Source organism: Coffea arabica, chromosome 10c, assembly GCF_036785885.1.
Source record: "Coffea arabica cultivar ET-39 chromosome 10c, Coffea Arabica ET-39 HiFi, whole genome shotgun sequence".
Classification (NCBI taxonomy): Eukaryota; Viridiplantae; Streptophyta; class Magnoliopsida; order Gentianales; family Rubiaceae; genus Coffea; species Coffea arabica.
In genome coordinates, this window is record NC_092329.1 from 10,701,066 (window position 1) to 10,763,743 (window position 62,678).

The 62,678-nt window shown below is 36.8% G+C and overlaps 2 protein-coding genes and 1 non-coding gene across 3 annotated transcripts; 1 reads left to right on the forward strand and 2 right to left on the reverse strand.

Annotated features, from left to right (window-relative positions):
* Positions 1-2,235: 2,235 nt before the first annotated feature.
* On the reverse strand, positions 2,236-22,192 carry LOC140015764 (uncharacterized). Its single transcript, XM_072068579.1, has 3 exons — positions 20,494-22,192; positions 3,022-3,135; positions 2,236-2,390 (listed from the first exon to the last, which is right to left on the reverse strand). Exons 1-3 carry the CDS (start codon positions 22,190-22,192, stop codon positions 2,236-2,238), a joined length of 1,968 nt encoding a protein of 655 aa, XP_071924680.1.
* A 19,620-nt stretch (positions 22,193-41,812) lies between these two features.
* On the forward strand, positions 41,813-42,877 carry LOC140015765 (uncharacterized). The gene is made up of 2 exons (XM_072068580.1): positions 41,813-42,338; positions 42,813-42,877. The coding sequence occupies exons 1-2, from the start codon at positions 41,813-41,815 to the stop codon at positions 42,875-42,877; spliced, it is 591 nt and encodes a 196-aa protein (XP_071924681.1).
* A 9,532-nt stretch (positions 42,878-52,409) lies between these two features.
* Positions 52,410-52,516, reverse strand: LOC113715296 (small nucleolar RNA R71). The gene has a single exon (XR_003453930.1). It is a non-coding gene; the product is annotated as a small nucleolar RNA R71 (small nucleolar RNA).
* Positions 52,517-62,678: the final 10,162 nt, after the last annotated feature.

A 62,678-nucleotide genomic window follows, 5' to 3' on the forward strand; every position in this document is an offset into this window, starting at 1 on the left:
ATTTACCTTATTGTTGCTAGCCATGGCCCACTTTATACCCAACTTCTCTTCATCCTATGGCTTGAGTTCTGAAAATGATGATGAGGTGATTCTCAATGGTGCTGCACTACTTCTATTTTCGCCCGAAGCAGAACAGTACGACGGCCCCCTTATCAAGGTGCCTTGCCGAACTGGAGATATGCCAGGTTGAAATTGGGTACAGAAGGTAATAACAGGCCACCCTCTACATATATTAGAGAATTGTCGAATAACAGTAGACAATTTCCTGCTACTTTGTAAAGTTCTTGTGCAAAATAACTACGTTCCACAAAATCTCCATAAGCACGTGTCAATCGAGGAGTCGTTAGCTATGACTCTCGTTATGTTGAGTCATAGCACACGCACGCGAGTTGTGGCATAGAGATTTCAACATTCGATGAAAACCATCCACAGAAATGTGGCCAAAGTAGTTTTGGGTTTATGTAGATTTGCTCAAAGGATTATTCGACCAGCACAAACAAATGGTGTGCATCCACGAATAAGATATAGTACAAAGTATTATCCTTGGTTTAAGGTTAGTAATGGCTATAAGTCTTGCTGTAGCACTTGAGTTGCTTCGATTTTATTGTCTTAGAGTTGTATAGGAGACTCCTTATCGGTGCCATAAGCTATCTCAATCTATTCAGATAAACTGCTTCGGACTCGGCTCCCCTTTAAGATAGGAAAGATCCTTTATAATTTAATTGTACTATAAGAACGTTAAAAGGTGCTATAAGAGTATGCTATAATCGTAAATCAAAATTGTTATTATAACTTTGCTTCCCCACTTCTTGGATATTTTTCGACTAACTGTTCTCCAATTGCTTAAAAATTTTTCGGGATGCTATGGATGGCACCCATATCCCTGTTTCGGTTCCACAAGCCGAATAAATGGCATACATTAATAGGCATGAGACGCAATCGCAAAATATTTTAGCCTAATGTGATCATGACATGCGCTTTATTTATGTGTATGCAGGATGGGAGGACAGCGCACACGATACTCGAGTATTAGAAAGTGCACTTAGAATGCATATCGACTTCCCGATCCCACCCCCAGGTTCGATCATGCTTTTAAAAGTATTAGAAGCTGGTGAACACCGTCTGACTATATTTTCTTTGTTTAGAAAAATTGTATAAAATTGTTTAAAAGTTGTGCACTATTTCCAACTTTGTTTTTGTATGCAGTTCACCAACATTTTTTTTTTGTTAGAAAGAATGAAAGAACAAAAAGACCTTGTCCACTATGGCCAAGCTTGTAAAGAAGCTGAAGTGGCAATAATACCGCCACTTTAGAATGGCAAATTTGATAAAAAATTTGATTTACTCCCTGACCCAAAAACTTGCAAATCAAGCAAGTGAATAACAGGTAGTAATGGACAGCTTGTAAAGACAGTGATCTAAGGGAACTTTTCAAATATGTTTGTGACTTTATCCATGGAAATATATAAGCCTAATGTTGCACTCACAAATGTTTGAAAATGAAAGGCTTGGACCTTGCAAATTATAACTTGGTTTTCTCATAACAATTCGAAGCGTCGCGCTCCCTAGAGGCTATGGCCAATCCCTTATATAAATCTCCATACCATTACCGGCAGTTTACGTTTTTGTTCCTCTTCATTAATCTAGTCAATCAAATTTCTAGTCAATCAATCATGTTTTTTTTTAGCTCTTTCATTAATGAAATTTACAAGTCAACAAATTTTTATTGTCCAGAGGTACAATGCAATTCCACTCTGCCAATTTTTTTAGCTCTTTGATTAATCTATTCATGGTGCAGAGGCAATTACATGTCCTGAAAAGGATGATCTCTTGTTTTATTGTCATTGGTTCCTCCTCGAAGAGTTGATATATAATATGTGTAACCTGCAAAACCTTCTCGAGTGCATTTTTTTCGATGTAACTTGAAAGAAAATTACTTTGATAAATTGTAGAACTTCATTTATGCCCCAAGCAACCATGCTTCTTTTCAAATTTAGGTAAGTACTATCTGTTGGACGCGGCATATAAGATGCAGCCCAAATTCTTAGCACTATTCAAAGGAGGACATGATACACGAGTTGGACAAGGGCGTGGTCGAGCCCAAGGTCCAAAGGAGCTATTCAATATCCGCCACTCACAACTTCGTAATGTAGTTGAACTTAGCTTCGATGTTCTTAAGCAACAATTTTGCACATTTGAAGGGGCCGATACCATATTCATATATGCAAAAGCAAATCAACGTAGTGATTGCATGTTGTGCTCTGCATAATTTTCTAAGGGAAACTCAACCTTTGGAAGATCACTTTGTGCAGTATGAACAAGAGGACATGCAAGTTCAGGGCGAAAGTGGCGTAGGTCCATACCCACAAATGCAATCATTGGCTGTGTCCCTACAAGGGATTGAAACTTGAAAGGTAATGATTGAAGAAATGGCTAATCAAATGCATGCTGCTTCGTGTAGGTGAAGCCAGTAGTTGGTTGACTGCAATGTCCGCCTAGTACAAGCTTCTATTTATGCAAGTTCCGCTTCCTCATTTCCAGTGAACTACCGTCTATCGTAGCTGACGATGATATCGGTGGCCTTAATAATCGTCTCTTCTTTATACCTTTTCAGTTAAGGTGGATATTAGTAGCAGTTAGTGTTGCGTACCAATGGAAGGCGGGATGTAATTTACTTCTTCCTTAGCATCGTTTTATGTACTGTTCAATGCTCGTTTCACAGTCGGGAACCGACCAATTTGCATCTGCTTTGGTTGAATGAAACTGATGTAATTGTTTCTAGAGATTTTATGGCCCTTGGATGTTCTATAAAATGGTTGTATTATTCTGTGTAGTTATGGTGTGATAGTAAAACGTAAAAAAATTCTAATCCTCTTTAATGGATTGGCAATGCTCAAAGTCTGGAGCAAGCGTTGCGTCGATTTTGCATTTGTCTCGGCGAACTATTCTGCCTCAAATGCAAGCCTATAAACCATCACATGGTTGCTCTCATGTGAATCACCTCTCTTCTCCATTCTATACCTTCTCCAGTGAAGGTAATCCTACCTTGTCCGCTTCCAGCAGCATGAATGTACATTTGAGCTGGTGTACGATAATACCCAGACATTACCATAAAACCACCACCATAGTCTTTCTCTGAACAGCAGTGTCTAGCAAAGGTCCATTACTTCACCACTCAACTTGGCTATGTGTCTGGAGATGATCTGGTGTCATCCGTAGGAGCACAGTTCTTGCAAACCCAAGGTCGCGAAATTTTCCAACCGGCCGACGTACTCTGGAGAAAACCATATGGCTCAGCCTAGGTGATTGAATAGAAACTTTTTCAGGCAATTTCATTTTCAGACGATGGAGGTTGCTCAGTTCACTGCTGCTTCGTCTACCTTTTCTCTACTACAGATTGGACCTCTACCCTTAGCTAGTAATTGAAATTTTTTCGGAATCCAAACGGGTTTCTTTGCACATTCTAAAGGCATCTGCAATAGAGTGTTAAGTGAGGTACAGTGGCTAATGGAAATAACAGCTAAGCAACCATTAGGATATTGGACCCACGTGGACAAGGAAAGCCTTTTAACGGCTGGGAAAATGTACACCATACATATATTTGCAATCCAAACAATATTTCGGTTATCTGAAATGAAATTTTGATGAGCTAAATATTATGTCAAATATTATTCCCAAAAATGGATATCCAAGCAACTTCACTATATTATATGTTTAAAAATTATTCCTAATTTTAAAATAACATTAAAAAATAAATAATCTTATCTTAATGATATCTAAAATAAATTTAAAAAATAACTAATCTTATCTTAATGCTTTCTGTGAAATTATTACATAGAACTGCAGCAAAGCCTTTTTCAAATCACAATTATTAAAATCTTACATATATGATAAATTGCTTCCTTTCACCACCATATCATTGGTTAATATTCAAATTGTTCATCATCTCTTCCCTTAATTTTGAATTAAATTGGTACAAAAAAGAGAATTAAACTATTATACCGATAGATTTACCAATATTATTAGAAACTAAATATTTATTGATGAAAAAAACTGGATTGCTGGATCTTTTCTACTTAATTAAATGTGAATATATAGTTCTAGGTTTATGGTCATTATAAAAATTTAAATTATCTAAAAGAATATTTATAAAAAAGAATATCTATCAAATTTTTGATATGGGATATATTATTTGATATATACTATCATATTATAGCGAAAGTATGTAAACAAATTTTTAAAAATTAGTAAATAATTAAATATTTAGAATACATTAATTTTTTAAAATTAATATGAATGAACATGTAGGGTTGTTGTTAATTTTCATATTTAAATTATTCATATTTGTATAAATTCACAATAAATAAGAAAAGAGATCGTGCTAAGGCATGGGCAAAATTCTAGTAAATAATTAAAGTTCATTGGCACGTAAAATAAAATTTTCCTTTCCTAGCTAGTGAATATTAATGAATTATCTTTTGTAGTTTGGGTGTCCAAAGAGAGTTAAAGGCCTAATATTTTATTTTCTGAGAGGCAACCAGTTGGTTCAGTAATTCGAAATTGAGAGCCAAAAGTGCAAATAAGTTAGGAAAATTCCAGGAACTTGATAGAGCGATTATTTAGCATATTTTGCGCTATTATTCCGTTTTAATTTTAGCTACTTATGGTGCTAAAAATTAAGATTTTGCTCATATTTGATATTTGTGTGACTTGTAGGGGTTTGGTGTAAAAAAGTAATCTTTTGGAGTAATTTTTGGGAGACCTTTTATCTCAGGGCGTGGCCACGCCAGAAATTGGAGAAGGTACCCCAAGCCGGATCCGCGGGATTAATTGCAGCAGAGCCAACTAAGGATCCCGGTCCACGTGAACCCGAAGCACTGGATCAGAACCTTTAAACAAAAGCTTTGTTCCTGACCCCTTTGTGGATTTCTCCTGGCGGCGCTAATTAGAAGATATAAATAGGAAAAGGCCAGATTCATGAGGGGAAAATTTTTTTAGCTTTAGTTTTCTTTTCACGCAGCAGTCAGACGTTGTAGACTTTTCCTTGCTTTTTGGCTTTTACGCTTTAGACTCTTTTACTCTTGCTTCGGTTCTGTACAAATTCTCATGGGTGTTGTGTTGAACTTTGGGCTTCAGTACGAACATCAACGCAGAGACAAGGAAGACTTTTTCCTTTTTCTTTCTTCGGTATTTCATCGTTCCAAATTCTGTGATGTTTGTGTGGATGAAATCAATTAACTCACGTGTGATTGACACGATGAGGAGCGGCTAAATTTTTCCTCTACCCAAAAATCGACGCGAGGGCGCGGCCCATAATAATTGTGAGATCTAATCGAATTTTCATTATTTTTTCCAGTCTGTTGCTATTCGTGCGTTCTCTGAATTAATTGTTCATGGGCATTTTATTAATTGAATATCAACGGCCGGATATTTGATTTAATTCAATAGCCTACTGTCACATTAACTGAATTGGATCCGTAATTGTTCGTTTGGTTGATAACTAGTGACAACCACCATAATTGGTTTTATGTTGGAGGAACGTAGGATCTAATTTAAATAAACCCTCTTAGCGTGTCTATTGGTTAGAGTTAGGTTCTTCTAGTTCTAATGCAATTGGATGATTAAATTTCTAAGGTCATACTTAGGGTTGTTATCTGGTTAGAGAAGCAGTCAACGGTCGTACCTTGGCTGTCGAAAAGGTAAGGAAAAACTGGCTGTCAGAGCTTATTGATAACTATAACTAACCTAGTGATAAATGGATGAAATATCTTTGCATCGATGAGCATTTAATTGGACCGTGCCTGAGCAGTTGATCTTTTGGGTAGAACTTTTATTAATTGCTATTTTTAGTAAATTGTGCTTTGTGAGTTAGTTTTGAATTTTGTTTGTTTTATTTCATTTTTATTTGTCTCCCATTGAAGACCCCCCACTTGTCTTAACTCGAAAGGAAACGAATTATCCCCAATTCCTGTGGATTTGATCCTACTCACCGCTATATGTAAAATTTACATTTTTCTCGAATAGATATTTATTATTGTACAGGCTCGACACCTGTCAATTTTTGGCGCCGTTGCAGGGGACTGGTGCCTGATTAATTTGTTTCTTTTTGAGTTTATCCTGTTTTTATTTTTTTTATTTTTCTTTTTTTTGGCTGCTGACATTTCGTATTTTGGTGATAGACTGAATTTTATTTCTACGAAAGGAAATGAGGCTTGTGTTTGTTCTGATTATCAATATTTAGATTCACTAAACTTTCTTATAGACAAAATGGCTGCTGCAACTTGTGGGATTTGTTATGCCACAGATCATTCAACCAGTATGTGCTCTGAATATCAAGATTACCTGAATGCCTATCTCAATAAGTTTGGAAGTTTTTCACCCCAATCTCGAACGCGGCATGACCCTTATTCAAATGGGTATGATCAAAGATAGTGTGACAACTCCAATTTTAATTATGCACCAGAGCCAACCAATTTTCAACATCAATATCAACAGCAACAGCCATTATCGATGTCAGAATTACTCTCATAAACTAACATCGACCTTGAAGAGGATGAGAGTGCAATTATCCTGACAAATGATATGGTACTGCAAGAGTCTCAAGAAGAAGAAACTAAAGATGCAGTTGAAAAGAAAGTTGAAGTGCAAGAATTGAGACCCCCAACATCAAATGGTTCAAGCGGATGAATCCAGTGAACAATCTCCAAATGCGGTGATATTTCCTCCAATCCTTAATCAATATTTACCTAACTCTTATTCTTCAATTCCTATTAGTGAAATTGATTTTATTATACCAGAAGATTTTGGATTTCATGATAGAAATAAGTTAAGAGTTACGATGAAAAAATATCTCGAACTAGTAAGTGTTCGTGATGGAGGAATAAGTGAAGAACTAATATTCTTATCGACTTGTTTAGAGCCAGCTACTAATCCAGGGAAGACCATACCTCATGTGCTCAAGAATTACTCTATTTATGAGGGATATCAGAGATACATAGAAGATGAAACATTGAGACGAGCCACACGATTTTATCCTCCGTGAATAAACATGACGATGTCTAGCCAAAAATATTAAAGAAAGGCGCTGCTTGGGAGGCAACCTAAGGCTTCTTTTGTTTTAGTTTTTATTATATTTTTGAAGTTTTTGTTAAGTGTTAGTGTTATTTAGTGGGTTGTTATTTTGTGGCAGGAAGCTGGCAATTAGACATGCCCACGCTAGATCGTCACACCTAAGGAATGAAGTTTTGGAATTGACGGTCAGAAAACTATAACTTCCAAGGCGTGCCCATGCCTTCCAACCCTTCCGATAATGAAAGTCAAAAAGAAAATTTTTGTTTTCCTAGCCCCACTTTTCTACTTTTTTTTTCTTTATCCTGTCTTGTCTAATCCCTTTTTACTTTGTTTTAGCTTCAGTCTTCTCCTTCCTGTTCGTGTTGCGTCCGTCGCCGCCACTCCACCTTGCGTCCGCCGCCACCACACCATCTTGTGCACGCAGCCGTCTCACCTCCTCCGCCTTAGTGTTTCGCTTTCTCTCCCCGGTGGTCAGGGAAGTTTCTCTTCTTTTTTCCTAATACTTCATTTGTCTTTTCTACATTGAGGACAATGTAGGTTTTAGGTGTGGGGGAGTGGCTTCCATTATTTCATTTTGCTTTGTTACTCTAAAAAAAAAGAAAAAAAAAGAAAAAACAAAAAAAGGGAAAAATGAAAAAAATGAAAACATTGTAGTTAGTCGGCTTTTTGTTTATTTCTATGCTTGTTAATGCTGGAGCATGTTACTGTGATGAATGACACAATCAAGGTGCGTGGGTATGTGGGTAAATATACTAGCTATGTATTTTGTTTTCCCTTGGCAGTGTTGTTGAGTGTTGAATACGCTGGACTTGACCCATTCTTGAAACTTTTGGGAGCTTTTGAGCCTTATATGAGCACATTATTCTTGTTTGCTCTATTTTTGTTTGATTGAGTAGGTATCATGCATGGTATCGGCATTCTAGAACTTGCTATTTTGTACATGTCGAAACCACATTTTGTTGAACTCGATGCATTTGAAATGATAAGGGCATTTAGGATTTAACCTTCTTTGACTTTCTAAAAACCATGCCTTCATCTTATCTCCTGATAGTGAACCCGTTTGAGTTTTTATCCTTCTCTTTGTTTGTTAATCATGTGTAATAACCCATGACTTTTTTTTTAGACTTTCTTGTTTCACCTGGTGTTGTTAAGGGATGCCTGAAAATTCATTGCGTCTGCAAGGCAAGTAATCTATGGCTGCGAGTTTTGTTAGATTTGATGTTGTATGGTATTGTTTCTGTGCATCTAAAGATTGAAAGAGAAGAAAATTAAAAAAAAATGAAAAAAAAGGGGGAACAAGAATGGATGAAATTATCAACAAAAAGGTGAACAGCAGACTCTGGCTTACAAGGCGTGCCCACGCCTTGCGAACCGTTCCCCTTCCAAAAAAAAAGAGAAAAAAATGGAAAAAAAGATGAGAAAAAGAAATCAATTTCGATACTTGCACAGTAGGAATAGCAAATGGAAATGCCTTACTTGTGAAATCCCCTGGTAAAGTATTATGGTTATGAAGTGGATATTAGGCATCTTCGTTGTCGCGCCCCATTTTTTTTTTTTGATAAAAATAAAAATGAATGGTTTGAGAAAGATGTATTTTGTGATTTGGAAAATGAATTGTGATTTAAAAGAAAGATGGGTCTAAATGGGACTTTTGAAACTGCGACGATTTGACCCAAGAAAAATAGTTCAAAAAGGGTTTTTTATATGAAAAATGGAGTCGCCACTTGGTATAGAGTTAGGGTGTACCAAGTCACCCAAAAAGTGAATTTTTAAGGAAAAAAGTAAGAAACCCTTTTGAACGACTCCTAGTCCACGCAAACAAAGAAAAAGATTCGGGAGTCACATTTGACGAAGGGGAAGGCAAGGATAAAAATCCAAGGCACCCCTTCGACCTAGCCAAGGCTAGTTGCGTTGATTTAATCAAAAATTTTCTTGTTTTAACCAAAGAATTTATTACATTTGGATGTGCTACATGAATGCAAAACCCTAGACCTAGGGGTATTGGGGGAAATTTCTCTTCAAAGGTTGAGTGGTGCCAATCACATTAATTGTGAAGCCCAATAACGATCCTTTGAAGAAGTCACGAATAATGCAAGTGAGATGCAAATGAAGGAAATGCATGTATGCAATGTGAAGGCATGAGTTTGAAAAAGTAATAAAAAACAAAGATGCATAAGTGAAAATGTGCACGTGAGTGGGCAAGGTATGGTATGTGCGATGGTAATATGAAGTGCATGTGCAAGTTATGATAAAAAGTGCTAGTGTGCAAGTGAAGGGATAAAGAGATGCACGTGTGCAAAAAGTGTTCGTGTGCAAGTGAAGGGATAAAAAGGTGTACGTGTGCAAATAGGAAGAAAAGTGTTATGATAGAATGGATGCATGAACCTAGGGAATTCATGCATAATGGGTACGGGGAGACCTAAATCGTGACTCAATTTGCCCTTTGATAGAGAGGATACAAGCGTGCTAAGGCTTAGAAAAAGCCACACTCGTCTATATCCCATATTTAAGGGGATTTTCACGCAAATGAACCCTAACTAGCATGAGATGCAAGTCCTAAAGTGAAGGGGAAGGGGTTTGAGGAACATACCAAATGATAAGCTAAGGAAAAATGCGTGATATGTGGTGATCATGCACTTAATGAAAAAGGGAAAAAAGAACCTATTGGGTCTAGCATTGGACTAGCCCATTCTATGAATTCCGACTAGCGTTGGACTAGTGGAAACGATAAAAGAAGCCACAACTAGCGTTGGACTAGTGTGGTGACGTACATTCATCCATTCCATTCATTTATACTTATGAAAAACGAGTAGACATGCGAATCACTTATAAACACGTAGCACATAACACTTAGCATGCTTGACTAGATGCAAAATCCTAATAAAGCATTTAACATATAACACATAGGCATGCAACCAAGCTAATGAACTTATTACATTCACTAACTAAAACAAAAGGGGAAGGGGAAAATGGACCAAATTGCTCGCCACAGCCCTATCTATTACAAGCCAAGAGGTGTACACATACCCCATTTAAAAGAATAATTTAATAAAAGCAAGAATGAATGAAATAATGGAACTAAAGAATGGTAATGAAAGCAAATTAGGCATGCGATTCACACTTAGTACATTGGATCACATAGGAGAGACAAAAGGGGTAAAAGAGATTATACCTCCCCGTTGGTGATACTAAGGAAGTAAACAAAGTCAACTTGGCTAGAGTCACCCAAGAAAAGACTAACTTAGGCTAAAATCACCAAAAACAAAAGATTAATGCACCAATTTAGTGATAAGATATAAACTAAATAATTTGAGCCCACCAAAACATCAAACTTTCTTCAATTGCAACTTAAAAATGGCCAAATAATGCATAATTCTCAAGCAAAAGCGAATCATTGATCAAATTTCTAAAATAGCAAAATATCGAGGACCCAAATGCAACTATTACCAAACATCCAAATCCAATTGAAACATTTAAGCATTTCAAAGGTCCCAAAAATAATAAAAGCCAAATAATGGTTCAAATTGCAAATACCTTAGGACTCAATTGCAAGAAATCAATACATATTTGGGCCTTTGTAGAATAAAAGGGAACTTGATGGGTCAAAGTGCTATTATAAGAACTCCTTTCATGCAAAAACATGCAACCTACGAAGGAAACTTGTTTCTGCAATTATTTCTTTCCTATGCTATTCGGCTTCAGCAAAACAACAAAACTACTCACGTTGTGTAATCTTCTTGTGAGTTTCTCAAAAAAAAAAAAAAAAAAAAAAAAAAAAATTCATCATTCATCAATGTTTCACTCCATGCATCGACTTATCTTCCATCAGATTCACAAGTTCCAAACGGACACGAAAATAAAATGCAGCAAAGATGCTAGGGAACAGACTTGCAGCGAACATACACATAGTGTCTCAAATGGAACAACAAACCAATCCCATACTTACGAACCTTAGCAACTACAAACGGGATGGCTATTGTTGCAACAAAGCCCAGGGAATTCTATCCCTGTTGCCGCAACTCAAAGCACCAAGACAACTAAGCATAAAAATTTGGAAGAGGCACTACAACCTTATTAATTTTTCCTCAATGATAACAGGTCATCAAAACAGGTTTTCTACATATTACTGCTATCATATCATGACATAGGGAGGAACCCAGATGTCTTTGGTATATAAAAATCCTCCAAACACACACTAAACCCCTCGGAATACAGATTTTCCATCAACAAGGGTGTCAAAAAAAATGAAGAATCTTAACACCTCCTTAGGACCTTTTGAGAAGAAAATAGATGTAATAACATCAATAAAAGTAGACTGCAATAGATCCCTATTAAAATCAAGTTTGATCAATTCGCTACTGTGAGTCAAGTATCTTTCTCCACTACACTCAAAGGAAGCAGGTAATAACAGCAAAAGCAAGAGACAAAGTGCAGCAAACATCCTTTCGGCAATTTCTGGTTCCAAATGCAGATTTCAGGAGCTCTTTGATCACAACTTCCCATCTAATCTCCAAAGAAACTTGAACTAAGCAACGAAACACATATCTTTCACATCCCAACCAACACCACTTATAAGGAAATCATGCAAGTTCTATGCAGGTCTACAGGAGGTATAAGTCTGCAATTTTTATGGCGGTTTCGGTTCTGTGAATGCCGAATGCCAATTTTCATCCCAAACATAAACTAGTTAGCTTCAACCAACTCAAATGTGGATCAAAACAGCGATGCAACCATTCATTCCTTCCATTTTTAATACCCAACTCTCATGTTTTAATGCAATGACAGAAGTAAAGAGTATGCAGCAAATCTGGAAAATGTTTTGTGACTTTCATGCTCTGAAACTTCGGCAACATCATGTTGCCAGTTCTAAAAATCATCTCAAACCAGAATCCAGCTAAAACTTATCATTAAGGTAGTATACTAAGCATGCAAAGGAAAAGAGTTGGTCGACACTTCTGCAAACAAACAAATTGAGACTATACAACTCAAACAGAAACAACCACATTTTACAACCCAAAAAATGCATTCCTCGCAGACCCCAGCGATGAACTTCAGTGGAACTTGCAAATCCATTAGGCAACACACTAAACCAATACTCTAACATGATTACCAAGAACAAATAGCAAACAACCATCAAGAGTGTCAAAATAGTCATGATTTCGGCAATTCTGCAACCTATTGCTGCAAAGTTGCAGCTTTAAACTCTTTACACAACCGAGAGGTATTCATGCATAGCAATTCGAGAAAATCATGATAGATTCGACACTCAACCAAATGCAAAAACTTGGGATAAGGGGAAAGGACTATCCAGCAAACTTTCGGGCATCAAATGCAATTACTACCTTAAACATGTAAGATGATCTTCATAAAGCAAGATTTAAGTGTTGGATTAACATCTATTTGATTAGATGATGAAGTCAGAAATTTCGGTCATTAGATGCTCAAGACAACCGTGGATAGCAGCCCTCTTTCCTAGCATAATTCTCACAAAGAAAATTCTGATAACAAACTACAATTCCAACTCTGCTCTCTCGGCCATCACACAGTTTTTTTTTCAACTTTTAGTCAGTCCTAAACAGAATTTTCCTTCGGTTAAAACCTTGTATTTGGCACTTAAATCTCACATGCACAACTACTGAACTGATTAGCTAGCATTTCCAGTCCAAATTCAGTTCGGTTATTACCAAGAATTCGTCAATCAACCAGCAATTTGTTCAGCTTCCCTCGGATGAGCTTGCATGCAAGCCGATTTTGTTTCATCTCTTCTTTTCTAGCTTAATCTGAGCTAACTAACTTCATGCAAGACTTAACCATCCAGTTCTTAGTTAGTTAATAACATTTAAAAGCTCAGATTACTCCAAGAAACAAGATTAACGCTGCATTATCCAAATCAGTTCTCGGCCAACTCATTTCTTTTGCAAAACAGATTTTCTCAGGTGGTAATTTCATCATCCAGTCGCACCATCCAACATGCAGACTCTTAATCTCTATCATCTACCATTAATTAGCTTAAATTTGGCTCAGAAATTACCTCTGTAACAACTCAGCTCACGCACAAAAAAAATCTGAAAATTTTTCTTCCTTCCTCTCGGCTTCACGCACCAGTTCGGTTCGCGGGTTGGTGTTGCAGCTGCGGTTGTTGAAGTGGGTGGATGATCGCAGTTGGTTGAGGGTGAAGGGTGCAGAAATGGGAGGAACTCACGCAGTGTCTTCCTTTCCGTTGCTCTAGCTCACGGTCTGGACAGAAGGGAGAAGAAGAAAGATTGCAGCTCGCTGTTTTCTTTCCTCTCGCGGTGCTTACCAGGTAAGTCTCTCTCTCTCTTTTGGTCTTGGTCCGAAGCTAAAAAAAATGTGGAGTGGAACTGGAATGTTCTTTGTGGTTTAGGCTGAGGTAGTGGAGTGGAGCTGGAATGTTCTTTTTGGTTTTTCAGGCTGAGGTAGTGGAGTGGAGTCGGTAGTTTATAAGATGTAGTGCTGCAGTGGAGAAATGGATCCGGCAGAAAATGGAATTGTGATCCTTTTTTTTTTTTTTTTTCTTTTTCTCAACTTAATAATTTAACAAAAATAATAGTAAAACTAAATAATAATAGAAACAACAATTTTAATTACAAACACATCAAAATCAATCAAACTAGAAATAACAAAATTACCATTTTCGATCTTTTCTTTCATTTTCATCATTTTTCATCATTTTTTCCTTCTTTTCTTTTTCAAAATAAATTAACAAAAATAAACCAAAATGCCAAAAAAATTAAATTTGAATGTATTTTTGTGAACAATTTTCCTTTTTCTCCTTTTTTTTTCATGATTTTTCTACGCTAAAACTTAAAAAATAAAAATAGAAACTAGAAACTAAAAAAAAAAAAAAAAACTAAAAGTAACCACGACAAATGAGAATAAAAAGTAAAAGAAATTACACCAAAAATTTGGTGTCTACAGTTTGCCCCTCTTTGTCTGAGTTTTGGAAAAACTTGAGACAAAGAAGTAGACACCAAATACTTACCTGCTTTATTCGGTGGCAAACGTCACGAACGGTGGACGTTTTAGAAATAAGGACTGACCCCTTTTGGCAAAACTTTTAAAATGGAATTGACTTAGACAGGAGATTTAAAGTGGGATTGACCCGAACGGAATTTAAAGACGGGACTGGCCCAAACAGGAACTTAAAGCGGGACTGACCCGAACAAGAATTTAAAACGGGACTGGCCCGAACAGGAATTTTAAAACGGGACTGACCCGAACAGGAATTTAAAACGGGACTGGCCCGAACAGGAATTTAAAACGGGACTGACCCGAACAAGGATTTAAAACGGGACTGACCCGAACAAAGATTTAAAACGGGACTGGCCCGAACAGGAATTTAAAACGGGACTGACCCGAACAGGAATTTAAAACGGGACTGGCCCGAACAAGAATTTAAAACGGGACTGACCCGAACAGGAATTTAAAACGGGACTGACCCGAACAAGAATTTAAAACGGGACTGGCCCGAACAAGAATTTAAAACGGGACTGACCCGAACAGGAATTTAAAACGGGACTGACCCGAACAAAGATTTAAAACGGGACTGGCCCGAACAGGAATTTAAAACGGGACTGACCCGAACAGGAATTTAAAACGGGACTGACCCGAACAGGAATTTAAAACGGGACTGGCCCGAACAAGAATTTAAAACGGGACTGGCCCGAACAAGAATTTAAAACGGGACTGACCCGAACAGGAATTTAAAACGGGACTGGCCCGAACAGGAATTTAAAACGGGACTGGCCCGAACAAGAATTTAAAACGGGACTGGCCCGAACAAGAATTTAAAACGGGACTGACCCGAACAGGAATTTAAAACGGGACTGCACTGGGGAAATTTAAACAATGAATTGAGTTTTTTTTTTTTTTTTTTTTTTTTTTTTTTTTTTTTTTACCTGAGAATAGTTCAACTTTTGTACCAAGAGGGAAATTTGGATTTCTGTGACCGAAACGATAGCTGATGCTGTTTCTTATGATCGAGTCTTGCAAATAACATCGATCCTTGTTTACTGGGAAGCTTTGTCTGACATCGGTTTAGGTGCCAAAAAGAGAGTGGCTGCTTTTGTTTGTAAATGCCACATTCCTGCAAGAAAAGAAGAAATAATGGGCTTGCCACCATTATTTGATCCGGTTTGCCTTGAGAATCGTGTAAACATGAGTCTTGTGATGCTTTTATTTCGGCTTGGCGGCGTCTGCCTTAAACCTTTTAATTTCTGAGACTGATAAAATGCAGATTTACCACGTCACCCAATCCAGGTGGTAGCTTTGTTGCATGTTACTCACTGTAGCTGATGATTGAATCCCTTATCTTTGCCCAAACCTTAGGGTTTATCATTTATTTGAATTTAATGGTGAAAGAATGATGCGTAAAAATTTATCACATAACAATCAATGTATATGCAAGATTATTTCCTATGTCAGGCAAAGATAAACATGCAGAAAAATGCAGACAACCATAGATAGTAGAAGGCAAATGAATTAAAGAAACCAGGAGATTTACATTTTGTAAAATGGTGTTTATACAGAAAATACAAGTTTAGCCAATGAATATCATATTCAAGACTTCGGATATTTTTCGCTTCGGAATCCGATACTAGCAGAAGTTTCACAAATATGAGGAAAACCCTCAATGAACCGGGTCACCAGCTGTTCCTTCTCGAGCTTGACCGTTGTGAAAACCTACCTTGGCGCCCTTTCGGGTTTTCACCAAGGTTGCCCCCACCCTTTTATTTTTGCTTTTGTTGTTTTTCTTTTCTCTTTTCCTTTCCTTTTTTTCTCTTCTTTTTTTTCTTCTTTTTCTTTTTTTTTTTTCTTTTTTTTCTTTTTTTTTTTTTTCTTCTTTCTTCTTTTTTTTTTTTTCTCTTTTTTTTCCTCTTTCGCTTTTCTTTTTCTTTCGAGGTGCCCTTTCGGGTTTTCACCTAAAGAAGACTGAAATGTCTCGACCATGATCGACTCAGAAACATGAATTAAAGATTTCTGGCATCAGTAAAATGTACTTCCCTTGTAAAATTAGGCGAAGACATTACGGACATCACCTGCCAGTTGATTAACAAATTTTCTAATAGAAATGCAGCAAGTGATGAAAGCCAGGACTTTGGGCTTTTGTAATGAGGTCAGGTGGGGTGTTTTTCAAGAAAAGTTAAGGCTTGAAAGCAGATTTGATACGAGGGGTGAAATAACTTAAAATTGCACTCTTCTGAAAATAACTCCAAAACTGAGGAAAATTTTGCCCCAGTTTGATCAGATTTTCCCTCTTTGCATTTTTCATTGTATTTTCCTCACTTTTTGCATTTTTCTTTGAAAACTAAATTTGCCCCAGTGTAGGGTTTTTTTTTTTTTTTTTTTTTTTTTTTCCGATTTTCGAAACAAATTTGCCCCAGTGTGGGGTTTGCAATTCTCAAGGGTTATCAAACGAAATTTGTCAATTCTGATGGCTCAAAGGGGACAAGTAGAGATAAATTTTTTTTTTTTTTTTTTTTTTTTTTTAGTGTAAAAGAAGATGGCCTGACTTGCATTTCGCCATTTGCATGAATTTCTAAAGAAAATTTGCATGATCAAATGAAAAACTTTTTGCACATATCTGAGTTGATGGGTTGAGGGAAAACCCGTCCATCCATTTCCGCCAAAATGAGAGCTCCGCCAGGTAATACCTTTTGGACAACGAACGGCCCTTGCCAATTTGGAGCGAACTTGCCTTTAGCTTCATCTTGCATTGACAAAATTCGCTTTAGTACCTTATCACCTTCTTCAAATGCCCGCCGATGGACTTTTTTGTTATAAGCTCGGGCCACACGTTTTTGATAGCATTGCCCATGACAGATAGCATTGAATCGCTTCTCATCTATCAAAGTCAATTGCTCATGGCGCTGCTTGATCCAATCGGCCCCCTCCAATTTAGCTTCCATAAGGATTCGTAGCGACGGAATTTCAACCTCAGCTGGTAATACAGCTTCCATCCCATACATAAGTGAATATGGCGTTGCCCCAGTCGATGTCCGAATAGAAGTCCGGTATGCCATCAATGCATAAGGCAACTTTTCATGCCAATCGCGATGCTTTTCTGTCATTTTGCGGATAATTTTCTTCAGATTCTTATTTGCGGCTTCTACAGCTCCATTCATCTGAGGCCTATAAATGGCAGAATTGCGGTGTTTGATTTTGAACTGCTCACATAGTCCATCTACCATGTCATTGTTCAGATTCTTGGCATTGTCCGTGATAAGCGTTTCGGGTACTCCGAAGCGACAGATGATGTGATCTCTCAGGAAATTGGCCACTACCTTCTTCGTGACATGTTTGAATGACTCTGCTTCAACCCATTTGGTAAAGTACTCGATCGCCACCAATATAAATCGATGTCCATTTGAAGCGGGAGGATCGATTGTACCAATCACGTCCATACCCCACATTGAACAGGGCCATGGGGCGGTCATGCTATGCAGTTCAGTGGGTGGAGCGCGTATAATGTCACCGTGCATTTGGCATTTTATACATCTCCGGACAAAATCTATACAATCATGCTCCATAGTAAGCCAGAAGTATCCGGTTCTCATGATTTTCTTCGCTAGCAAATGGCCATTCATGTGAGGTCCACAAACGCCACTATGCACTTCCTTCATCATATATTGAGCTTCATCTTCATCAATGCACCTTAAAAGGTTCAAATCCGAGGTTCTTTTGTACAACACTTCTCCATTTAAGAAAAATTTTGAAGCCATTCTACGCAGAAAACTCTTGTCCTTTGTACCAGCATGCAGAGGGTAAGACCCAGTTTTGAGAAACTCTTTAAGATCATTAAACCAAGGAATAGTATCCGAGGACTCGTCTGTAACCCAGCAGTGGGCAGGCTTGTCTTGAAGTTGAACTTGGATTGGTTCGATCTTCAATTCATCAGGATACTGGATCATAGAAGCTAAGGTAGCCAAAGCATCGGCGAATGCATTCCTGGCTCTCGGGAGATGTCTAAACTCCAAATTTTGAAACTGCTTGGCCAAAGTAAGCAGACTACAATGGTAGGGTAGAATTTTCGAATCTTTGGTTATCCACTGTTTCAAGGTTTGATGCACGAGCAAATCTGAATCACTGAAAACTATCAATTCTTTGATTTCTATTTCCAACGCCATTTTGAGACCAAAAATGCAAGCTTCATATTCAGCCATGTTATTCGTGCAAGCGAATTGCAATTTGGCAGCGGCAGGGTAATGCTTCCCTTCGGGTGACACCAAAACAGCTCCAATTCCAGCTCCGAGAGAATTCGAAGCTCCATCGAAGAAAAGCCTCCATTCAGGACTTTGTTCACTTATATCATCTGCAGCGCCTACAAATAGGACCCTCTCGTCAGGGAAATAAGTACGGAGTGGTTGGTAATCATCATCCCTTGGATTTTCCGCCAAATGATCAGCTATAGCTTGCCCCTTGACCGCCTTTTGTGAGGTGAAAACAATATCGAATTCTGAGAGAATTATCTGCCATTTCGCCAAACGCCCAGTCAACATCGGCTTCTCCAAAAGATACTTCAAAGGATCAGATCGGGAAATAAGATAAGTGGTATGGCTCAACAGGTAGTGTCTCAACTTTTGGGCTGCCCAGGCCAATGCACAGCAGCTTTTCTCAATGAATGAATAATTAGCCTCGTACTGCGTGAACTTCTTGCTTAGATAGTAAATGGCTTGTTCTTTCCTTCCGGATTCATCGTGCTGACCCAGAACACACCCTACTGCTCCATCGAGTACAGATAAATACATAATCAAAGGTCGGCCCGGTTTGGGCGGCACTAAAACTGGTGGATGCAACAAATAATCTTTAATCTTGTCAAAAGCCTGTTGACACTCCTCATTCCAATACAACGGCACATTCTTTCTCAATAATTTGAACAACGGCTCGCATGTGGCAGTTAGCTGGCCGATGAACCTCCCAATGAAATTGATCTTCCCTAAGAAGCTTTTCACGTCCTTCTGAGTTTTCGGCACTGGCATATCTCGAATTGCTTTGATTTTCGCCGGATCTATTTCTATGCCCTTCTTGCTAACAATGAATCCCAACAGCTTACCCGCAGGTGCTCCGAAGGCGCATTTTGCAGGATTTAGCTTCAAATTGTACTTCCGTAACCTCTCGAATAATTTCTTCAGATCAACCAAGTGGTCCTCTGCCCTTTTGGACTTGATTATAATATCATCCACGTAGACCTCCATCTCCCGGTGGATCATATCATGAAATAGGGTTGTCATGGTCCTCTGATATGTTGCTCCAGCATTCTTTAAACCGAAAGGCATGACTCGGTAGCAAAAGGTACCCCAAGGGGTAATGAAAGCAGTCTTCTCCCTATCCTCCTCTGCCATTAAAATTTGGTGGTAGCCAGCAAAACAATCGCAAAAGGTTTCAATCTCATGTCCGGCCGTATTGTCTAAGAGAATGTGAATGTTTGGTAGAGGGAAATCATCTTTAGGACTGGCTTTATTAAGGTCTCTATAGTCAATACAAACTCTTACCTCTCCACTCTTTTTTGGAACAGGGACAGGATTTGAAAGCCAAATTGGGTAATGGGAAACAATGATAATGTTGGTTTTGAGTTGTTTTTCAATCTGCTCTTTTATTTTGAGACTTATATCTGGTTTGAATTTTCTGGGTTTTTGTTTTACGGGTGGAAAAGAAGGGTCTGTGGGTAACCTATGCACCACCACATCAGTTGAAATGCCAGTCATATCATCATAGGACCACGCAAATACATCCTGGAACATGGTCAAGAATTCAAACAACTCCTTTTTCTGCCTTTCATTCAAATGAATACTAATTTGCACCTCCTTAACCTCATCCTCAGTGCCAATGTTAACCTTTTCTGTTTCTTCCAGGTTCGGTTTTGGTTTTTCCTCATATTGTTCAAAGTCCTTTGCAAAAGAATCGAATACTTCCTCATTATCACTCTCGCTTTGGAGTTCAGATTCACAGACCTCCAAGTCGTGAGTGATATAGAGATTGCCATTATCGTATTCCAGAACTGTGATATCCAAAGGGTCAAATAATTTTATTTTTGGCCATCTGAAAGAATTAACGAATGTGGGATAATAAGTAAATAAGCATACAACAAACAAATGAATCAAGCAATATGAATATAAACAATCGAATAAACAACACAACAATGACAAGAACAACTTGTGCATTTTCATAAAGACCTTTGATTGAAAGCAAATTGAAACGAAAACTTAACAATATTTACATGCACAAACGTTAGTTAAAAGGAAAATTGTTTTCATTGGCTATTTACAGATGCAAAGGTATTTTCATGAATTCACATGAATGATAAACCCCTTTTAGTTTACCGAAACTCCTTCCGAACGGGCAGGGACTCGGCTGTCCAATTGGGAATTGATCCTTCGGGGATGTCAGGAAATTCAGCTTCGCCTGGAACACTATCCTCAAATGTTGCCCCAACGAACAATTGAGCCAAACTTGCTTCAATTTCGTCGACTGGATTAACCTCTGATGTGATAACCTCTGTTGGTCGTGGAAAAGTATACCGCAGTGGTGGAATGTCAAAAACCCTTTGCCTGCCCTCTTTCTCTGCTTTCTTACGTTCCTTCATTTCTTTGATATCCTTAGCAGTTGGTCGGAACCCTAAGCCAAATGAATCTTTCTTCTCCATAATCTCCACTGGCTTCAAAACTCCTTGCAGATTTCGTCCTAGTCCCTTGTCAAATTCATAACCTCCTCGGATCATTTCCTTAGCCATCATAACACTGGCCTTTGGTAGAACTTGCTCCTCGTTTGTGATCCAACTTACAGAGACGATATCAGCCGTGCTATGGGGAGTCATGGTGACATTGCGGCTTCCATCCTCTTTTGTCCCAGAATCAGTGATTACAAGGCAATCCTCTTCGGCAAATATAGTGATCAGCTTGTCATTCACTACAAACTTTAGCAATTGATGCAATGAAGAAGGCACAGCCCCAGACTTGTGAATCCATGGCCTGCCAAGCAAAACGTTGTAAACACTAGAAAAATGCATGACTTGGCAGGTTATTTGAAACTGGGCGGGCCCCATTTCAACTACTAAATCAATTTCTCCTATTGGCTCTCTTTGCGCTCCATCAAAACCTCGGACTATGGTCCCTGAAGGCCTCAACTTGACGTCTTGCAATCCTAGCTTTTCCAAGGTGCTCCAGGGACATATATTAAGAGCAGATCCATTGTCAATTAATACCTTCGGCAGCATTTTTCCGTTGCACCTCACAACTATGTACAGGGCCTTGTTATGTCCAATGCCTTCCGACGGCAATTCCTCGTCGGAAAAAGTAATTTGCTTGGTGAAGAGTACATTCCCAACTACGTGTGAGAAATTATCAACTGAAATGTCTCTAGGAATTTGAGCTTTAGTCAGTACTTCGAGCAATGCATCCCTATGCACATCTGATGAAAAAAGTAGATCCAACATGGATATTTGAGCGGGCGACTTGCTAAGCTTCTCGATCACATTGTATTCGCTTCTTTGGAGCCTTTTAAGGAAATCTAAGGCTTCTCTCTCGGTAATTGTTGGTTTGGCGGGTGGCTCAGAGTTATTTGCTTGAATCGGAATGGTTGCTTCAAACGGGCTTGCAATTTTCCCCGATCTTGTGACCACTGATACTTCCTTCTTTGCAATTGACCTTTCCCCAATCTGCACGTCAGGTTCATCATAATTCCATGGTACTTGTTGCAGGCTCAGGACAGGCTCCTGCTTCGGGAATTCAATAACCACCGGCTCCAAAGACTCACTCTCAGCTGGCGTGAGATCCAAGATAAAGGGTTTCTCGTCCTCTTCAAATGGCAGTTCTATGACAAAAGGTTGGTCTGTGACCCCAAACACTTCAGCTTCCCTTGCCAATTCTTTGACTGGTTCCACATACTCCGTATCATCCAGAATAACCCCAATGGTATTGGCATGTTCCGGTAAAGGGTTCCTATTTACGTTCGGCCCTTGCGCCTCCCTTTTCCGGATTACAATCTCCCCGGCTTCAACCATATCTTGGATTTTATGCTTAAGCGCTTTGCAATCAAAGGTGGCATGTCCGGGGGCCCCAGAATGATAAGCACAGACAGCTTGTGGATTATACCACGCGGGCATACCATATGGGTAGGTAGGAGGGGGTACTGTACCAATTTTCCCGGCGGCCTTCAACTGGTCATACAATTGGTCCAGAGGCCTGCCTAAATTGGTAAATGTACGGCTAGGGGGTCGGTTGTAAGGTTCAGGAGGTTGAGGATGGTTGTAAACAGGTCTATTTGGTGGAGGAAATCTTGGGTTATATGGAGGGCGAGGTCGGTTTTGGGGTGGATTTGATTGGGAAATTTGAAAAGGGGCTGAAGGTGGGTTTGGATAGCTTGGGCGAGGTCGAAGGTGGTGGATGTTGGTAGTATATACAGGATGCGGATTTGAGTAGTAAGGGTAATGGGGTTGGTAGATTGGGCTGTGTTGGTATCGGGGTCTGGGTGAAGGGTTTTGGTTCCAAATAAATGTTGCATCCCCCTCTTTCTTTTTGAACGGCGGCTTCTTCACATTGCTTCCCTGCCCTTGTAAAGCATCCAACTGAGATTTCAGGGCAGAGACATTGACAATCTTCCCGGCTCTCACAAAGTCGTCAAACTCTTCCAATTTATTCACAATTGCAGCAAAAGAACAACCAGTCATACGGAAAATTTCTTCGAAATATGGAGGATCATGCGCCTTTATGAATGTGCGAATAATTTCATCCTCAGTCATCGGTGGCTCCACCTTCGCAGCTATCTTTCTCCATCTCTTGGCATATGTCTTATGATCTTCAGATGGTCGCCTTTTCGTTCCTTCCAGAGTAGTCCGAGTTGGCGCTAGCTCACAGTTATACTCATATTGTCTAATGAAGGCATTGGACAGATCGAGCCAGGTCTTCACTTCCTCCGGCTTTAGGTTGGAATACCAGTCAAGCGCATCCCCTTCTAAGCTTTCTGGAAATAATCTCAACGGCAAATTCTCGTCATCCACTGGCTTGCCCAACTTGTTAGCAAACAAGCGCAGGTGCGTTTTAGGGTTGCTTGTTCCATCATATTTGTTGAATTTAGGGGTCTTGAACCCCACTGGCAGTTGCACGTTCGGAAACAGGCACAAATCATCATAATCCAACACCCCTTGTTTGCTTAAACCTTGGCTTTTCCGGATAAATTCATCAAAACGATCCAAGCGTTTAAGTAACTTCATATTAATCTGGGCAGACGACTCTCCCATTTCTGGCTTATTTTGAAAAGTGTGCTCCGGCACCACGGGCTCCGCGGTGGTTTGATAAAAAGCTGGTGGGTTCTGATGCATGTTTGGGTCGCTTTGAGGCTGAAATCCTTGACCATAAGGAGGGTAGAAAGGAGGATTTTGAGTAAAAGCATATTGCGGGTTAAAAGTTCCCTCAAAGGTGGTTTGAAATGGAGGAATAACAAATGGTTCGGATTGTGGTTGTGTAGCGGGTACAGGCTCAGGTTGCACTCCGCTACTAACGAGCTCGTCAATCAACTTCTTCTGAGCGGCCATTTCTGACGCCATTTCCCCAAATTTTGTGAGTAACTCTGTCAACTGAACCCCAGGACTTGCAGCTTCCGGCTGGGTAGTGGCAACGGCCTTATCGGATGATTCTGGTTGAGTACTCATGTCTACACGATTCCTTTGGGCCTTACTTCGGGATCGCGTAATAATGGGGCTTTTCCGAAAAGCTATTTTGAAATTTACCTGAAATGAAGAAAGAACTCCCTTAGATAAACCAATGATTACTGAATTTCTGCAATTTATTCAAAAAGAGAAAAAAGAAAAAGGCATGAGTTAGTAATTATTCGAAAAATTCGGATGCATGTCCTATGGGGGGGCCCTTTTTGTGCCAAGGGTAGGCCTAGCATGATGCAACACTTTCGGAATGAGACCCATTAATCAAACCTGTTATTTGACAAACACTTTGTGAGAAGGGATTCATTGCAAAAACCAAATACATCTGTTTACATCATATTGCGAAGGCGATTTTGTACAAGATCACCAAAGTTCCTAAGCCTATCTAGTACAGAGTCTTTACTCTCTCTAGTATATGGCATCTGGACACGTTCGGCTTGATCATATAATTCCCCACATTTCCGCTTCATCTCTTGGCGCCTTTCTCGCTCCTTCTCATATAACCTCTTGTTTTCTTCTGCCTTTCCTTTGTGCACTTCGATGGATTTCTTCAACTGTACCACCTCCATGTCCTTGGCTTTAATGATGGCTCTCAGCTTCTCAATTTCCTCATACGGCTCATGTTGCAACCCTTGCGTGGTGGAATCTTTCAACCAATCCTCGTATGGTGCGGTCATTACCCCCTTCTGTTTGAGCTCCGGAAGATAACGAATGCTTCTATCGTCGGATATTGTTCTCCAAGATTCAGTGATTTGACTCTTCATAGGGATCTCTTTTGGGCATACCCCCTGATCAAAGAAAATGGTGACTTCACTAAACTCGGAAATCGGTGGCGGCCCCTGAATGCGACCTAGTTGTCTGAGAAATCTTTTCGGGGTATATGAGATGATTCCTTGAGTTCCCAGCAAGAGAACACGTTTGGATTCCTTAGTGCGAAGTATCGGCTCAAAGCAGTCTGTCCAATCTAATACCCACCTAATGTTGAAATCTTGCAATGTTTCCAAGTAATCCACACATTCGGATGCGTTCTTAGGTAGATCTCCCTCGTTGACTCTTTTGGGATGTGTGATTACCCAATTATATCCAACCACCGGCAAACTATCGGCAACTGATGCTTGTCTCTTAAAATGTTCCGTAGCCCATATGTATAGAACCAAGTTCGCCCCATGGAAAAACTTTTCTCCCTTTCGACAACCAGTACAAGCTAAGAAAATATCTGCGAGAATGGTCGGGACTATAGAGCATTGCTTACCCTGAATTCCTAAGAAAAGGTCATTCACAATTTTTGCTGATTTGAAGGCTATCTTTTGATCTTTTCGCGGAAAGAGATAGGTCCCAGCCATAACTACCCCATATACTAGTAGCCTTTTGCGCTCCCATACGGCTTTGGAAGTGAACACAAAATCCGTCACATGCCTCTCGAATCCATCGCGTGGCGCAAATCGTTCAAACAGAATATTCACAGCGACGCCCTGATCTGACCCTCGTAGCACGGACTCTTTCAATCCTATAATTTGACAAAATTCGGCCTTGTCGGAAGCAAATGGAAGCACCAAGGCAGTTCCTCGTGTGGGTAAACCAAGGAGGCCAGCTACTTCTTCGAGTGTTATAGTCATTTGCCTATTGCCTATTCTAAAAGCAGTACACTCGGGGTCCCAAAGATGAACTAAAGCCTCTACCAAGTAATTGTTGGATTTGATCTGCTTAAAGTCTCCAATTGGTCCTAAAAATTGGGCTACTTGATTCAATTCACTAGGTAACATGAAGGTGGGCCATTGTTGAACCTCAGTCGACGGTATTAACAATTGGTAGATGCGGCGAGGGCAAGCCATCTGATAATGAAGAGGGTAGTTTGTCAATTACCTTACCTACGAGTCTCATTCCTCCAGTTATGCGATAACTTAAACGTGCAGTCCCTTGAAGGGTTAAATACCCATGGGACACAAAAGGGTTGGTTTTATTCCTAAAACGGGATTCCCTACGTGGCGTTCCCTTTCTAGGGTTTATGCATGATGCCATTTTATTAAAACAATAAAATATGCAATTTGAAATGAAACGTGACCTAAGGAACCCTTTATTTGCCAGAGTAGGCCTAAAACGGTATGGCATTATGAATTTATGAACAAAATAAACCATAATTTGTCAAACGTGCAATAGCCTATCTACAAGGGTAGGTCTTAAAAGAAGGTCATGCCAGACCTCTTATTTCTTAATGTTTGTGAATGCCAAAAACAAAAAACAAGGAAACGTGAGCTCAACACATAATCACATAACACATTTGGACAAATAGATAATATAAAAGGCAATAAAGATAAATAAGAAAAGAGGGTTGGGACCCCTCCCCTCGTGAATAGTGTCCCTAGTTCAGGATAATGGCTGACTCTACCCTAGGCAATTCTAATATGAATGCATGAGGCTTGGCTTACTAATGCATCTAGACTCGATAGGTCATAGGCCCCCGAGCCTTCAGACTTAGAAACCAAGGGTCATCAATCCCAAGGTTCTTTGTCGGTGGCTCGAGCGATTCCCCAAACACCGCTACGCACACATCGTGTCACGGCTACGTGTTTGAGTGAATCTATCAAAACTTCAATCTTCGACCAAAAGCTAAAGGCTATCAACCAATAGCTTTAAGCGGAAGATTGAGTGACCCATTGGAACATGCTACACACACATCGTGTCGTGATCACATGTCCAAGTGAGTCACCTAATCCTAATAGGGTGGAGTGGCGTGACAAGCCACTAAAGAAAAATAAAAGGGATAAATAATTAAAGCGTATGCACGTATGCTAGTGCTCGTTTGGAGGGGAGGGATCAAGAACCAACGCGAGGCTCTAAGGTGATGTCCCCCACCCAAATGCAATGCAAGCGCGAGATAAACAAGTAAACATACATCCAATCAACCAATCATACATTCACGAGCGAGGGAGTAGTTGGATACGCGTGAAATGCAAAAAATCCTAAAAAAGGAAAAAATGCAACCCTAAAACACCCAAATGTGATATATGAAAAGGTTAAAAGAAGAAAAAGATTGATTAAATCAAATTTGCTCGGACTCTCGAAAGTCCCCAGTGGAGTCGCCAACTGTCGCGCCCCTATTTTTTTTTTTGATAAAAATAAAAATGAATGGTTTGAGAAAGATGTATTTTGTGATTTGGAAAATGAATTGTGATTTAAAAGAAAGATGGGTCTAAATGGGACTTTTGAAACTGCGACGATTTGACCCAAGAAAAATAGTTCAAAAAGGGTTTTTTATATGAAAAATGGAGTCGCCACTTGGTATAGAGTTAGGGTGTACCAAGTCACCCAAAAAGTGAATTTTTAAGGAAAAAAGTAAGAAACCCTTTTGAACGACTCCTAGTCCACGCAAACAAAGAAAAAGATTCGGGAGTCACATTTGACGAAGGGGAAGGCAAGGATAAAAATCCAAGGCACCCCTTCGACCTAGCCAAGGCTAGTTGCGTTGATTTAATCAAAAATTTTCTTGTTTTAACCAAAGAATTTATTACATTTGGATGTGCTACATGAATGCAAAACCCTAGACCTAGGGGTATTGGGGGAAATTTCTCTTCAAAGGTTGAGTGGTGCCAATCACATTAATTGTGAAGCCCAATAACGATCCTTTGAAGAAGTCACGAATAATGCAAGTGAGATGCAAATGAAGGAAATGCATGTATGCAATGTGAAGGCATGAGTTTGAAAAAGTAATAAAAAACAAAGATGCATAAGTGAAAATGTGCACGTGAGTGGGCAAGGTATGGTATGTGCGATGGTAATATGAAGTGCATGTGCAAGTTATGATAAAAAGTGCTAGTGTGCAAGTGAAGGGATAAAGAGATGCACGTGTGCAAAAAGTGTTCGTGTGCAAGTGAAGGGATAAAAAGGTGTACGTGTGCAAATAGGAAGAAAAGTGTTATGATAGAATGGATGCATGAACCTAGGGAATTCATGCATAATGGGTACGGGGAGACCTAAATCGTGACTCAATTTGCCCTTTGATAGAGAGGATACAAGCGTGCTAAGGCTTAGAAAAAGCCACACTCGTCTATATCCCATATTTAAGGGGATTTTCACGCAAATGAACCCTAACTAGCATGAGATGCAAGTCCTAAAGTGAAGGGGAAGGGGTTTGAGGAACATACCAAATGATAAGCTAAGGAAAAATGCGTGATATGTGGTGATCATGCACTTAATGAAAAAGGGAAAAAAGAACCTATTGGGTCTAGCATTGGACTAGCCCATTCTATGAATTCCGACTAGCGTTGGACTAGTGGAAACGATAAAAGAAGCCACAACTAGCGTTGGACTAGTGTGGTGACGTACATTCATCCATTCCATTCATTTATACTTACGAAAAACGAGTAGACATGCGAATCACTTATAAACACGTAGCACATAACACTTAGCATGCTTGACTAGATGCAAAATCCTAATAAAGCATTTAACATATAACACATAGGCATGCAACCAAGCTAATGAACTTATTACATTCACTAACTAAAACAAAAGGGGAAGGGGAAAATGGACCAAATTGCTCGCCACAGCCCTATCTATTACAAGCCAAGAGGTGTACACATACCCCATTTAAAAGAATAATTTAATAAAAGCAAGAATGAATGAAATAATGGAACTAAAGAATGGTAATGAAAGCAAATTAGGCATGCGATTCACACTTAGCACATTGGATCACATAGGAGAGACAAAAGGGGTAAAAGAGATTATACCTCCCCGTTGGTGATACTAAGGAAGTAAACAAAGTCAACTTGGCTAGAGTCACCCAAGAAAAGACTAACTTAGGCTAAAATCACCAAAAACAAAAGATTAATGCACCAATTTAGTGATAAGATATAAACTAAATAATTTGAGCCCACCAAAACATCAAACTTTCTTCAATTGCAACTTAAAAATGGCCAAATAATGCATAATTCTCAAGCAAAAGCGAATCATTGATCAAATTTCTAAAATAGCAAAATATCGAGGACCCAAATGCAACTATTACCAAACATCCAAATCCAATTGAAACATTTAAGCATTTCAAAGGTCCCAAAAATAATAAAAGCCAAATAATGGTTCAAATTGCAAATACCTTAGGACTCAATTGCAAGAAATCAATACATATTTGGGCCTTTGTAGAATAAAAGGGAACTTGATGGGTCAAAGTGCTATTATAAGAACTCCTTTCATGCAAAAACATGCAACCTACGAAGGAAACTTGTTTCTGCAATTATTTCTTTCCTATGCTATTCGGCTTCAGCAAAACAACAAAACTACTCACGTTGTGTAATCTTCTTGTGAGTTTCTCAAAAAAAAAAAAAAAAAAAAAAAAAAAAATTCATCATTCATCAATGTTTCACTCCATGCATCGACTTATCTTCCATCAGATTCACAAGTTCCAAACGGACACGAAAATAAAATGCAGCAAAGATGCTAGGGAACAGACTTGCAGCGAACATACACATAGTGTCTCAAATGGAACAACAAACCAATCCCATACTTACGAACCTTAGCAACTACAAACGGGATGGCTATTGTTGCAACAAAGCCCAGGGAATTCTATCCCTGTTGCCGCAACTCAAAGCACCAAGACAACTAAGCATAAAAATTTGGAAGAGGCACTACAACCTTATTAATTTTTCCTCAATGATAACAGGTCATCAAAACAGGTTTTCTACATATTACTGCTATCATATCATGACATAGGGAGGAACCCAGATGTCTTTGGTATATAAAAATCCTCCAAACACACACTAAACCCCTCGGAATACAGATTTTCCATCAACAAGGGTGTCAAAAAAAATGAAGAATCTTAACACCTCCTTAGGACCTTTTGAGAAGAAAATAGATGTAATAACATCAATAAAAGTAGACTGCAATAGATCCCTATTAAAATCAAGTTTGATCAATTCGCTACTGTGAGTCAAGTATCTTTCTCCACTACACTCAAAGGAAGCAGGTAATAACAGCAAAAGCAAGAGACAAAGTGCAGCAAACATCCTTTCGGCAATTTCTGGTTCCAAATGCAGATTTCAGGAGCTCTTTGATCACAACTTCCCATCTAATCTCCAAAGAAACTTGAACTAAGCAACGAAACACATATCTTTCACATCCCAACCAACACCACTTATAAGGAAATCATGCAAGTTCTATGCAGGTCTACAGGAGGTATAAGTCTGCAATTTTTATGGCGGTTTCGGTTCTGTGAATGCCGAATGCCAATTTTCATCCCAAACATAAACTAGTTAGCTTCAACCAACTCAAATGTGGATCAAAACAGCGATGCAACCATTCATTCCTTCCATTTTTAATACCCAACTCTCATGTTTTAATGCAATGACAGAAGTAAAGAGTATGCAGCAAATCTGGAAAATGTTTTGTGACTTTCATGCTCTGAAACTTCGGCAACATCATGTTGCCAGTTCTAAAAATCATCTCAAACCAGAATCCAGCTAAAACTTATCATTAAGGTAGTATACTAAGCATGCAAAGGAAAAGAGTTGGTCGACACTTCTGCAAACAAACAAATTGAGACTATACAACTCAAACAGAAACAACCACATTTTACAACCCAAAAAATGCATTCCTCGCAGACCCCAGCGATGAACTTCAGTGGAACTTGCAAATCCATTAGGCAACACACTAAACCAATACTCTAACATGATTACCAAGAACAAATAGCAAACAACCATCAAGAGTGTCAAAATAGTCATGATTTCGGCAATTCTGCAACCTATTGCTGCAAAGTTGCAGCTTTAAACTCTTTACACAACCGCGAGGTATTCATGCATAGCAATTCGAGAAAATCATGATAGATTCGACACTCAACCAAATGCAAAAACTTGGGATAAGGGGAAAGGACTATCCAGCAAACTTTCGGGCATCAAATGCAATTACTACCTTAAACATGTAAGATGATCTTCATAAAGCAAGATTTAAGTGTTGGATTAACATCTATTTGATTAGATGATGAAGTCAGAAATTTCGGTCATTAGATGCTCAAGACAACCGTGGATAGCAGCCCTCTTTCCTAGCATAATTCTCACAAAGAAAATTCTGATAACAAACTACAATTCCAACTCTGCTCTCTCGGCCATCACACAGTTTTTTTTTCAACTTTTAGTCAGTCCTAAACAGAATTTTCCTTCGGTTAAAACCTTGTATTTGGCACTTAAATCTCACATGCACAACTACTGAACTGATTAGCTAGCATTTCCAGTCCAAATTCAGTTCGGTTATTACCAAGAATTCGTCAATCAACCAGCAATTTGTTCAGCTTCCCTCGGATGAGCTTGCATGCAAGCCGATTTTGTTTCATCTCTTCTTTTCTAGCTTAATCTGAGCTAACTAACTTCATGCAAGACTTAACCATCCAGTTCTTAGTTAGTTAATAACATTTAAAAGCTCAGATTACTCCAAGAAACAAGATTAACGCTGCATTATCCAAATCAGTTCTCGGCCAACTCATTTCTTTTGCAAAACAGATTTTCTCAGGTGGTAATTTCATCATCCAGTCGCACCATCCAACATGCAGACTCTTAATCTCTATCATCTACCATTAATTAGCTTAAATTTGGCTCAGAAATTACCTCTGTAACAACTCAGCTCACGCACAAAAAAAATCTGAAAATTTTTCTTCCTTCCTCTCGGCTTCACGCACCAGTTCGGTTCGCGGGTTGGTGTTGCAGCTGCGGTTGTTGAAGTGGGTGGATGATCGCAGTTGGTTGAGGGTGAAGGGTGCAGAAATGGGAGGAACTCACGCAGTGTCTTCCTTTCCGTTGCTCTAGCTCACGGTCTGGACAGAAGGGAGAAGAAGAAAGATTGCAGCTCGCTGTTTTCTTTCCTCTCGCGGTGCTTACCAGGTAAGTCTCTCTCTCTCTTTTGGTCTTGGTCCGAAGCTAAAAAAAATGTGGAGTGGAACTGGAATGTTCTTTGTGGTTTAGGCTGAGGTAGTGGAGTGGAGCTGGAATGTTCTTTTTGGTTTTTGCTGAGGTAGTGGAGTGGAGTCGGTAGTTTATAAGATGTAGTGCTGCAGTGGAGAAATGGATCCGGCAGAAAATGGAATTGTGATCCTTTTTTTTTTTTTTCTTTTTCTCAACTTAATAATTTAACAAAAATAATAGTAAAACTAAATAATAATAGAAACAACAATTTTAATTACAAACACATCAAAATCAATCAAACTAGAAATAACAAAATTACCATTTTCGATCTTTTCTTTCATTTTCATCATTTTTCATCATTTTTTCCTTCTTTTCTTTTTCAAAATAAATTAACAAAAATAAACCAAAATGCCAAAAAAAATTAAATTTGAATGTATTTTTGTGAACAATTTTCCTTTTTCTCCTTTTTTTTCATGATTTTTCTACGCTAAAACTTAAAAAATAAAAATAGAAACTAGAAACTAAAAAAAAAAAAAAACTAAAAGTAACCACGACAAATGAGAATAAAAAGTAAAAGAAATTACACCAAAAATTTGGTGTCTACATTCGTGGCACACTACATCCTATACTTAACTTTTTGTCCCACATTTTACCTAAGCCCCATTACAACCCTATTAAAGCCCCTTTGATTAGTGTATTTGGTTCATTTTTGAGTGGTGAAGATGTGATAAATGTATAAGTCTATGGTAATGCCATTCCATGATGTTGATTTGAGCGTTTCTAGTATTCATACACTTTCTTGGAGGTAACGAGTATTACTGTTCATATTCTTTTTGGATTCCTACCTATCTAATATGTTCTAATTTTGGTGACATTGTCAGGAGTACAAGATGCTTGTGTTAGTATAGATTACTGCATAACCTTTGCTTTCTTGATTGTATTTCTGAGCTCCGAAATGCTTGAGAACAAGCATTATTTAGGTGCAGGGGGATTTGATAGAGCGATTATTGAGCATATTTTGCGCCATTATTTCGTTTTAATTTTAGCTACTTATGGTTCTAAGAATTGAGATTTTGCTCATATTTGATATTTGTGTGACTTGTAGGGGTTTGGTGTAAAAAAGTAATCTTTTGGAGTAATTTTTGGGAGACCTTTTATCTCAGGGCGTGGCCACTCCAGAAATTGGAGAAGGTACCCCAAGCCGGACCCGCGGGATTAATTGCAGCAGAGCCAACTAAGGATCTCGGTCCACGTGAACCCGAAGCACTGGATCAGAACCTTTAAACAAAAGCTTTGTTCCTGACCCCTTTGTGGATTTCTCCTGGCGGCGCTAATTAGAAGATATAAATAGGAAAAGGCCAGATTCACGAGGGGAAAATTTTTTTAGCTTTAGTTTTCTTTTCACGCAGCAGTCAAACGTTGTAGACTTTTCCTTGCTTTTTGGCTTTTACGCTTTAGACTCTTTTGCTCTTGCTTCGGCTCTGTACAAATTCTCGTGGGTGTTGTGTTGAACTTTGGGCTTCAGTACGAACATCAACGCAGAGACAAGGAAGACTTTTTCCTTTTTCTTTCTTCGGTATTTCATCGTTCCAAATTCTGTGATGTTTGTGTGGATGGAATCAATTAACCCACGTGTGATTGACACGATGAGGAGCGGCTAAATTTTTCCTCTACCCAAAAGTCGACGCGAGGGCGCGGCCCATAATAATTGTGAGATCTAATCGAATTTTCATTATTTCTTCCAATCTGTTGCTATTCGTGCGTTCTCTGAATTAATTGTTCATGGGTATTTTATTAATTGAATATCAACGGCCGGATATGTGATTTAATTCAATAGCCTACTATCACATTAACTGAATTGGATCCGTAATTGTTCGTTTGGTTGATAACTAGTGACAACCATCATAATTAGTTTTATGTTGGAGAAACGCAGGATCTAATTTAAATAAACCCTCTTAGCGTGTCTATTGGTTAGGGTTGGGTTCTTCTAGTTCTAATGCAATTGGATGATTAAATTCCTAAGGTCGTACTTAGGGTTGTTATCTGGTTAGAGAAGCAGTCAACGGTCGTACCTTGGCTGTCGAAAAGGTAAGGAAAAACTGGCTGTCAGAGCTTATTGATAATTATAACCAACCTAGTGATAAATGGATGAAATATCTTTGCATCGATGAGCATTTAATTGGACCGTGCCTGAGCAGTTGATCTTTTGGGTAGAACTTTTATTAATTGCTATTTTTAGTAAATTGTGCTTTGTGAGTTAGTTTTGAATTTTGTTTGTTTTATTTCATTTTTATTTGCCTCCCATTGAAGACCCCCCACTTGTCTTAACTCGAAAGGAAACGAATTATCCCCAGTTCCTGTGGATTCGACCCTACTCACCGCTATATGTAAAATTTACATTTTTCTCGAGTAGATATTTATTATTGTACAGGCTCGACACCTGTCAGAACTAGAAAAATGTCAACAGGTGCAACATATATACAGGAAAAAGTTAAAAAGAAAAATTCAAATTAGGGTCATATGGTGAGCATGAAACTATTACTCAGAAAGAATAGTTGTACAACTGGTGGAATCCTCGCAATTTTATCATACTAGTTCATAACTAGTAAAACCCTAGTAATTGCGCCTAGGAATGGTTAGTTTGTTGCCTCCTAATACAAAAAAGAATTGTTAATGAAGCAAAAGAAGTTTTCTTTATCCATACATGCATTTGATTTCAAAATGAAATACTGACAAACATTATGCATTCGATTTGATAATCTTGTACAAAGGTGCGAATATTTTTTACACAAATCAACTTTTAGTATGAAAATTAATATTGGTGGTTTAATTAATTCTATTGAATTTTGTGGAGTTTGCATTACAAAAAAATGTTCAGCAAGACTTATATTTTTTGGAAGTGAACTTGCTGAACCTTTTTTTAAAATATTTCAGCAGGATCACTATGGTGTAAGATTCGTTTTGTGATCAGTAATTTTCTTCTTTGTAATCCTGCAGGTTTGGAATTAAGATACCATTGAAATCAATGATGGAACCAATAAGGGCTAATGGGGGATATAGCCCCCTTCCCAAGTTATAAAAATTTTAATTGTGTGTTTTTTCCAACGGTATTCTCTTTATATATATATTGAACTTGATAATACAAGATGTTAGTTACAAAAGTGGACATTGGTCCTATTATCCTCCTGTATACTCTCTTTGAGCCACAGAGGGAACTTTGTTTCCATATTACATTGGAAACAAGTTTAGTTGCAAATTATGCCATTTTATAAGCACATCTATTTCCATCTCTATACACAAAAGAAAAAGTACAATATTGGAACATGTCACTCAATTGTCTTATATCTTCCATTATGGTGGCTATTGGTGATTCCTCCATGCACCACTTGTGGATTTTTTCAATAACAGCTTTGTAATCAGATTGCATCTCTATTCTCTGCCACCTAGATTGCATCTCACACACACACCCAGCATGTGTGTGTGAATTAACTACATTTGAATTAATTTTTTCTTTAAAAAGTTATTTATTTTTTACATCCCTTTATAATTAAAGTTAATATTTTATATTTTTAGATGTCATCTATTTAAATAGATGAAAATTATTTTAAAATGAAATACTTACAAACATTATGCATTCAGTTTGACAATTTTGCACAAAGATGCGAATATTTTTACATCAATCAACTTTTAGTATGAAAATCAATATTGGTGGTTTAATTAATTTTGTTGAATTTTGTGAAGTTCATACTTCAAAAAAATATTTAGTGAGACTTGTATTTCTTGGAAGTGAACTTATTGGATCTTTTAAAAATATTTTAGTGGGATCACTATGGTATAAGATTCGTTTTGTGATCAGTTGTTTTCTCCTTTATAATCTTACAGGTTTGAAATTAAGACGCCATTGAAATCAATGATGGAACCAATGTAGGCTAATGGAGGCCATAGCCACCTCCCTAAAGGTTTAAAAATTTTAATTCATATTGTGTAAATATTTGTATAAAATAATGTTGGCCTTCCTAATTTTTTACAATTTTAGTTTATATTATAAGAATATATATATATATATATATATATATGTATATATGTGTGCGTGTGTGTGTGTGAATCAACTACCTTCAAATTAATTTTTTTCTTAACAAAGTTATTTGTTTTTTACATCCTTTTATAATTAAAATTAATATTTGATATTTTTAGATGTCATATATTTAAATAAATGAAAATTATTTTGAACATAACACATAAAAATAATTATGTTAGGAAAAATTTTAGCCCCTCTAGAAAAAAATCTTGGTTTCTTCATTGATTGAAATGCTTGTAAGTGAGATTCATCCATGGTGAGAGTATAATACATAGTCTTTTTTTTTCACTGTATTTAATTTGTGTGATGACAAATGAAAATAGGTAAAATGGGTTAGTGATCATCAGTTTTGTAAATGATTATGCGTGTAAAATACATTATGACAATAAGATACATAGAATTGTGAAAATTGTAATTCAAACAAGTTCTTAAATTTTGGATATGTGACTTTCGTAGTTGTAAGTTTCTTAAATTAATAGTTAGTTATTGCTATCAGTAATGTGATAAGTGGAAAAACAATCTCCCCAAATTTTACATGGGAGATTGATAGTTTAGTTCTCCTATAAGAAGCTTTGCTCTCTGTGGGCCTTCTCCTTGTTAGTGCAGGCTGTCCTCTTCCCTAGTTTCTAGTCGAAGTTCAACACTTTCCATCCCTATTTTGACCTTTTCAAACAACTATTCTGTTCCATTTTTAATCAGTTTCCATTCCAACTATCACTCAATTTGATTCCCGTTTGCCATACTTTTTTCCTCGATGTCTTTTATCTCTGTTGTGGTTTTATTTTTTTCAAAAATGAAGTCTTTCATTTTCTTTGGGTCATGCAAGTTTGTAGAACGTGATTCATTCAGCAGTCTTATACAATTTGTGCTCCTTTCGAGATTGTATCTTTTGTCTCGGCTTCCATGGTTGAAGAACTGGAAAGAATGTGTGAAAAACTACATCTTCGTGATGATGAAGAAGAAGTAAATTTATTGCTAGACGATGCGGATGATATTGAAGATTCTTTAAGCGAGTTGTGCATCTTAGGCAAACTTTTTACCAGAAAGCTATTCAATGGTGAAGCGCTGATGGCTACTATGAAGAAGGTTTGGAACCCATCCAAAGGTCTCACCCATACTTCATTAGGAGATAACCTTTTTATTTTTTAATTTAATGACATGCTTGATAAGAAAAAAGTTTTCTCCGGTGGTCCATGGTGTTTTGATGATAATTTACTAGTCATCAGTGATTATATCAGCAACGTCCAGCCAACCAACATTAAACTTGACACCTACTCCTTTTAGGTGCGTGTATATGATCTTCCATTGAGTTGGTTGAATGCCAAAATAGCAGAATATCCTAGCAATAAGTTAAGGGTCTATGAAGGCTTTGAATCAAAAGGTGGCTTGTTTGTCTGGGGAAAATTCCTTCGTATTGCGTGAAAATACATCTTGAATCTCCTCTTAAGCGAGTAATGCATATGTTCATTGAAGGCAAAGTACACAATGTGTTTTTTCAATATGAAAGGCTCCCTATATTATGCTTCTATTGTGGAAGGATTGGCCATGGTAATCAGGATTGTGAATTGAAGCTTGATGTAGCAACCTATGAAACTGGTGATCCGCAATATGGAGGATGGCTTCGAGCTAAATTGGAAAAATTATTTTCTAGCCAACAACATTCACGGCCAGCTGCAATGATAAGCAATAATGAGAATCGCGTGCCACAAGGAACGGATAAGGGAAAGAGATCAACTAAATCCTCATCACCTCTCTGTTTTGAATTTTCAAAGTCTAATCATATCCAATCTCCAAATCAAAGGTAAATCTTCTGCCTCTGCCTCTACCTCTAATAATTTTGATCTTATCCAACTTAAATAAAAAAGTATAGCAGCTAAATGGACAACCAATAAATCCTCTGCTTTTTCAACCCAACCCACCAATGACTCTTTTCTCCTCCCCATTACACCACGCAATAAACCCAAACTGTCTGCCCCTTTGGATAACAACATACCAGTTCAAACCAACATGAAACCAATCACCTAATGCTTCTTTCACTCCAATAGTTCAATCAAAAAACCAAATATTCCAGGACAAATTCTCTGCTTTTCTAACTACCTCAAGCCAGTTGCGAAATGCGACTCTCACTCAACACAAGAGCTATGGTCTTATTACATCCTCAATAATTTCTGACCCTGTTCCCTCCTCATCTGAGCCACCTATTCATACAACATCCAATAATCTCACCTCCACTCCTGCGCATACCCAACTATCTGAAAACATAAATCCCAATATCTCTTTCCCTAAACCAATCCTCCTAACTACTTCCCCAGCTTTTCCTGGCAAACTTCTACAATAAACCCAAACTACAAACAACTCCTCCATTCTTATCAAAACATCATAGATCTTCCTAGTTGATGCAACCCTAGCTGAGCAAAAAAAACATTCCGATATCTATAAACTTCGGGCTCCGGCTAGTACCTTAAAATAGAGAGAGTGCACTGACAGTCTCAAATCAAGTTTGACGTGTTCTACAGATCAATCGTTTCAAAAAAGGTTATTAGGCAGTAAGGTGAAACGTCCTAATAATTTTTCCCTCTTTGAGGATGTTGATATAGTGCTATCTCATCACACGGTATATCAACGGCGGAGGCTAGTCACTAGCCCTGTCGAGAATCATGAGTCTTTTAAATTGGAACTATTCGCGGCTGAAAAATCTCTGTATAGTTCATGAACTCCGGAGTCTTATCCGGAGGGGAAGACTTTCAATTATTTTTTTGATAGAAACTAAGTGTTCTAGTAAATTTGTGGAGAAATTAAAGCAGCAACTTAGATGGTTTGGTATTGGTGTAGATGCAAAGGGCACTTCTGGTGGGTTGGTTCTCTTGTGGAAAAAAGTTCTTGACATATCATTGAACTGCTTTGCAAATAGTTTTATTGATGCCAAAGTTCATATGCCAAATTATACAAGGTGTTTAACTGGCTTCTACGGATATCCTGATGCTTCAAAGCGAAAATATTCCTGGAATTCTCTTAGACAACTGAGCACACAATCTCGGCTCCCCTAGCTTTGTATTGGTGATTATAATGAGGTCCTTAGCCAAAATGAGTTTCAAGGTTCTGGTCCATGAATTGGCAAATCATGAATTTTCGTCAGGTTTTGATGGATAATGATCTACATGATTTGGGCTATGAAGGTTTCACTTATACATGGTGCCGTAGTCGGACATATCCAGATACAATTAGGGCGAGACTGAATCGTGCTTGTGCAACTCAAGATTTTCTGGACTTATTTCCTGAGTCAAAAATCAAACATGTGCAGTCTATATTCTCTAATCATTTGCCTATAGTTTTTAGCTTTGAGAATTTCATTAAATTTTCAAAGACTAAAAACGAGGTGAAGAGATTTAAATGTTTTATGTTCAAAGCCATGTGGATAAAGGCGAATGATTGTGAAAATGTAATTCGTCAATCTTGGGAAAGTACATCTGCAGATAATGCTTGTGTTAATTTGTTAAAGAAAACTAATGAATGTCGAATGGGTCTTACAATGGAGCAAATCAAAATTTGGTAATGTTTGTTCTGCAGCAGATGACCTAAGGAAAAAGATTGCTAAGCTACAGCAAGGGATTCTCTCTGATGTTGTTAAGGCTCAAATTGGGACTTTAACAAATCAATTAGAGGATATTTTGGATCGGGAAAATACTATGTGGAAGCAAAGCAGTAAAACTCACTGGTACCAAGAGGGGGATCACAATACAGCTTTTTTCCATGCACAAGCATCCAAGAGAAGAAAGCAAAATTAGATAAATGGCCTTTTCAATGATGCCGGGTAGTGGTGGAACTCCCATGATGATCTGGAGAACATTATCTTAGACCATTCTGGATCCATTTTTTCCAGTTCAAAGCCATCTCCTGAGATAATTGATGCAGTTTTACAAAGGGTGCAACCTAAGGTATCTAAATGAATGAATTATTCATTGATGCGAATGTACTCAACTTTTGAGGTAACAAAAGCTTTAAATAAAATGCATCTTTTTAAATATCCTGGTCCTGATGGCATGTCCCCAATATTTTATCAGAAATTTTGGCATGTCGTTAGTCAGGATGTAGTAAAAAGTGTTCTTGACTTCCTGAACAATGGGCTTTTTGATGATCAATTGAATTTCACTTACATTGTGCTTATCCCAAAATGCCAATTCCATCCAATATAACTCAATTTCATCCAATTAGTTTATGTAATGTAGTTTATAGGTTAGCTTCTAAGGTTATAGCTAATAGATTAAATAAAGTTCTTTCAATAATTCTCTCACCCTTTCAATTTGCTTTTATTCCTGGTCGTTTCATTATAGATAATATCCTGATCGCTTACGAAGTTAATCACTCTCTTAAATCAAAGTCTGCAGGCAAAGAGGGATCCATGTCCATTAAATTGGACATGAACAAAGCTTTTGATAGGGTTGAGTGGCCTTTTCTTAAAGGAATGATGTTGGCTTTAGGTTTTCATCCATCTTTTGTTGATCTTATTTCCAATTGTTTTTCTACTGTTTCTTATTCTTTTTAGCTCAGTGGTGTTCAATTTGGTTATCTATGGCCACAATGGGGCATTAGACAAGGCGATCCAATTTCTTTGTATTTATTTCTTATATGTGCAAAGACTTTTTCCTATCTATTACAAGAAGCAAAGGCTTGTGGTAAATTGTTAGGAGTTTGAATAGGACAGAGTGGCCCCAAGCTTTCTCATTTATTATTTGTAGACGATACTTTGTTATTTGGCAAAACGACACTACAAGAAGATCGACATATTCAGGATATCTTGCAACTATATAAGGAAGCTCTTGGGCCAGCGATCAATCTTGAGAAATCAGTTGTGGTTTTCAGTAGTAACACAGATTTATCAACCCAACAAGATATCACTTAGTTCCTGAATATTAAAGAAGTGGTTGCACATGAAAAATATCTTGATCTTCCTACCATTATTGGATGCTCCGAATGTGAGGTATTCTCTTCTATCAAGGATAGAATTTGGCAATGAATTCAAAGATGGAATGAACAATGGTTATCAAAAGGGGGAAAAGAAATTTTGCTGAAAGTAGTAGTTTAGGGAATTCCCACATATTCGATGTCTTGTTTCAAATTTCCAGATTCTTTGCTAATGGACATCCAATCAATAATGAGCAATTTTTGGTGGGGTGATGGAAATAAAGCTAGACCAATTCACTGGGTTAGTTGGGATAAGCTTTGAAGCCGAAAAAGAAGATGGAGGAATGGGTTAGGTTGCTTAAGGCTTTTAAGCTTGGATTGTTATCTAAGTAAGCCTGGAGCATATATTGCTACACAACCATCTAGCCTTTTTCATCGGGTATATAAAACTAAATATTTTCCCAATACTGATTTCTTCCAGGCTCAAGAAGGATCACGGCCTTCTTGGTCTTGGCGCGGACTATGTGAGGTTAGGAAGTATACTGAAGCTGGAAGCAGATGGCGAGTTGTTTCTGGCCAGTCTATCAAAATGTAGAAAGATAGATGGCTTCCATGGCCATCTACTTTTAAAATCGTGTCACGGTCTATTGCATTGCTGGAGAATTCCACAGTTGATCACCTAGACTACGAACGAAAGACTTGGCGAGTTGACTTATTGCAGGAAATTTTTTGGCCTGAGGAGATTGTATTAATTCAAAGCATTCCAATTGGAGATGCTCACAATAGGGATAAGCTAATCCAGCACTTTTCAAAGAATGAATCTTTTACTGTGAAGAGTGCGTATCACTTGATCAAGGAGCAATCTTCTAATTGGGAGAATTTGCCATCGAGCAGTAGTACTCTAAAGCAAAGTGTTTGGTGTCGGCTTTGGCACTTGAATCTTCCTGAGAAAATTAAAATTTTCTTATGGAGGGCATGTAAAGATATACTGCCAACCAGCACAAAACTCAATACTAAAGGGCTCCATTTAGATACCTCTTGCCCTTTATGTCTCGCTCTAGTTGATGATGTTGATCATACCTTCTTAACTTGTCCTGTAGCTATGCAATCATAGGCACATAGTTTCTTAAGCCAGTAAGTTCAAATGCAATTGGCTGATCAGATAAATCTTGGCTTCCCAACCTTCTTTTGTGACTATCAAGCAAAGAGATGGAATTGGTGGGTGTTATTCTTAGAGATTTATGGAATAATAGGAAAGGAGCAATCTTTGATGGGTCCTACAGAGATCCTCTTAGCTTGGTCTCCCTGTCCATAGCATGTCTAAAACAATTCCATGAAGCAAATTCCAAAGACAAGTTCAATACGCCTACCTCTCTCCAATCATGGTTATCAATAGGTCATTGGATACGACCCAATGCAGGTTTTGTTAAGGCAAACTTTGATGGAGCTATGTTTATGGATGATAAATTATCAGGGGTTGGTGTTATTATCCAAGATGATAAAGGAAGGTTCATTGCTGGTCTTTCCAAAAAAATTCTTGGGATATTGGAACCAAATGCAGTTGAATCATATGCGGCCAAACATGCTATTCAATTCGTATATGATTTGGGTTTCAATAAGATTGTTTTGGAAGGAGATTCACAAAAAGTCATCAAAATGCTGGACTGTTTGGAATTTGACGATTCATTGCCTTATGTCAAGATTTCATGTGTTGGGAAGTTTCATAGATTTCTAGGTCATTTAATGTTCCTGCTCATAACCTGGTTAAGTATGCCGTTAATCTTTTAGATTCTTGTATATGGAGAAACTCTCCTCCATCTTTTATTAGTTTTGCACTTGTTGCAGATTTGATCTCATGATTAATTAAATTATTCTATTTTATTACCAAAAAAAATAATGTGATAAGTGTGAGTATTGCTATCAGTAATATGGTAAGTGTTAGTAATAAATGTGAGACATGAATTGAAATTTACAGATATCATTTTGCAGGGTGGTTATTATCTGTTAGTTAAAATTTAGGAGTTTTAATTTTGTGGATTAGTGGGTCACGTAAATTTAAGAGTAGAAAGGGATAAGGAGAAGATAAGGGTTATTGAATTAAAATAAATCTAAAATTATAGTAAAAAAGGATTCAGATTTTTGACACTTGTGGAAGTTCCTCGTCAAAAACATGCTCTCTAATACTGTTTGTTTAAGATTGTTTAATTAGGTGGAGGAGGAGGCTTTGCGCAAAACATGCAACACTGGCATCGGCTTTCAGGAGGTTTAGCCTGATCACATCAACATTTTCGAGAGGATCTGGATGGAAACTGATCTCGAATTCCCATCATCTCCATATTTATCGTAGTGTTGATATTTGAAGGGAAAGCTAACGAGCCAGTGGACTGGAATACAGGAAAAAGAAAACAAAGATTCAAGCCATTAGAATTATCATGATTGTACACGTTATATATAATATGAATATTTGCCCTTGTGAACTCTTGTAGGTACAAGATTTAAGATCATTAAATCATTAAAGAGAGTGATATTATTAGCGTTTTGATTCATAGAAAAATTGAACAAGTAAAATAGCTAGTATTACGGGTGAGTGTTTAGAATTTTAAGTTAAAAAAGAAATTTAAGGGCTTTTGAGAAACAGATATAGATGGAGAGACTAGGTGAGAAGCTGACCAATATCATCAACAGCTGAAGAAGGGGTAAAGCCACTTAGCAAGAGTGCCATTGAAAGAAGGGGATAGCACGAAAGGGTCCTTCATTTTTGTTTGTTTTGGGTCTTTCGTATTGGAATTCCTTAGGCTCTGATTTGCTCCATCGCGCTTGTGGCATCATTTTATAGTGCAAAAAACTAATTTATGAAAGTAGGAAAGTTTCGTTGCCATTAGTGATTTGTTTTGCAATCAATGGCTTACCATAATAGCACATGAAAGAAGGGCAAATCTGCATTGATCAAAGATGTCTTAATTTATTGAAAATTCACATATTAAAAAAAAACTTGCGTCATAGGTCTATAATAATTGTACCATATGGCATAATAGTCATATGTTTGTCATACACCTAAAGTACTTATACTGCACATGTTGTATATTCCAAAAAAAAAAAAAATTGTTCATGTGACATACCTATGCATGATCATTGCAAATGTAACATAAACCTCATTGGGAGATTCAAAACATGTTCAAAGAATTTTGGAAGGATAAAAATCCACTTTTCGTTCCCAAAATTTGGGTTAGAAAAAACATATTTCATTCACAAACTTTGTCGTGCAACACATTTAGTACATGAATTATCAATTTCTGAATACATTTAGTTCAGAAACGGCAAATTAATCAATTTGGGCAGAAAAGGGTCACATGAGGGAAAAAATTGCTCACTTAAAACCAATAAAATTCAATGCAAAGTTTAACTCTCCCTTTCTTTTGTACCTTTCCTCTTCAGATTTTCCTTTTTCACTACCCATTCAAATCCACAATCAGTAGAGCGGAGAAATTAGTTTGATTAAGGCCACCCAACATGGAAAAAATGTCGCTTTTGAAGAAAGTCATAAACAGCAACCGTTAGTTTCTTTTTTCTATATCTTGTACAGTAATTATCAACTGTTTAAAACTTTCTTTTATCTTATCTACTCTTACATTATATATTTTCCCTATCTAATCCTTCCTATTCTCCCTTGTTTTTATTTACTTTCTTTAGTTTTTCTTGGGCGTCTCAACGACTAATATTGCTGCTGCATGAAATGGAACAGGAGAAATTGATTAAGAGTGTGTTCACGTCTTCCTTTTGGTTGCACAGTCTATTGCACCAAGTTGTGTCCGTATTCATCTGTTATGCCAATGATTATTTAGGTTCACATTAACCTGAAGGGATAAACAAACCAACATCGATACTCTATAGCAAAGGAAAGCTTGAGTACTATAGAAACACAACTTTTCACTGATGGTTACCCAAATTTTGGGTAGCACTACAAATACACAAGAATTCTAGATAGTCTTGTCTGGGAAAATTTCACCTTCTGTTTTTTTCATTCTTTGGCAGAAAAACCACACACACACACACACACATATATATATATAGCTCATAATGTTGTTCTGATTCACGGACTCAAAAAAAAAAAAAGATTTGGCAAACTTTTAATTGGGTGCTTTCTACGAATGTTAAATTGAGAAATATCAAGTTAGCAATATATTGCTTTTGGGGTAACTGACTAATTATGATAAAGCCGTTGCTAGGACTTCAAATTTGTAGTTGAGTTGATCTATGTGCCATCGTATAAGTATATTTGATTTGATGAATTTGCATAAAAATAGTGAAGAGAATTAGTTGCCTCAGAAAGCTTTCTGGAAAATTATGTTGAAACCTTATGCAGTTGACGTTTGTCGGAATCTTGACAATTCTATGGCTTCGAACACGGGATATTAACATATGGCGCTTATATATCCAGGAAGTCACGGCCAAGACCTTTCAAACCCATCCGAGTCACGACTTTATTTATAAGCCTTTGTCTCATCTAAATTGGCATTAGTCTCTGGTTAACCTTTCAAGCAATAGTAAATATAGATAAAAGAGTCAAGAACTAGTAGTGTATTATGAAGGCTTGGAAGTGTTTATTTCTAATACTAAAAAAAAAAATTTTTAATGTAGGCTGGACTGGATTTGGAAATTGATATGCCAATATTTTGATAAAGTGTAAGTCTACGGTAACATGAAGAAAAAATTAATTTTATTTAGGATATCACCCTTTACCAATTGATATTACATCAAGCAATTACAAGAGAAAAAAAAAAACCCCTAGATATGTCACTATCTGGATTCGAATTGATGAGGATCACCTCATAACCCTCCTCCCTGAGTACCTTACAAGCCTGAGTCCCTGAATAATTGAACTCTCAAGCTTGCCCAATCACAATAGGCCATACACCTAAAATCAATATCTTCTTGATATTCGCCCTCTTCCCAACATTTTGAGAACCGAAAGCCCCTCCATTTGTCGAACCATTGTTGTCACAAATAGTGCCTTTCTGACATTGAATTGAGTTGACCTTCACTCTTCGGTGCAATTTTACAGAATGCAGAAACAACAGACGGCATTGAGGGTTCAATTGTGATATCACACTCCTCCTGGTAGCTGGCTTGGTGGCATTGAAGTGCAACTTGAAAAGATTGGAATTTGACAAATGATTTTTACTGGGTTGAAACCATATGACTGTGATGGTGATGAAATCAGCCTCGACATCTTCATGAAAAAAAAGCATCAACAGAGGGTGTCTTTTTTGGTGGCGGCAGTCACGTGAGAGATGCTGTGATGAAATTGGCCACAGTGTCTGAAATTGGCAAACACCCTAGCGTCGAGATTATGATGAAATCAACCCTAGTGTCTTTTTTGGTGGTAGACACTCTCTCACGGTGAGAGACAGAGGACGGGACGGCAGTCACGGCGCTAGGGTTTTATCAAATATGGGAAAATGACCAATTTCATCCCTATACTTTTTTGTTGGTGTCGATTTAGTCACTAACTATTATTTCTGACCAATTTGATACTTAAACTTATTTTTGTAGTTCCAATTAAGGTCTTTTACAATGGCACCACTACCTAAAACTAATTTAAGCCCTGTTTGATAACTGAATTCAGCACTTAAATTTAATGGATTCAAATCTTAATATATTTAGACTATTTGATAACCAAAAATTGGGCATCGAAATTAATTAAGTGATACTGAATTTTCTAGGCAAAACTTGCTTTCAAAATTAAGTGATAAGTTATTCACTTATCACTGAATGTGATATGCACTTAAATGTCTTAGATTAAATACTTAACAATTCAATAATTTAATGAATTCAGACTTCAAACTTCAGTTTTCATACTTATATTTTATCAAACACACCCTAACTCCTAATTGATTAATAAAACAAGAGTATTATAGGAATGTCATTCGTCGGATTGTAATAAAAGAAGTAAATAGTGTAAAATATCACCCGATAAAACTTTTAAACAGTATAAAAAAACCAAATAAAACTTTTTTTAAGTTTAATTTTATGATTTTGTATATGATTTACTTGATTTATTATAATCCTGTGAGTGATGTTCCCAAAATACTCATGTTTAGTTAGTCAATTAAGAGTCGGATCGATTTTAGATTGTGGCGCAGCCACGGAGATCCTTAATTGGAATTATAAAATAAGATTACGTATCAAATTTGTTAGAAATAAAAGTTTAAAACTAAAATAGCATTGGTGAAAAATTTAGGGACGATATTAGCTATTTTCCCTATATTCTAATAATCCCTGATTTCCTCCTTTACTATATATGTTAATAGTAACAATTTTTTGGGAGGGCAAAGTGGGGATAGGGGGTTTTTAGGGACTGCGAGTAGCCGGGTAGCATAACAATTTGTTGGGAGGGGAAGGTGGGGATAGTGGAATTTTAGGACTGCGGGGGTTGGGGTTTAAGAGAAATTACAGGCGGTGCATGGAGACGAATATTCAGGTGGAGTGCTAATGGATGCTATCCTTAGTTTCTAACAATATGGCTTAGTACTTTTGAAGTTTGAAAATTAATCAATTGTCTTCTTTATTTTTTAACTAGTTTTGTACCCATTCGTTGAATGGGAATTGTTTAAAAATAATAAATTATTTAGTGTAGTTCATAAAAATATTTGCATAAAATGCAAACTTATTGTATAATCTATTATAACCTTTCTTAAATACATTACTATGTGCACATTGTTATTCAAAAATAGTCTGATAATGTAAATTTAAACATCTAATTCAGTGATTAATAATTCAAAAATGCAAAAAAAAAAAAAACATTCGACGATATGATAACATTCAAAAACTTGAAAATAGGCAAGATCAATCTTGGTTGATCTTCTGTAAACAAAAGAATGGCCAACCCGTTACCAAAACATCAATTTTGGTACTTAATACAAATGGCTTCAAGGTTAATGTGAAAAGAAAAGAAGCTGAATGAAATATTAATAAAAGATTAGAATTCAGAATCAATCAAGTCATAGAAACATAGCAACCTTCTAAATCTGTTCATGGCTAATAGAAGCAAAATGAAAACATAAGATGTATCTAAATAGTCTGATATATATTGCATGACGTGAACTGCTGTATGACAATGAACTTGATGCCTTGCCATTTATGTAATTAGTGACATCTTCTTGTTTTTTAGAAGCTTTCTACCAAAGTTTTAAAAAAAAAACATTGAAAACTGCACAAAATTTTTTTAACCCCAGAAACCTAGAAAATAAAAAAAAAATAGTACATTGTTGAAGACAATTAATAAATTGTCAAAAGCAATTAAAAAATCTTGTGAAAACACATAATTTAAAAGGCCACTTTTAAATCACTAACCAAAAAGCAATATGTGTTCTACTTGAATTGAAGAGTGAATCCATAAATTGAAATAACAAATTAATTACAAAAAACTTACTAGAAATAAAAACCAAACTGTAACTTTTGAAGACTTACTTAGAAAATTCAAATTCATTGACCTAGTTATGAAGAAGGTGTAGGAAATTACGGACCACATACAACGAGTATAAACAAAGTCCAAATGCGGTCCTTACATTGAAGGGAATAAAAACGAAGTTCCAAATTCGGTCCTTGCATTGAAGTTAAAAAAAAAAAACTTTCCAAAAAAATTGGTGGAAAAGTGTAAACATTTTCACTGCTTGATAAAGTAATGAGTTCGAGAACCATATATATGAGTAAAAATGTAGAGTATCTGTGATAGCGATAATCTGATAAAGATAATCTAATATTTGAATTGATATTTCGAACTTTTGAGTTGAAGATTAGAGAGAGTTAAAAAAATAATTCAAAATTATTTATACTAATCCCCAGGAAATTTAGGCTTGACGATTAGGGTTAAGGAAAAAAAGGGTGAAAGAATGGAAGAGATAATTATGGCAAGATTATCTAGAATTGTAAAGGCAAGAGAAAAAAGAGGGATGGAATAGTGTAGGTTATTAGGGGGTTAACTCATAAAGCGCATTGCACCTACTTGCCCTGTCATTAAGCCATGTAGGAAAGAGACAAAATAAAAGGATAAGGATAAGAATATGACTTTATTATATATATATATATATATATATATATATATATATATATATATATATGGTATATATATACAAGCCCACATCATTTTTCTAAGCAAGAAGAAATGAGACAATCTAGGTCTAGCGCCTCAGAATTTCCTTTAGCAAACTTCAGCCATAAGGGCCACAAAACTCAAATGACAGCATCCTTTTAGATGTCTCATTTGCTCGTAAATGCATCTCAAATAGGAATTTATATTTGACCGTACGAGTCAAATACATATAGTTAATTGGATTCAATTAACTTTTTCTTTTCCATAAATTTCGTGCTATGCACTATATCTTGATAACACACTTAATAATAAAATTTATTAAGAATCCTATTTTCAACATCAGATATTGACTTCTGTTATTAATAGTTCCTTTTGAAATTAGTTACTTTTCTATTTCTTGTAGTGATAATAATTCTTATTTACTTCGGTTCCCTATGTAGTACACAAATTATTGGCATGAATTTGGTGATATATCTAATAGAGATATTCATGTCTCTTTTATTTATATCAAATTACTTTCCAGTTCCTTTTTTGGGTAGGAAATAAGAATCATATAATATTAAAAATTCTTATAGGAAATTAGAATTGATATACATCCAAACAAAAAAGGAGCAAGCCACGTAGGAAACTACTTGCCGTCTCGTTAAGCCACGTAGGAAAGAGCAAACATGAAAGGATAAGAATAAGGATACGACTTTATTATATATATATATATATGATTTTTATAACATTCTTAATCCAATTCAAATTATATAATTTGAAAGCTTGGTTTTTAATGAAAAATTATAAGTTTGGAATTGATAGATCTTTTAATAATATATCTTATGTATAATTTGTATGAACATAAATAATTCAACTCACTATTAGTGTTCCGGAGCATGCAATGCACGTCGCTCATTCCCATTTGGATAGAAAATTGTTTGTTTGAAAAGTTTTCTTACCAATATAGTAATAAATCGAGTGTTATACTTTTTATAATACTATGTATATAAAATAATATCAAAACATCTCAAATAATACCAAAACCTCAATCAAATAATCCCAAAATAACACAAAAAAAATTCTCAAAATAATGCAAAAAATCCCTAATGAGATTATCCAAAAATAATTACAAAAATCCGAGTTAGGTATCAAAGATTCAGGTTTTAGATTAGGGTTTCATGGATTATCGTAGCTCTCAAATTGGAGCTTCAGAGATTGGAGTCCAGAAAACGAGAAGTCAAAGGTCAGATTTTTGGCTACAAATTTCTAGCTATAGTGGTGATGTGAGTGGTAACTAGACTGGTAGTGGATAAACAGTGGGTTGGAGTTAAGGCTGGTGATAAGTGAATATTTAACGTATATTTTGTACAAGTTTGACATGAACTTTAGGTATGTTTTGAGAAGATTAAAGCCATATTTGAACTTTATTGGTGATAATTGCTTAAATATTGTTTAAGTGTTCAAAACTTGATAAATGAGTGGATTAATGCATTAATTTTGTGAAATTGTGAAGGATATCGATATATGAAATTCATGCACGAGCTGAAAGAAGTGTAAGGATCATCCTGAGGATAAAGTACAAGAGAAACTAGGAGCAAAAATGAAGGAAAAAGGAAAGAAGTGAAAAACTAGAAATTTAATGGCACGGATCCGAGCTCGGATCCGTGAGAGCAAAGAGGGATCCGAGCTCGGATCCGTGAGAGCAAAGAGGGATCCGATCCCTCGTCTGTACTTCTGGCGGAGTGTATCCGAGGTCAGATGATCCGACCTCGGATGTATCATGGGAAGTCCTCGGATCATAAAGATTCGAGCTCGGATCCAAGGCTCGGATCTGTCTCTCTCTTCAGCAAGTGGCACGGCTGTTTTTCTCTATCTTTCTCACAACTTTTTCAGCTATTTTGAGGGACAAAAATCGGTGGCACATGCTTCTGCAATAAAAGAGAAGACCAAATGAGTTGTAGACAAAAGGAAACATCATATCTTTGACTTCTTTTTACAAAATCTGAGTGGAGAAAATTATGAAGTGAGAGGAATAGACTTTCTACCACCTTTTATGCAGAGACACAAGGGAGAAGCAAAATAGAACTTACGTAGCTAGTTTTCCTTCTTGTAACAAGTTTTCTCTCTAACTAGGAGTTCTTGGAGAAACATTTGGAGTTTTTACTTGTAATCATATTGTGCAAGAGTATAGCAGGAATTGGAGAGCTTCACCTTCAATTGACTAAACTTTCTTTTATCTTTCTTGTACTTGTACTTTATGATGTTTGGCATTAATAAACTTGTGAATTTGATTGTTAAATCATTCATGAGTAGTTAAACTTCTTAATCTAGGGAGTAGATGAAACTTATGGCTAAATAATATGAATTGAATGGGATTTACACTTGTTATATCTTGTATTAACTTGTCTACTTGTGTAGCTGTTATTACTTGTTATTGATTGATCACCAATAGCATGTTTATAGTTGTTATTGTTCAATGAGAATTGGTAGTAGCAATGGAAAAACATGAGTAGAGCTTAAGTTGTATGTTCATGAAAATAGAGATACACTTAAGTGGATTACTTAGCATTTCATGAAAGAAAACAGAGGAGTATTAGTATTTCACCATGAAAATAGGAAAAACTAAACTACTCTAGGCCATTTTATCATGAGAATGAGACTTGGTAATTTTGAAAATGAATCTCTGGTTAAACAAGAATAATAATAGGAGGTAAATCCATTCATTTGTATGTTTATGCCATAAGTGGAATCTACATCCCTAGAGTTTTTCTTGAGTAAGAATTCTTCATTTGCATTTAGCATTTGTTAAACTAGATTTGCAGATCAGATTTGTAGATTATAGCAATAAACTTTCTTTGTTCAATTTTATTGTAAGTCTAAATAATAGAGTAAAATAAGGGTCTAGTACTTGTTTAAATTGCTCCTCGTGGGATCGACCCGATACATTCCCTACATTACAATTTCGGCCTGTATACTTGCAGCTAACTGATATAAAATCGGATTTAAACTTGCATTGATATAAAAATCCCGTCAAGTTTTTGGCGCCGTTGTCGGGGAGCGGCAATATTAGAGCCTAATCATCTTTATTAATTTAGACAGCTTTATTTTTTAGTTGAGCTGATTATATTTAATCTTACATTGTAATCAAATTTTGACAATTGAAGTTGTATAATATCTCTTATTTCTATTTGTAGTGTATGCACCGGGCGTCTCGAGAAGTTGCACTTTTCGATCCAGAAATTGAGAGGACACTACATAAACAAAGGAGGAACACACCACAGCAAGAGGAACAAGAGATTTGGCAACCAATAGAGAAATCTTAATAGAGCTTTCATTTGAAGAAGAAATGACAGAAAACGAAGCAAATAGGCGAGTTCTACGAGATTTTGCTCTACCGGGAACACAAGGATTTCAAACGAGTATAGCAAAACCTTCGGTAAATGTTAACAATTTTGAGATTAAACCATCACTTATCCAAATGGTTCAACAATCTCAATTTGGAGGTAATGCAGTAGAAGATCCTAATTCACACTTAACTACATTTTGGAAATTTGTGATACAATTAAAATGAATGGAATTAGTGATGATGCTATAAGACTAAGATTGTTCCCATTTTTATTGAGAGATAAGGCCAAACTTTGGCTACACTCTCATGCTCCTAATACTTTCACCGGATGGGATGATTTATCAAGAGTATTCTTGAATAAGTATTTTCCACCAGATAAGACTGCTAAGCAAAGAATGGATATCACTAGTTTTAGCCAAGTGGAAGGTGAATCATTATATGAGGCATAGGAAAGGTTTAGAGATTTGCATCGGAAATGTTCACATCATGGACTGCCGGAGTGGTTAATCATACAAACCTTCTATAATGGTTTAGTTTTTTCTACTAAAACTATGATCGATGCAGCTGCAGGTGGAGCTTTAATGGGTAAATCATGATAGAAGAAATGACAACAAATAACTACCAATGGGCCAATGAGGGAGGTAATACAAGACGTCACGTAGGAATGATAGAAATGGACACTCTCAATATGCTGAGTGCTCAAATGAGTAATGTGATGAAGTTGCTAAGTAGACAAGGTGGAGTTGGTCCAAGTTCATCTAATGCACATGTAGCGTGTTGTTTTATATGTGGAGGTGAACATGATACTAATGAGTGTGTTGATTCTAAGCAGGTACAATTCGTCAATAATTACAATCGTAATGCTCAAAATAACCCCTACTCGAATACTTACAATCTGGGGTGGAGAAATCATCCAAACTTTGGATGGAAGGACCAAGGAAATCAACCAAGGCCAGCCAATCCACCGGGATTTCAATCAAGGCAACAACAAACTGAAACCAAACCTGGTTGGGAGATCGCTGTGGAAAAGCTTGCTAAGGTTACTTCGGATAGATTTGAGCGAGTTGAGGGGCGGCTGGACCAATTGGTTGGGATGTATAGAAATTTGGAGGTTCAAATTGGTCAAATTGACAATGTGATCAACAACAGAAACCCTAGTGAATTGCTGAGTAAAACGGAAGTGAATCCGAGAGAGCATGTCAATGCTATCACTCTTAGAAGTGGTAAAATGGTTGAGGGACCTAACTCTAGTAATTCAAGTGGTGAAAAAGATAAGGAGCAAGCATATGGAGGAGTAAAACCAAGCCAAAATGATAATGTAGTCATTAATATTGATGATCCTCCTCAATTAAATTCTAATGTAGTTCCTTTTCCTCACAGGTTGAAGAAAGATGGACAGAATTGGGAGTTTGAAAAGTTCTTCAAAATGTTTAAACAATTATACATTAACATTCCTTTCATTGATGCTATAACACAGATTCCCTCTTATGCACGTTTCTTGAAAGATATCATGTCAAGAAAGAGGAAAATTGTAGATAATGAGATGATAGCATTAACGGAAGAGTGTAGTGCATTAATTAAGAACAAACTCCCTCCTAAATTAAAAGATCCGGGAAGTTTTTCTATTCCTTGCACTATTGGTCAATTGCATTTTTCTAATGCTTTATGTGATTTAGGTGCAAGTGTGTCACTTATGCCATTATCGATTACCCGGAGGTTGGGACTTCAAGAGTTGAAAGCTACCAATATCACATTGCAGTTGGCGGATCGGTCAATCACACATCCAATTGGTATTTTGGAAAATGTGCTCATAAGGGTAAAACAATCTATAATATCAGTGGATTTTGTTGTCTTAGATATTGAGGAAGATGTGAGAATGCCAATTATTCTAGGACAACCGTTTTTAGCCACCGCACGAACTATAATTGATGTGGAAAAAGGTAAGCTTATATTATGGGTTAATGGTGAGGAATTGGAATTCAATTTGGATAATAAAGAATGTAGTATAGAGCCTATTGCTCTTGTTTCTAATATGCCATGTGATGAAAAGGTTAACCAAGAAACGAACGAAGAAGTTAAATTTATAAATGTTCTTGGTACTAACTTTCATGGTGTAGGAGCAAGGGAAGAGAAGATAAGGGTGGAAGTTGGCTTAATAAATTCGCCATTCCATGCAAAAAGTGAAAAAAAATTGAGCCAACTCGAAAAAGACAAGCAAATTCCACTCCAAGGTGAAGTCGAGCTTTATATGACAAGTCTAATACTCCTCTTTGGCATTTGAGGAAATTGGACTATGGAGATCAATGCATGGCTCACCACATGGTGGATTGGCTCAGAAGTTTCGACCCATGGGGAGAAAATCGCTCCCTAATGTTCTAAAATGATTCAACTTTTTTGAGTCGAGCAAACGACTATAAACAAAAGCGTTTGTTGGGAGGCAACCCACTAATAATATTGTATTTGTGTGTTTTTATGTGTTTCTTACATTTTGGTATGATTTAATTGACTAATTAGATGTATTTCACTTGTTTGTAGGAGGTATCGGAGTCTTAACATCCATCTTGGAGGTACATTTGAAGAACAAGTGTAAAAATGGAGGTTTTCTTACCGAATTATGTTTTAAGTGTTTAAAATTTCCATACATATATATATTGTGCATTTCAAGTATATTCAAGTGAGTTTTGGTGATAACATGTTAAAAATACTCATGGACTCATTTGATGTGCATTTAATACCCAAAGGTGCTATTTTGGTGTAAAAGTGTAAAAATGAGCAAAGAACCTCACCCCTCAATTTTCAATGAAGATGTGTTTGATGTGTTTTGAGAGGTTGGATATTGTGTTTATGGTATATTACATGTGTGTGGGAGGTTGAAATTGATAAAAATTGTTTCTAATATGTGTTTTGGAATTGGACGGAAAAGGGAGAAAATTTTTTTTGAAAACTTGCAGTGTCCATCATTAATGCAGAAAAATATAGATCCGAGCTCGGATCCGAGGTACCCAAACGGATCCAACCACGGATCCAACAATTTCCAGAAAGATTCGAGAGCTCGTCTGTGCTTCTGGTGGTGCGGATCCGAACCCTAACGGATCCGAGGTCTTTAAGAACCGATCCGTCCTCAGATCGGTTCGTGATAAGAAAGGAAACGAGGCCTCGGTTCCTCATTTTCCAGCTTTCTTCTCTTTCTCTCTCTCCGAAACCCTAGCCCTCTCCCTCTAATCTTTCATTTTATCCATCAATCATCCAATTTTTCACCAGAAAAACATCTCCCAACCTCTTTTGAGCATAAACCCTCAGTTTTCTGAATTCAAAAACATCAATTTGGTGAGTTTGATCGTCAAAACTGAATTTCGGGCCGCACCTGATTTTTTCAAATTTGGGGGTGAATTTGGACTTGTTTCTTCTGCATTTTTCATCATTATCATCCTTTAGCATCTTCCTATACATCTGAGGTAACAATTTGCAACTTCCTTTAAGATTTTATATTTCCTATTCTTGCATTTTTCTAGTTTTTGAGCATATTCTAATAATTGCTTATATGTTGAAATTCTTGTTATAAATGTGCTACATTGTACTAGAATATGTTGTTACTAATATTTTTGTGCTTAGTATAGGGAAAATTGTGGATTTGGTGATATTTTTGGTATTTTTTTTTAAATTTATTGGGCTTGAGCATTTTGTTGATTGAAACTTGAGAATTCTTGCTTTCATTGGATATTTGAATTTGTTCTAAGAAATATAAATCACTGTTGTACCAATTGAAAATGATATGCTATCATTAGAGCAAATTCAATTTGGTAAAAGGGTATGTTTCTTATTAAGTTAAGCACATTGAACCTTTTTGCTTGAAATTTCTTGTCTCTTTGAGTTATTTTGCAATTGATTTGAAGAATTGGAGCTCACTTGTATGTAAGTTGGGATTAATATGTAAGTATGATTGAGTGTGCTATATTTCTTTGGGAAGGTTGCTAGACGTCGAGAATTGTGGATGTTTTGGTAACACATATGGAAATGTGGCTTTACCAAAATGTTCCAAATCTATTGTTATAGCACATTGTCATTGATAGTCCACTTTACTTTGAAATATTATTCCATTTTTCCAATTGGCTTTAATTCTCAAATATTGGACTTATTATGTATCCTTGTTGGTAAATGTGGGAATTGGATTTGAGAGGTGTTAGGAAGTTTATTTGATTGAATTTGGGTACATTTTGGCAGGGAGTTTAGCCCTTTTACAAGGGGAAATTCTGCTGAAATTTTCTTAAATTCCTATTTAACATGTGTGAGCAAGTTTCCATGGTTTCTAATAAATACTCATCTTGTTTATAGGTACTATGGCTCGTACAAGGAGGGCTCGTATTCGTACTCCTATGCCATCGTCAAGTGAAGAACATACACCTTCTTTGCATGAGGAGTCGCCTGAGGAAGAATCTCCTTCACCTGAGCCACCACCTCGGTCTCGCCGGAAGACCGCATCCACTAGCCGCGACGAGCCTCTTCCAGATTATGACACCACTAGATTCACGTCACTCGAGAATCAACAGTGATATGAAGTAGGGTTAGATAAGGAAATTATCATTGAAAAGCACCTGGCACCGGAGGTGGATGTGCATTATCACATCTCTATGGCATTCAAGAGACTCGGATGGGAGAACATCTTTCAATTGTCCAAGCACTACTATCCCAATCTGGTCCGGGAGTTCTATGCCAATGTAGAAAACAAACAAAGTTACAGTGGCAACCTCATCGTCTCCTGGGTTCGAGGAAAGAGAGTGGCTCTAAATAGGGATACAGTCGCAAAAATCGCCAAACTCAAAAATGAAGGAGTTGATGTTAAATTGACCAAGAAGTTCAAGGCACGCGACTCTTGGCAGATGGGGGAAGCGGTAGCACGCCTAAAGGGGCAATATAGGGAGCGAGAAAGTTCGAAAAAACTCACTGTATATGCTGACTCCTTCGAGCATAGGTACCACTTGATCTTCTATCTCTTCGCCTTCAATGTGGTACCCAAAAGGAGTGGAAAACTGGAGCTCCGCAATAGTGACCTCTACTTCTTGGATAAGATGATGCATAGTGTGGGTGAGCAGTTGACTGGTATTCCTTTGCCCAGCATCATCATCAGTTACATGCAGACTACAGCTCACATGAGGGCCGGCGAGACTTGCTTTGGGTTCCCTCGACTGCTATTCCTCATTTTTGAGAAGTTCAAGGTTCCTCTTGGAATCGAGCGAGCCATTGTCACTAGGTCCGCCGAGGAGGTCAGTGCCTCGATACTAAAATCCTTGAGTATCTCTACGAATTTTGGAGCTGCTATGGTTCGAGACACTGGAGAAGCTTCAAACTCAGCTCAGCCTCCACCTCATACTCAACAGGAACCAGTAGTTCAAGAGATGGGAGCACAGCAGACTCTTCCTCCTCCCGTTCCATGACCACCACCTCCGCTGCGATTCAAGTGGCAAGAGCTCCTCAATGCCATCTGTTGTATGGAGACTCGAGTCGTCGAGCGTATTGACCAGACCGAGCGGATGATGACGGAGCGACTAGACAGACATGATCGCCGTCTTCGTGCGATCGAGAACCATTTCCATATCTGCCGGTCGCCTACTCCGACACCTCAGCAGGAGGAGGAACATATTGGTACATCACAGGGTCTTCATGGAACTGAGAATGCAGTAGACCCTCGTTCTGAGCAGCCATGAAGATCTTTAGCTGATTACATCTTTTGTTGCTTTATTTTTCTTTTATTGTGTTCGGTTTAAACTTTGTCGTTTTCATATTGGATTCTCTTGTGCTACTTATGATTTTTCGTACTCTTTTGTTTCATTGTGGACAGAATTTGGATGATCGTGAGGATTAATGGCTTCAAATTGAATCACCACTTATTTTGAGGGAAGTTTCAGTTTCTATTACCTTCTTCACAATGAGGACATTGTTAAATTTAAGTGTGGGGAAGGGATTACTTTATCTTATGGATGGTTGTGTTTTGAAATGCATGATTTGAGTTGTCTATGGCTTAAAAATGTTGAAATTATATTTGAAAAAATTGTCTTGAAGGTAATTTTCTTGAAATTGAGGCTGTTGGCAGGGAGTTTTGTCCAATTATATAGGGAAACTCTGTCAAAATTTTTCTAAAATATTTTTCAATATTTCATTGCAATTCTTTCAAATAATGGCCAAAATATTCAAATTTAAGTGTCTAATTCTTCCATTGAATAAAATGTTGTATGTATTTTGAGAAAGTTTAGTCCTTATTTGACTTGGAATGAATTATTATGCAATTAAGATTTTTACATTTTAGAAAGTATATTTAGTTAAATAAGAAAAATTATGCTTAGAATTTTGCACGTTTAATGATATTTCTTATTTTTACTTAATTTTATAAGTAAGTAATTGATATAGTCAAGAAAAGACCAGATTCTTCCTTTAATTATGCTTAGAGGGAAAAGAAAAAAAAATTATTGTAAAAAAAAAGAAGAAATTATTTTCTACTCCAATGATTCACATATTGAGTAATCGGGGGTTGGCATTTACAAATATCGACATTCGCGTAAAAAGGTATTGGGAATTAAGAGTATGCTTAACAATTTGAATAAGTGAAATGTTGAGTAACCGGAAATCTTCACCTAAAAGTGTCAATTTTTGCGTAAAAAGATATTTCTACTATTTAAGTAAAATGAAGTATGAATAAATCCCTCTTAGTTATGAAAATTTTGATAGTTATGGGATGAGGAAGGCCATATAAATGACTATGTGATTTGATTATTTGTGGAATTAGAATAAAACGAGAGATTGAGTTGAATTTGTTGAAATTAAGGTATAATTATTTTTATTTAATTGAATATTATGAGTATTTAATGTAATCTGAGAAATGACACAATGATTGGTTTTTAGGTTTTGAGGAATTAAATTTAACAAAAGTATATATTGTTTTATCTTGGATTATTGTGGTAGCTATGTGTGCAATTGCTTGAGGGCAAGCAATGATTTAAGTGTGGGGGAATTTGATAAGTGAATATTTAACGTATATTTTGTATAAGTTTGGCATGAATTTTTGGTATGTTTTGAGAAGATTAAAGCCATATTTGAACTTTATTGGTGATAATTGCTTAAATATTGTTTAAGTGTTCAAAACTTAATAAATGAGTTGATTAATGCGTTAATTTTGTAAAATTGTGAAGGATATTGATGTATGAAATTCATGCACGAGCTGAAAGAAGTGTAAAGATCGTCCTGAGGATAAAGTACAAGAGAAACTAGGAGCAAAAATGAAGGAAAAAGGAAAGAAGTGAAAAACTGGAAATTTAATGGCACGGATCCGAGCTCGGATCCGTGAGAGCAAAGAGGGATCCGAGCCCTCGTCTGTACTTCTGGCGGAGTGTATCCGAGGTCAGACGATCGGACCTTGGATCTATCATGGAAAGTCCTCGGATCCTAAAGATCCGAGCTCAGATCCGTTTTCACCCCTCGGATCTGTCTCTCTCTTCAGCAAGTGGTACAACCGTTTTTCTTTACCTTTCTCACAACTTTTCCAGCTATTTTGAGGGACAAAAATCGGTGATACATACTTCTGCAATAAAAGAGAAGACCAAATGAGTTGTATACAAAAGGAAACATCATATCTTTGACTTCTTTTTACAAAATCTGAGTGGAGAAAATTATTAAGTGAGAGGAATAGACTTTCTACCACCTTTTATGCAGAGACACAAGGGAGAAGCAGAACAGAACTTACGTAACTAGTTTTCCTTCTTGTAACTAGTTTTCTCTCTAGTTAGGAGTTCTTGGAAAAGCATTTGGAGTTTTTACTTGTAATTATATTGTGTAAGAGTATAGCAGGAATTGGAGAGCTTCACTTTCAATTGGCTAAGCTTTCTTTTATCTTTCTTGTACTTGTACTTTATGATGTTTGACATTAATAAACTTGTGAATTTGATTGTTAAATCATTCATGAGTAGTTAAACTTCTTAATCTAGGGAGTAGATGAAACTTATGGTTAAATAATATGAATTGAATGGGATTTACACTTGTTATATCTTGTATTAACTTGTCTACTTGTGTAGCTATGATTACTTGTTATTGATTGATCACCAATAGCATGTTTATAGTTGTTATTGTTCAATGAGAATTGATAGTAGCAATGGAAAAACATGAGTAGAGCTTAAGTTGTATGTTCATGAAAATAGATATACATTTAAGTGGATTACTTAGCATTTCATAAAAGAAAACAGAGGAGTATTAGTATTTCACCATGAAAATAGGGAAAACTAAACTACTCTAGGCCATTTCATCATGAGAATGAGACTTGGTAATTTTGGAAATGAATCTCTGGTTAAACAAGAATAATAACAGGAGGTAAATCCATTCATTTGTATGTTTATGCCATAAGTGAAATCTACATCCCTAGAGTCTTTCTTGAGTAAGAATTCTTCATTTGCATTTACCATTTGTTAAACTAGATTTCAGATCAGATTTGTAGATTATAGCAATAAATTTTCTCTGCTCAATTTTATTGTAAGTCTAAATAATAGAGAAAAATAAGGGTCTAGTACTTATTTAAATTGCTCCTCGTGGGATCGGCCTGATACATACCCTACACTACAATTTCGGCCTGTATACGTGCAGCTAACGAGTATAAAATCGGATTTAAACTTGCATTGATATAAAAATCCCGTCAGTTGGGGTTGAGGTTGGGTCAGTGGTGGAATTGGTGGCTTCAGGTGATGGAGTGGGTGGTGGAGGGAAAGAGCTCGCAAGTTTAGTTCATGTTAGATAATGCGACCACGGCAAAGCCGAAGATTTACAATTGCCTTTGTTTTCATGGATGTACAGTAACAAGTTTGGGAAGAAGATGATGAAAATAAAAAGGGAATAAAGAAAAAGACAGAAGGAAAAGGAAGTACAGTAGAAGGGAAGAACAAAAAAAAGAGAAAGAAAGAAAAGGGAAAAAATTGAGGGTAATATAGACATTTAAAACAATTTCGTTAGTTTGAATAATTTTCGTCTAAGTTCCAGATAAGTCCAAAATATAATGGGGTTATGCGAGAGTTTTTAATAATAAGGAGCTATCGTGATTGAATCTCAAATCATAAGGGAATTTTCTGTATTTTACCCTAAATCTTTCCACGTTGAAATATGAGTACAAAATTTAGTTTGATTTTTTATTTAATCATATTTTTTAAGACAAGAAATCAAAGCCCAAGCTTTCATTATAATGTATCATGTATGGTTTACAATTGGTTTTTTTTTTTGGTTTGGTGCCCAAGTTTCAATTAATGTATGGTCTACATGTATAGGCTTTGTTAAAAAAAACAAAAGAATAAATACTAGTGAAAGGATAATGTGTTTGTAAATACTGTTGCAACTTTTGTTTAGCTTTATATTCAGAATGATTTTTTAACCAAGTTGTTAATACAGCTAAATTATACTTAACCTAACATGTTAATACAAATAGTCATAATTAATGTGCCCTCAACAGTTAGACATTTCTCAAATTAACTACAATTTTTTACAAAACTGATAGTGAACTCTCATATGGGCACTTATTAGCGAAACCGTATTTAAAATATTCAATTTGTCTTTACAATGATAATTCTTGGTGCAAATAACATAGGGTATGGCTAAAAATACTTTTTATATGAGTAAATGGTTTATACACTAACAGTATATACACTGTCACCATTAGAGTCATGACACATGTGTAAATAAAATTTGGATTTCATATTCAAATTTTGCATAGTTGCATAGAAAAGATTAATCCTTTTTATATTATGAGCTTGCTCTTCATATTTCTCATATTTTTTATAATTGTCATTTAAATTCAGATTTTATGTAGTTGTTATTCATTCAAAATTGACAATGTATATAATGTTAGTGTAAAGAAGATTAATCTTTTTTATTAAGAGCCTGCTCTTAATACTACTCATGTACTTTTGGATCACTTTAACGGGTGCCAAAACCATTTCTTTTGAATCTTGTGAATTAGTTCTGCCACAGGCTGTGATTTTACCCATCACAACTGTGAAGGAAATTGGATCATAACTAACCAATTTGCTTGCTTTGCAATTTGATAAACGTGCTAAGTGATGCCAATGTTCTAGGATAAATGTATAAATAATTAAAGTTCATTAGCAAGTACAATCAAAATTTCCTTTCCTAACTAGTGAAAATTCATGAATTATCTTTCGTAGTTTGGGTGTCCATAGAGAGTTAAAGGCCTAATATTATTTTGTGAGAGTTAACCAGTTGGTTCAGTAATTCGAGATTATGAGCCAAAAGTGCAAATAAGTGGGAAAATTCCACAAACAAGAAAAGTGTCAAGGGGTGCAACTTATATAGGAAAAAGTTTAAAAAAAGTTTCCAATTAGGGTCATAGGGTGAGCATGAAACTATTACTCGAACAATTTTACAACAGGTGGAATCCTGGCAATTTTATCAGACCAGCTCATAACGAGTAAAACCCTTGTAATTGTGCCTAGGAATGGTTAGTTTGTTGCCTCTTAATACAAAAAAGAATTGTTATTGCAGCAAAAGAAGTTTTCTTTCTGCACTACTGATTATTTGGTGGATGCAAAGGCCGATAAAAATTTAATCACCATTCAATATCAATTGCATTCACATATATAATAGATGAGTAAAAGATAAAATTTAACAAAATA

Excerpts from the sequence above, each read along its gene's own strand:
- LOC140015764 (XM_072068579.1), bottom strand. The coding sequence starts at position 22,192 with ATGCCCGCGTGGTATAATCCACAAGCTGTCTGTGCTTATCATTCTGGG. Across the intron at positions 3,136-20,493 it reads ATTTGAGGATAGTGTTCCAG|AGAAAGACTATGGTGGTGGT; the intron begins GCGAAGCTGAAT and ends ACTGCTGTTCAG. Across the intron at positions 2,391-3,021 it reads GATTACCTTCACTGGAGAAG|GGACACAGCCAATGATTGCA; the intron begins GTATAGAATGGA and ends AATCCCTTGTAG.
- LOC140015765 (XM_072068580.1), top strand. The coding sequence starts at position 41,813 with ATGGAATTGGTGGGTGTTATTCTTAGAGATTTATGGAATAATAGGAAA. Across the intron at positions 42,339-42,812 it reads GAAGTTTCATAGATTTCTAG|GTGGAGGAGGAGGCTTTGCG; the intron begins GTCATTTAATGT and ends TTGTTTAATTAG.